At 43.3% G+C, this 57,089-nt stretch overlaps 1 long non-coding RNA gene across 3 annotated transcripts; it reads left to right on the top strand.

Moving 5' to 3' along the window:
* Window positions 1–14,963: 14,963 nt before the first annotated feature.
* Window positions 14,964–55,892, top strand: LOC131401443 (uncharacterized). Of its 3 annotated transcripts, none has more exons than XR_009217678.1 (4): window positions 14,964–15,178; window positions 52,235–52,354; window positions 52,918–53,064; window positions 55,767–55,892. It is a non-coding gene; the product is annotated as an uncharacterized LOC131401443 (long non-coding RNA). The 3 variants fall into 3 exon arrangements; XR_009217677.1 differs by lacking the exon at window positions 55,767–55,892 and adding an exon at window positions 53,758–54,110; XR_009217679.1 differs by lacking the exons at window positions 14,964–15,178; window positions 55,767–55,892 and adding exons at window positions 49,642–49,774; window positions 53,758–54,110.
* Window positions 55,893–57,089: the final 1,197 nt, after the last annotated feature.

Below are 57,089 nucleotides of genomic sequence, written 5' to 3'. Positions count from 1 at the left end.
TGCCGGGCTCTAGCTGGGTTTAACGGAAGGGGAGGAGAGGGAAATCTCTTGTGAGCTCCTAGTGGGCAGGGCCCAACATTGGTTCTTAGTACTCTGGGTTCTATAGGTTGCCTCACACACTCAGTAAAGTACTGACTGGTTTGAAATTCCAGGAGTAAGGGCCGGGAGCTGGGATGAAATGTGGTCTGGGGATGGTAGTGAGATAAGTGTGGGTAGTGAGGGGGCAGTAAGGACATGTGTCTGAAAAACAGAGGCAATGAGTTTGCTAGTAGAGGACTAGGGAAGGGCGGGATCTGAGTATGAAGCCCTCAAAAGCCAGGCAAGCCAGGCAATTTAAAATTCAAGTGGGCATGATCTAATGCAAATTCTTGAATAGGACTTGGCGTGATGCCTAGGGTGTATAAAGAAGATGAACTAAGAAGTATGTGGCATGGGTTGTATGGGGTTGTCCTTGGACTGGACCGTTTGCTCAGCACTGTGCTGTGCAACCCAAAGGGTTTCAGCTCCCTTCACACCCCATATGCTGTAGCCTCCCCCAGACTATCTTGATTTGGAGCTTTCTGGTGAAGACAACTCAGTTTCACACAAGGGGTACCTTTTGGCCGTAAGGCTCAGAATGCAGTAAGACACGTTAAAAGTGGCCCTTCCAGCCTCCCCCACCCCATCAGACCCTTGAGTTCTGGCCAGCCATATGCACATGTCTTCTCCGTTTTGTCAAGCATTGCTTCCAGCTCAACGGCACAGCCCTGCCCCCACAGGCATTCCAGGCTCTCAGGCATCTTATGCCACTCCATTCTGCTCTGGCCTCCTGGCTCTGTAGAAAAGCTCAGACAAGGATCCCTGGAGTCTGGTTCCCTAGACACCATCCTACAGGGAGCTGGGACTGCAGGGGAGTTGGAAAACCTCTTCAAGCATTAGGCAGCTAGCTAGTGGGACGAGTGGGCCCAATATATATCAGGTTAAGGAGGAGCCACTCTGATGAGGGGGGTGGGAGGGGCAGAGCCCTACCTGCTTTCCACCTGTCATCCCAGGTGGCTTATGTCATGTTACCTCTTGGGTGACTTAGATCACAGTTTGAAAACGACAAAGCAGCTGCTTGACTTCTTTCTGGGCTTTTCTCTTAAATGAGGTGCCCTGCCCTGTCTACTACACAGGGTGATTGTGAGGAAATCCTGGGAAGATGCACACACCGGGACTTTGGGAGCTGGAAAACACAATTGTGTTCCAAGGTAGAGAGTGCCTTTCTAGGGGACTAGGGTGCCAGGAGCTGCTCCATCACAGGGCTTTGCCCAGAGCAGTGGCTGGCTATTTTACAATGCCTTGCTCACCAGGTTCCATGGCCACTTAGGCTCCTGGATGAGGGATGACTGCATTTCTGAGGCCTGGCCGCTGAGCCCCACCTCTGGCAGTGGGCACAGGTTGGAGCCTGGGCAGGAAGGAGCTCCAGCTGCAGGGACTCTGAGATGGACCCTGGCCCCATCTTCACTCTGGCGCCCTCTCTGTGGGCTATGCACTGTACCCATTTAGAATGGAGCTGGTCTGCAAAGGGGATGTCACTGTATACCCGCCATTGCCAAGTGATAGCAGGAAGGCTGCATTTAGATCAAAGCCTTATGGCTGAGGTTTTATAGAAAATGAACAGATGGGGGTTAAAGCCTGGTTCTTCATGGCAAGAAAAGATTCTAAGTCTCTAGTAATGACATATTCTGATTTAAAGGTTCAAAACAGGAGAAGCTCCAAATGGTCCCTTTACCCTGACCTTTCACTATCCTCCATCCCTAAAACACACCTCTTTCTACTCCTCTGCCATTGCCGCTAGGGGAGAAGATTTCCACACACTAAACTCTTTCCTAGGAGGCAGGCAGGCCACTCAGGTGAGCACCTCTCCATCCTCTTGATTGCCCATCCCCCCACCCCACCTACCACACCTCTCTCCCCAGTTTCCCACCAGACTCTGAATTCCTGGGGAGTTGCCATCTCCTCTGTAAATTAAAGCTCTTCTCTCCCGGTCACATAGTGAAGCTGAACCAGCTCCTCTGGTTCCAGAGTTGACAGGGAGAAGGCAGAAAGCTATGCAGAACTGTTTCCCAGTGTCAAATTCCCATTGGTATTTCCCCAAAGAATTCAAAGTGGTCTTGGAAGGGCAGGGAGTGAGTAGGGGTGGTCTGGTGCCAAAAAACGGCCCTCTTGGGCCTTTTAGGCGCTTTGCCTCTTTCCTCTTAGACTGGCCCTGGGGTTTTTAGTGTTCTGCAGAGTGAAAGCTTTGGAGAAAACAATAAAGGAAAGTGTACTTCAAGACACATCCTGTAATGGGAAGTAGCCAATACCCAAGGCTCTTTAGCATGACAGATTGCTGAGTGGAAGTCACACTCTGGGGTAATTTGAAGTTGTCTTCATTGTTGACTTCAAGTTGAGAAAACATGAAAGTCAATTTATCAATTGTACCCAGCTTAGAGAGAAAACATTGTACAATTTGAATATCTTAACTAGATAATTACTTTAGGAATTTGCTGAATTAGGAGGGAGCAAAATATGCCATTTGATGTGGCCCATGAGGGCCCTTCTTCACCCCTTCCACAAACAGATGGAGCACATACTATGTGCCAGGCATTGTTCTAGGCACTGGTGATACAATAAAATAGACTCAGTGTCCCTTCTAATGGAGCTCCCCACTAATGAGGGAGATAGACAAATAGTCACAGCAATGAAAGTATAATTACAGAGTGAGATGGGGCCCTCACAGTATAAAATAAAGTTAGAGCCCTGGGAAACCCCAACAACCCCAGTTACCACTCATGGCAGTAGCCAAGTCTAAGGCAGCGGTTCTCCAACTTGAGTGTGTCAGAATCTCCTGGAGGGATTGATTAAGCCACAGATGGCCGGGCTCCACCCTCAGAGTTTCTGATTCAGCAGATTTGAGGTGGGCCCGAGAATTTGCATTTCTACCAAGTCCCCAGGTGATCCTGATGCTGCTGGTCTGGAGACCACACTTTGAGAACCATTGGCCTTAAGCAAAGGGATTTTGAGCCTGGCCTTGGATGCAGGACACACAGCCCTGCTGGGCAGTCAGTCAGAGGCACCTCTACAGAAATACTGCAAAGAAAGGAATGAAGTAAATTGCCTTAGACTACAATCATCTTGCCACACTGACAGGTTAGGCTGTAGTATGGAGCCCAAGCTCTGTCCAGAAAAGGCCAGGCAAGTGTGGAGAGTCAGTGAGGTGGACCCAGTAGAGGTCTCATTTTATAAGGCATCAAGGAGTTACCTGAGCATGATCACACCACAAGGGAAGCTCGAGGAAGGATGCTGATATGGGGCTGCTTATAGACCAGTGTTGGAGGGAAAGGGTGATTCTGAGTACTCCTCTGGTCTGTCTGTCCTGTAATCTTCTGGCCCAGACCACATGGAATAAAAGAGTGGTTTCATCACATCTCTGTAACATGTTGAGAGAACAAGATCCCATCAAAGACTGTGGTATTAGTTAAGACACTCTTGGCTATAAGTAAGGGTAAATCCAACTCAAAATGATTTAAACAGTAAGGGACTTATCTCATCTAACAAGAAGCCACAATGTAGGGAAGCTCCAGGGATGGTTATTTCTCAATGTGGTTATCAAGAGTCCAGATTCTTTCCATCTTTCAACTCTGCCAACTTCAGCATGTTGGATAGCTTCCCTCATGGTTGAAAGATGGCTGCAAAACCTCAATAAAGCTGGAAAAAAAAGATGGCTGTAATAGTTGAAGTAATAATACATCTTCACACACCACTTTCTGTTAGTAACAATAGGTGACTATATTTTTTCCCTCAAGTCTCTTGAAGAGCTAAGAAATCTTTCCTAGAAGGTACCCTCTTCCAGCAAACATCTCCTCACCTCTCATTGCCTAGAATCAGCTCACATGCCCTAAGCTGTTGAGTATAAAGGCTAACCAAGATTCATGCCCTGGGCTGAGGCTAGTCCTACCTGAAAGATGCAGCTTCAGAGAGGAGGATGGACACTGAAAAAATTAGGGGATGGTTAACAAGGAAGAAGGGAGGAATGGCTATTGGGTAGGCAAACAAGTGGGTTGGCTACACCTGTGTACTACGGAAATGTAGAGCTACACAGAAATCAATTCATTACCTTTTAGACATATACCAGCTCAACTCAATTCCCATGGTCCCTTAAATGTTGTCCAGGTCAATCTTGAATCCTTGATGATTGACTGTCCTCTACAACAGTCCTGGCAGGTGATTGCACAACCACTGCTTGAACACCTCCAGTGACAGGGATCTCACTACTTATGATGGTGTTCTATCTCCAGAAAGCTCCAAATATTAGAAACGGCTTTCTGCTGACTCCAAAGTGTACACACACGTACTGTTTGCTCAGTGATTAGGTGGCAGAGCCTTTGAAGTTGCTGTCAGTGTTTCCACTGGAAATGGAAGTTTTCAGATGTTTCTAACTAAAATTTCCTTGCAGATTCATATGTGTTGCCAAGAGATACTTAAAAAACTAAACAACCAAATAATTTTGGGGAAATTTTGGCTTGTCTGCATTGAGATCTTTAGATATTTTTCACAATTCAAACCCATTTTTGCTTTGAATGGTTTAAATTTTAACAAGAGATTAGACCATAGCATATCTAATAACTAACATTTTGGGGGAAAATGTTTTAAGGAAATGCCTTGTGGTATTAGCTTTGAAAGTAGTCACCATATGTGGGCCCCACATTGCTTCTTCCCCAGGCCGATTGGAGAAGCCTAGCTGAATTCCTGGTTGTCCCTGTGGGAGGAGGTGTCACCTCACACAACGAGAGTAGGATGGTGTATTTGGTGTGTTCACATGAATCCAGAAGGATGGGGAATAACAATGGCTCCTGCCCTGGCCAAGACAGTTCAGGGGCTTCGTAGCATTGACTGCTGTGCTGAAGTGGGTGGAGGTCGGGAGCAGTGTCCCAGGAAGGGCCTAGGGTAGAGATCAAGGGACCATTTGTGCCCCAGTGACTCTCTTCTTCTCTGGCTACATGGATCACTACTCCCTGACCAGACCAAAGGGAGTTGCCCAGGTTCACCAGAGTCGTGGATTCGAGTCAATTGCTTTCAAATCTCAGTATGATGCTATGGAAAGATTTTTTCTGTTTCTAGCTGGGAAGAGTACCCTTAAGTATGCCTGCATTGTCAGAGCATTTTCTGCATTGTCAGAGACATGATATTCTTCTTTATTTCAAAGTTGATTCCATCTATAATGTCATCCCCTCTTTTCACCGCCCTCCTGATTTGTGTTCCCTTCCTCCACCACCAACTCTGAAGCCACTGTCCTTACAGCAGTCCTACACGCCCCCCCTCCCCCCTTCTTTGGGCCTGGCCACCCCATGTTCAGACATAGGCTTTGGATTTGGTTTTGGCTTCATCAAAATATGGTTAATGCAGATTCATACTTCTCTCACAGTGGCCAAGAGCATCACCCTTCAGAAAATTGCTCCCACTTCCTAATAGTCATGCTTGTCCTTTCTCCTCCTTTGACAGATGTGCCCTCATTTTTCCAGTGGTGTCTGTTTAGGTTGTTCCCTCAAGAGGTTACCCACTGCTCCCGCAACTCTGCAGGGAATGCCTTCCCAGCCTGTGGGACACTTGGAGTCACCTCCACTTTGGGGGCATCTTCCTGCTTTTGATGAGGGATATCATTTTTTCAAATAGCCAGAAGTTAGTAAAGGCCAAGTCTTGAAGCACTGGCTGAAGGGTTCCGTCACCAACCAGATCCTTTTGTGTGTAACCTAGGTGCCGAGGAAGCCAAGTTCTCATGGGGTCCCTCAGCCTCAAGGTAAGTCATTTTACTCCGAAATGAGAAGTGACTATGAAAGGAGAAAGATTTTCTCACTTGGCTGAGAAATGGGTTCTGAAGGCAGGTCTCAAAGCAGTGCTTCAAGTCACATGAGTGTGACACCATGGCTCGGGCTAGTCGATGGCCTCCCAGGAACCTCTGTACTTGGAAGGAGCCAGCACTCCTTGGAAGTGCGAGTTCTGCTTTTTTAAAAAAAGTCATTGGTTTCGTGACTGTATAGGACACATAGTGGCTGATGCGGGGCTGCATCAAGAGGTCCCATCAGCTTGGTGGCAAGCCTTATTATTAGCTCTTTTCCAGATTCCTTGTCGGTCTCTATCATCTTGTCACCTATGACATACTTTTCTGGCAGTCACCGCTGGCATACTCAGACCAATCAGAGCCGTCATCTGTGTAATCTCTCACTGACAGATTCTGCAACTCTGGGAAAAAAAATGTGAGGAAAGCCAGGTTTGTCCCAGGCCCCCTCAGCCTCCCAGATATCAGCCTCTTCCTACCACCCACCCCCAAACCCCAGAGGCTCTGATGGTCTGCTTTCCCTCCTGGAGCATCTGCATTTTGACAGGGAGCAAAGTTTTCAGCCTAAGCAATGACAGTGTCATTTAGGGATCTGAGGCAAGGGCGGGGAGGAAGGACAGGGCATGGGAGGCTGCTTCCAAGTTTCTCAAATCACTCATTAGCTCCAAAAAACATCAGCTGCTGGAATGTCTCACATCGTCAAGAGAACATGCCACCAAGATGGTCTCCAGAACCTTGTCATAACCGGCCAAAAGGAAGATGGTGTCCGTTTAGTCTATACTTTTGGCTGTTCCCCTGGGAGAAGGCATGGCTCGTCCCATTCACTGCTTTAATAACAGGCAGGAGCCTGTCTGGTGACGTGGCCAGACTTGTCGGGTGGCTATGTGGATAGCAGATAAGCTGAGTGAGCACTCAGGGTTGAGGGCACCGTGAGTGGATGCCAGCCAGACCACCACAGCCCAGGCGAGCTGATTATACAGGTGGATCCCTGTTCTGGAGAGGGCTGGGCTGGTGGGGAATTGGAGGCTGGTTCAGCGTTCGACCTAATTTGAGGCCTAAGTAAAAATGTATGGAGACGCTCATATTAAAAACAGGTGGTGTTTGGGCTTTTGCCTACTCTCTAAAATGGATCGTCTGAGGCCCCCAAGTGCTTTTCTGGCCCCAAAGTCTCAGCCTGCTGTGAGTTTGGATCTCCACTAAGGACAAGGACTACTTGAACTTCCATTCTGAAGGGGGCTCCTTGAAGGTCATAAGAATATGGGGTTGTTGTTGAGTTGCAGAACTTGCCTAATGGTGAAGGGCAGGAAAAGAAATGGGGGCTGCCTGTATGAGCAGCAGGAGGCTCAAGTTCTGTCCTGTTGGTCAACACGTGTGCCCAGAGCTTGCTGGGGGCAAGTTACTAAGCAGCTGCAAAAATTACTTTGAGCCCCAACTATATGCCAGGCACTGTGTAGGCATGTGGGAGAGATAAAGCTGGGGCTTACATGTTAATGCAAGAACTAAGATGTACAGAAATTGATAACACAACTACCAACGAAATGGTACCAAGTAGGATTTTCCACACTGTTCTCGAGAAGCTTGCTGTAGTGCAATGGGGGTGTTTTATAAGTAGAATTGATTCATTTGTACATTCCTTAATGCATTTATTCATTCATTCCATAAACTCTTCTTCCATGGAAGGAGAGGTCAACCAGGTAAGAATGTGGGGTTTTGTAAAAAAGGGAATGCTGGTTATTATTTAAATAATGCATTTCCTTCCTTTTTTCTCTGCAAACCATACTTTCTTGTGAGGAAGATCGGCCCTGAGCTAACATCTGCCAATCCTCCTCTTTTTTTTTTTTTTTTTTTTGCTGAGGAAGACTGGCCCTGGGCTAACATCCATGCCCATCTTCCTCCACTTTACATGGGACGCCACCACAGCATGGCTTGACAAGCGGTGCATCAGTGCGCGCCCGGGATCCGAACCAGCGAACCCTGGGCCGCAGTGGAGCGTGCACACCCAACCGCTTGCGCCACCGGGCCCGCCCATGCAAACCATACTCTCATCTTCACCCTGTAGAGTGTTTCTTTCCAAGTGCAATCAGGAATAAGTCAGAAAGTGATCTGTCCAAGTGTTGCTACCTACCTATAAACAGAAAGTTTATTCCATTTGTATGCCCAATAAGCCACAATACCCTCTGCTAGCCTAAGTGACCTAATTTTTAAATATGTTATGCTTTTTTTAAAGAAACAACACTCACCATTGTATATTGGTTACAACTGGTCAGTGGAGGGCTTAATTGGACTTGTTGTGGGCTGGTGCAGTTGATGTGCTGGTTCCATGGATGTGGAGGTAGGGCTCAGACAGGTTGAAAAGAGGTAGCGGTGGGACTCCCACCCCCACTAGCCCACTCTGGAAGCTTCATTTGGATCAAAAGGACCATCATGTTTAGGTAATGCTTGGGTGTTTGAATATGATTTCTAAACTTTTTACCTGTTCTGAATTTCAGTGATTTGAAGACAACTCAATGGACCACATTAGTTCTACACAGTTGAAGGAGGGTAGCCAGGGGCTTAAGAGAAGCCCTTATTGTTAGCATCACTTCTGATTGTGGCTTATATTAAAAGGCTTTGAATAAAATGAAGAAAATAAATTTACTGTGGGATTTTCCAGTGTGTGGACCACATTTGGCTATCTGTTGGGATGAATGGAATTACAAGGAAAATTACCTGCAAGATTTCACATATTGGTCTCAAATGCTTACTGGAATGCAATGAATACAGAATCATTGACATGTACAAATCCTGACTAATTTGCAGCTGAGTGTTTTCTGGGTGTCCAGCAGTGAGCGAAGCAATTCTCTGTATTCAGTTCCAAAACTGGGTAGTTCAACCCCAGCACTTTGTTTCATGTAAAAATAGGGGCAAACTTGGTGTGGCTTTCTGGTTCCCATCAAAATGCCCTGCGGTCTTTCCGCCTCTCTACAGTATGTGAGACTGAGCCTGAAGTTGGACAGCATAGCTGTGTGGCCAAAGGGGATCTGAGATTGGAGGCCATTTAGTTTATGACCATTTTGGGGTCTTAAACCCTCATGAAACTGAGTGAGTCTTTTTAATTTTGTTGCTGAATTAGTGGGGTAATTGCTTCTGGCTGGGGACTCATGCTCTTGTTTATGTTTCTTGAGGACTGTACTTGATTTTCTCACTTGAATCCTATAAAGGTGCTATCCACGGTGTCCCCTAGGGGACCATTCTTTGGCCATGTTCTCTGATATCTGGTAAACAACTAAGTCCTGCTCCTCATCAGTGACTGGGTGGAGGAGGGTATTTTGATCACTGTCATGAATCTTTCAGTGGATTCTCCTATGAAGCCCACTCAAACTGGTTCCTGGAGGACACCTCTTTGTTAAGGGAGGACTGAAAGTCTGAAGATAGATAGTCTACGTTGTATGTGACCAGAGGGAGGAAAAATGGAGTGGGAGGTGCTTCATATACCTTTTGGGAAGATTTCTTTCTGCAAATATGTGTGTGTAAAATATACATTGTGCATTTGCCTTCCCTAGCATCAACTCACCACAGTAACCTAAATAATGAACAAAATAGAGACCATTTGAGACCTTTTCTGGTTTCTTTATGCTTTGTTGAAATCTCCCTATAATTAGGCCTTTATTTTTAAATCCAGGAGACATTAGTCATATTTGTAGGTGAAAATTTTGAGAAATAAAGAATAAAGGGAAAAGGTAGAAAAAGATAAGGTACAGGCACAGTACATGTGTTTCAAATTTTTTTCCCTGAGACTTTGAAAAGAGAAATGAAGTTTAGCATTTACCAAGTTTATTAGGTTTTCTGATTTCAGAACAGGATAAGCTGCGTTTCTTCTTCCCAACTGTAAGCTAGAATTTAAATTGAGCCCAACTTCATCTTCCTGAACTTAGACAGTATTTTCCAGGCAGAGTATTTTAAGACACAACTTTCCTGGTAACTGATACAAAATTGTTTGAACAAATGCCTTCTTCATTCCATGGCAAATAAGGTGCTGATAAGATACAGGAATAAAAATATAAACACCTATTCAATAAGGAGTTTCAGAGGGAAGAGAGAAGGGAAGAGAATGTGTTTGTTCCTGTGTTCTCAACTCAAGGACATTCCTAGTTCAAATGACCTATGTTACTAAGAGAAAAGTGGGTGAGTCCCATTCGATGTATTCATCAAGTTTGCTGCTTTCTTAGCAAGAGGTCACAACCAAGCATTGGCAGTGCTCCTTGGTTTGGATGGGCATTGTTCATGGACTAGTTTGCAAAAGCAAAGTGAATGAATTGCTTGAATGTTCTTTGAAAAGTGTTGAGTAGGCCAAAGCTTCAGGGAGACTTATTAGTCATTGAAGTAGCTTCTACAACAAAGGAGGGATGTAATATCTAAATTGTATAAACCTAGTGCATTTGGGCTGGAAGGCAGCTGAAGGTGAGGCTGTAGTGAGAAGCCAGCATTTTACAGTCACCGTTCCTTTGTCCTCCTTTGCCTACCTTCTCGGTAATGGATTTGTCAATGACAGGATTGACCTAAAGAATTTCCTGAGAGCTATGCCTTGTTATTGAACAAATAATTATAGTAAGAATGTTAAGATTTGTGCTCAAATTGTATTTTGTTGCACCGACTTCCTTCAGACCTAAAGTGAGTATGGTATGTATAGCTTTAACATGAAATGATCTCTAAGAAGAATTTCATTTTCCCAGGATCTCTGAATGAAATGGATACTTATCCGCTATTGTTTCCTCCCAGGGCTTACCTGGAAGGAGAACAGAGGGGCTATAGAAGTGTGTGCTCCTCTCTTTCTTTGGAGGAGAGATCAAGCAGATAAGAGTGAGGGATCTTCAACCAGTAGGGACTCCCCTTCAGAGCAGGATGTGAGCAGGTCAGTTCTTCCAGCTCTTAAGGGTTTGGGTTAGGAATTTGTGCGTATTTACATGTATAGAATTGGACAAGCTAGCTCTCTCAGCTTGGGGTCGTGCACAAATTTGATCAAGAGACTCTTTGCTTGCATCTTTCCTTGACAAAGAGTGTTCATCAGCACAGGGCTGGAGTTGTGGATGCCCCGCCCTTCCCTCCAGCCTCACGCCACCATTAATCAATTCCCTGGGTAGAGTTAGTCTGCTAGGTGCAAACCTCCTTAAAACGTTATCACCTAGCCCACATTTCTCATTTTATTGATGAGACTATCATCGAAGGCAACGCAGTTTAGAACACACAGAAGATCAGCAAAACTTAGAACCTGCGGGGAAAGAAAGGTACTTATTGGACCAGAAAATCTGGAAAAGGGGCTTCACTGTTTGGTAAGGGAGGAAGGAATTAGAGGTCATTATCAGAAACTCACTATAAGCTATTCTAGGTTGTCATTTGTATTTCTGTTTAAGTATACTGTTGCAAAATATAATCTATGCTGTAGGTTCAGTCATTCTCAGTGCTTTTCATTATCTTCATGATGTCCTGTATTGAAAACCTCCTCCAGGTGTTGTTATAGAAACAAGAACATTATGGCCCTTTCTGCTTCCCATCATCAAACGTCTCTCCTTGACTGGAATAGTTCAGAGGTTTCCTCTTTAACCATTTCAAGCCCAATAGTGTGTGGGCTTCACATTCTTTTCTAAATATGCAAAAGCCACCTGTTTGATAATGTGGTCCAGAATATTGCTGGGGCTCGGTGTCAGGTTTACTGCTTTGCAGTTTCCGGAATCCACCCATATGTGTGTCTATATTTAGTTGCCACCATCAACATTTTCCATCTCTTACATGTTTAGCCAACTTTTGTGTGGGCTGTTCCTTTGACCTTGCAGGGAAGTTCTAAGCATGCATGGGACCCAAAATAAATAATTAAAAGATCACCTGTTCACTCAGTCAGCAACCTTTTCATTCTATTTCATTTCAGCTATGGTGGGGACCCAAGCCAGGCATACTAGTGTGGGGGAAGAGGGAGAATCCCCCTCCACCCTTTCCCTTAAGGTTCTTATGGCTGACTAAATAATTAACAAGACAGGTTAGCAGGAGAAAATACCAAGTTTAATAACACGTATACATGGGAGAAAGCAGGGACACTGCGTTTCTCAACACAATAGCAGAAATTCTCGTCTTAAATACCATGTTCAGCTAAAGACAAAGGAGGATGTTGGGGGTGGGGGGAGTCAGGTACAGGAGATTACCACTAAAGCACAGTAAACAAGGGTAAGGTTATTATGCAGATTTAAGGCCTCACTTTCCACATTGATAAGCCTCTAGAAATGAGGCCATCCCCCCCTCTTCCCAATACAGAGACGGAGATACCTTCACAAATGGAGATTTCCCTTATAAATGTAAATGCTTGTCTGGCAGCTCCTCGCAGGGCCATCCAGAGAATGTGGCCAGAGAGACAGAACTTCCGATAAGATGGGCTTGTTGGTGCCTTTCCTATTGTAACATCTATTTTACATTATATTACAGCCATCAGATAGAAGATCTGTTCCAGGAAGGAGTTACTATGTCAAATTCTTTAGGCAGTTAGTGGGGGAGGTCAAATGTCCATCAGAGAAAACAATCAAGGTAAAGAGATATATTTCAGGGTGGCCAAATCTTGATCTCTCACACTAGAGAGACGAACAGCTCCTCTCCTGAAGATCTGATGGGCAGCAAGTTAGCCAATGGCTTTTGGGTATGCTGCAGCTTGGGTTTTTACCTGTCGGGGGAAGAGGGAGAATCTCCCTCCGCCCTTTCCCTTAAGGTTCTTCTGGCTGGCCAAATAATCAACAAGACAGGTTAGCAGGAGAAAATAATACCAAGTTTAATAACATGTATACATGGGAGAAACTCAGAAATGAGCAACTCATCCCTCTGTCTAAGCTGCTTGCTTAAGTATTGCAGCTAAAGGCGAAGGAACGTGTTGGGGGTGGGTAGTGGCCTGGGACTTCAGAGGGCAGAAGGACAATTCTTTTCAGGGTCATCTATTGATAATTTGGTCAGGGAGAGATAGAGTTTTTTTGATAAAAGGGGCTTGGTGCCCCTCCCATTATAACATCTATTTTACGTTATCTTTATAGCCATCATGATAGAAGATCTGTTCCAGGAATGAGCCACCATGTCAGATTCTTTAGGCAGTTAGTGGGGGAGGTCAAATGTCCTTATTGTCTTCAACTCGAAATAATCCGCAAACCAGAGTGGTGCTTCCTGGGGCAGCTTGCCCTGAGCACCATCATACCCCTCAACAGAACTCCTCCCCTCCAGGTGCACAGGAGGGCCCCATCCACTCGGGGAGGGGTGCAGGCTGGGGGATGGGGACTGGTTACAGATGCCTGGGCCACAGCATTCTAGAAAAGCCCAACCCTCTAGCAGCTTGAGTGGGACAGAGATTTGTGACAGGGGCTATTCCTGGGAGATCCAGAAGGGGGAGGAAATTACACTGTAGATTCCTCTTATTCAATAATTTCCTCCATAAAATCTGCTGAAAATGAATATCCAGGGCAGATTAGTAGGGAGAGGGGATGTCACAAAAGGTGAGCCTTCAAGGGCAGGGGAGTGTGGTGAGAAGGGCCTGAGGACAGCCCCATGACAATAGAATTCTCAGCCTGTTTACTGAGCTCTGTATGGAGAGTCATGTTAGATCTGGTGCAGCATCCCCTCTTTAAGCGGCAGCGTAGGCGAGTGTGGAGGGAGCACTGGATTGTAAACTCCATGAGGGAGTGGCCTATGTCTGTCTTGTTCGTGATTGTAGTCCCTGTGCCTAGAACAGTGCCTGACACAGAGTAGGAGATCAGGAATTGTTTGTTTGTTTAAATGTATGACAATAAATATCATAATGTTGCTTAAAGATCAAAAAAATTAATAAACTCATTGGGCTCCTTTGAAGATGTTAGGTAACTAACTCATTTGAAAAGTGGTGAATAAAAAGAATCAAGCATTTATCCTCCTTTCCTACATAACCCATATGCCAGGGGAACCAAATATATTCTGAGGGGAAGATTTGTTTTCTAGAAAGCATTCCAGCTAATAAATGAAGAGAAACTGACAGGATTGGGGCGTCATCATTTTGCATCCACTAAGAAATCAATGGGTCTAGATGCTGATCATCAATCGCATTAGCATCATAAGAAGAGTGACAAGCAGGCAATTCGTGCTTCCTGATGACCTACACGGCCCCACCTGTGAAGGAGTCCGGCCAGAATAATCGATCCTGAACCTGATCAAGCCTCTAATTCTAACTTCTAATTGACAGGAAATCTAGGGAACAAAGGAGTATATTGCAATTAGTAAAATCCAGACTGTGGGAAACTGGACGAGACAAATGCCAAGAGGAAAAAAAGAAAGAGAGAGAGGAAAGAGGGACCTTATAGATTTTAAAAGACTTAAGAAATTGGTTGACTGATTACAATTAATGAATTTGAGTTTGAGCCTAGTTTGAACAAATTATTTTAAAATGTTAAAAAAGAACTATTTGTTGATGAATGAGTGGCGGGAAGTGGAAGGGGAAGGCTGCAGCTTGACAAGCATGTCTGTGCTCAGGGACTGGTCCAAACCAAGGAGCAGCGGGGACTAATTTTAGTTCCCACCTGCTGGTGGAACTAGGGCTCCGAATATTCTGCCAGGCTTGATGGAATTAGTATATGCTCCATTTCAAAGCTGTAAAAGATAGATGGGAAGCTTCCAGAGAGCAGAGACCACGTCTACCTCATTTGCTGTTGTCTCCCCAATGCCTAGGAACAGCATGAGGCACAGAGTAAGTGCTCTAAAATATGCGCTGAGCTGGGAGAGCTGGATTCTCACCCTGCCTGTGCCACGAACTTGCTGTGACATAGGCAAATTATTGCTCCTTCTCTGGGTTTCCGTTTCTTCACACGTGCAAAGAAGGGACTGGGCCTGTTGCTAGCAAAAACCCCTTCCAGTTCACATATTCTGTGATTAAAGAAGCACTCCATTTCCTAGAAATGTGACCAAGCTTAACCCTAGTTGGATCCATGGGAATTATTTAAGTGACATGAACACCATGACACTTCCTGTGTTACTCCGTTAAACATCCTCCTTGACTGCAGGAGAAAGACAACTGCCTTTGTCCAATCATTGTGCACTCATGGAATTTGAGTTTTCTTGTGAATTTCAAGTTTGCTTTCTGTTAACAGGAAAGGGACCACATTGACCCGGGGGCATTTCAGTTTGTTTCCCCGCAGGGAGCCAGCTGAGTGAGTATTGAACTCCCACCTGCCCCGGCAGTGTGAGCTGGCTGGAGCTCATTAAACCAAAGGGCGGCAGCCCTTCAGATTTGCCAGAACTGCTGAACAGCTGAGCGAGTTCCTTCTGATCCACGGAGCATGCTCACAGGGGTTTCCTTATCTGAGCCTCAAGGTAAGTCCAACTCTGTACCCAGAAGCAGCTCCCTCAGTCTCTAATCAGAGGAACCCCCAAGGAAGTATGAGGCCTGTGATGTAAGCGGGGCAAGCAGTCCTGGTTTTCTCATTTGTGGAAACAACTTCAAGCCCCCGGCCCCCTGCCACAACAGGCACCAGCTCCCAGCTCCTGTTTTTTCATGGGCTGGGAGCTGGAGAAGGGTACAGTGATCTAAGCAGACTCCTTGAGGGAGCAAGGACACCCTTTGGTGATGGTAGTTTAACTGCGCCCCATGTGGAGGCTTATTCAAGGCCAGTCATCAAGTCACTCAGAAGAAAATATTTGTAACTTCCAAGGGTTCTGTTCGAGAATGTGTTGTGTGATCTTTTTGCACCAAGGTTTGGGGAGGCTGCAGCCTGACGAGTGGCCCAGAGCTGAACACCGTTGGCATCTGTGAGAGTGAAGGGCAGTTAGAATTGTTAGTCTGAGAGGGAATATTAAAGTGGGAAAGGTGTCAATATGAGGTGGCCAGGTTCACTGGAGAGCTCATACAGGGTTAGGAAAGAGAAAATGTGAAATCTGCTCAGCAAGTGATCAATCCTGACTTACCCCACTAATTGGGGTGTAACTTCGATAAGGGATACCTTCTAGTTTGGTGATGGAGCATCACATGACTTTCTGAATTGTGCTGGTTCCAGATTGATTTCTTACCTCATTTACCTGTTTATCGTTTGGTTTCTACCCTGTCCGCTTCCCCCAAAGGATTGGAGGCAGCTTTCTTCCTTAGTTAATTTTCAATGCAGGACCATTTTGAAAGGACTTTTCACACTACTAGCAGCAGCAGGAGCCAGCCAGGCTGCGGAAGGAGGGCCGGGCCCCCAGTTTGGTTACTGAACTATTCAATACGACAAGTATTTATGGGGCACCTGTGTGCTTAGCTCTGTGGGTCTACAAAAGAGAGAGAAAGGCTGTCTCTGTCCTTTCTACTTGGCCCAATCCACTCCCAGGGCCTCGGGAAGTTTAAGGGGTGGGGAGCAAAGGTGAGAACCTCAGAACAAAAGCAGACATGTGGCAATTAGGAACTCAGGAGCCTCCTTTAGAAACTGGAAGATGGAGGGGTCCTTTTAGAGATCACCACCTGTGCTTCCCAAACTGAGGTCCGCAGACCCCCAGGACTCAAGGATAGTGTGCTGGGGGTGGGGTGCGGCTTGAAACCACTGGAGAAACATTATGTCTTCTTACTTAAAGATATTGATTTGAGAGCAGAGGCAGGGAGAGAACTCTTTTTTTTTTTTCTTTTATACCTGTTATTTTTATATTAAAACAAGCACATGTGCATTTTAAACCTGAAAACATGAGATTTCAAAGAAATCCCCTGCTTATGGCAGGTTGCTTCAGATTATGCTGTGAACCAGCCTCCCCCACTCCCTGTCAGTGGTACTTGTGTAAGCTTTGAGTGATGTTTCAATGGGAAAATTTAAGAAGCACAAAGACAGCTCTGTGACCCAGTGCTGCCCAATAGAAATACAATGTGTGCCACATGTATAATTGACATTTTCTGGTGGCCACATTAAAAAGAAAAAAGGAAGAGGTGAACTTAGTTTTAGTAATATATTTGCTTTAACCTGATATACCCAAAATATTATCGTTTCAACATGTAATCAATATTTTAAAAAATTATTAATGAGATCATTTACGTTTTTTATTTTCATACTAAGCCTCGAAATCTGGTGTGTATTTTACACTGACCACGCATCTCAATCCAGACTAGCCACATTTCCAGTGCTCAGTAGCCACATGTGGCCAGTGAAAACACTGTTGAACAGAGCTGGCCTCACCTGCTCATTTTACAAATGAGGAAATACAGCCATGCCCCAGGGTTATAGTTTGTGGTCTGCCTTCCTAAACTTTCCCCACAAAACTGGATTCTTCTCTCAGCTTGTTCCTCTTCCTTTATGGTATGACTGTTCTTACTTTCAGAGGCAGGCAGGCAGACAGATGCACATGCGCACGTGCACACACACACGCACACACACGCATGCACGCAGTATTTGCTCTTATGCTTTGCCTTTTACTTTCCACTCTCCTTTCAACACCACTTTCCTAGCCCCACACAACCCGAGATTCTCTATCCTGTGGCCTGTTGTCCAGGGTCCAGCCTTCTAGACTTACAGACCAGACAACCCAACCCCTGGTCAGAAGTTAATGGGTGCTAATGTGTTCAGATGTGAAACCCCCTCTATCCCCACCCCAGCCCACTTCACACACACTCATGGATTTTAAAAGAGGCATTCTGGAAATCGGAGCCTTATCCCAACTCTGGACTGTGGGAAATTTTACACACTAGAGCTGCAGCAGTGGAAAGGGGCGTTAAGGGTGGGGTTGTTAAACGCTGTTACACAAGTATGCATAGTCATTGTTAAAACAAATGAGAAAATACAGTGACTATAAAGGAAGAAAAAGAAACTCACCCACAATCCCTCTACCCACACATAAGCACTGCTCCTAGTATTTCCTTCCTGCAGGAGGCCTTTTGATGGGCCTCATAAGCTTACAAGGAGGTCTAGCCCTGACTGGGACCGCGGTAGCAGTAACGCTCACTTGGTGCATTTCCCACAGCCGGGGCTGCTTGCAAGACCTTCCTAAGGAAGTATAACTCTCCCAGCCCCTTCCCACAGGAATCCCCTCCTTAAAAACATGAAATAAAATGGAGACTATCCCACTCTGCTTCCTCCTTGCCATCTCTAGTGCAGCCTGAAGCTGTTCCCTCCTCCGCAGGCCGGGAGCCCCTTTCCCTGGGCCCCTGTGCAGACACGGGCCCAAGCTGCTGCAGCAGGAAGCACTGCGGTGGGGGCTTGCATTGTCCGCCTCCTCTGAGGCAGGGGCAGCCTGTGGAGGTTCCTTGACCTCAGTGGCCCCAGGCTGACCCCCTGCCAGAGGAGAGGAGCCGGACTGCCAAGAATGCAGTGGAATCCCGCTGAGGCTGGAGCCGAGGCTCGAGAAAATGTGCGGAATGCCATTTGTTAAGACACACTGGCTTTTGCACAGAAAAGCTCTTTGGGCTTCAACAAAGGTAGGACGCATTGTTTCAGGACGAAGGGTCTGATCCAAGTTCACTTCAGTCTGTCTCAAAAGGAGGACGCCAGCTCATTAAAAACAGCAAAGCAGCCGTGCTGCAGAGATGACTTGAACTTGACAAAGTTCCCACCGTCTCCATTTTGAGCCTGATGTCAAATCTCACGTTAAAAAAAAACAAAATTACAAAAAACCCTTGGGCTGTTCACAAAATGGGCATTCTTATAAGGATAAGTCCACTGTGATATACAGTGGAAGGAAAAGACTTAGAAATTACTATTATTTAGAAAATTATTTGGAAATTATCATAATTATTAATTTGCCTTAACTTGAGATTCCCTTCTGGTGATGGGGGAGGCTGTGTGCTGGGAAGAGGCATGTGGTAAAGCAACGTCAGAACTAGACTCGGGCTGCCTCACATTTGCCTAATACTTTCAAGTTGACAAACATTTTTAAATCAAGTCATTCTTTCACATATTTAAATAAAGTGTAACCCTGGAAATAACCTAAGAGGTATGGGCTGTTATTATGGTGAGATGAGGAAACTGAGGCCACTAGGAGGTGAAGGGACTAGCCCACGCTGACAAGGCTTATAGAGTAAAAATAATGTTAATAACAATCATCATCATCATCATCATCATCATCCTACCACCAATAACAGCTGACATGTATAGTGCTTCCTTTGTGCCAGATACTGTTCTAAGGGCTTTGAGCATATTTTCTCATTACACTACCCACAGTCCTATAAGGGAAGGTATTCTTCTTCTTCCCATTTTATAAATGAGGAAACTGCAGCACAAGGATGTTCAGTACGTTGCCTCGAGTCACACAGCTAGTGTGTGTCAGAACACATATTTGAACCCAGACCTCTCCAACTCCTAGTCCTGGCTCCTGCCACCCTTTTTTTTTTTTTTTAATAATTCTATTTTTTAATAATTCTTTTGTTCCCCCAAAGCCCCAGTAGATAGTTGTTATGTCATAGCTGCACTTCCTTCTAGTTGCTGTATGTGAGATGCGGCCTCAGCATGGCTGGAGAAGCGGTGCGTCGGTGCATGCCCAGGATCCGAACCTGGGCTGCCAGCAGCAGAGCGCATGCACTTAACCACTAAGCCACGGGGCCGGCCCTCACCTTTTCTTCTTAGCAGAGTGGAAAGAGTATTTGAGAAATGTGGATACTGGTCCATTGCAACTCTGTCGTGTTTGACCCCAAAACACATTTCTTCTTTTACCATTGAGTGAGTGACTACTATATGTACGGCCATGCGGGACTGCTATGTGTGTGGCTCTGTGTGTGTGTGTGTGTGTGTAGGGGAGATGGTGGTGGTGAGAGGTGAAAGAGATCTTCAAGAAATTTATGTATGTATTATAAATTTATTTATTGTTCCTGTCCCCACAGTTTATGCTCTAGGATGATAGACAAATGTGTAAATATCTAACGAGGTGGAGTGTGCAAAAGGGCTCAAGGGAGGTATTGGTAATCTACTGGGGGATCCAGTGCCTCAGCTTAATGTGAGAAGGGGAGAGAGGGAGTAAGCTTCCCCCTGGAAACAGCAACAAGGGTGGACATGGGACCACGCAGAGCAAGACCAGGCAAGAGCAAGAAGCTCCATGTGATTGGAGCACAGGGTGTGGGGAGGCTTGAAATAGTGAAAGGCAAGTCCAGAAAGGCTATTGAGGGCCCGATGTTTGAATGGAATGCTGAAGTTTAACTTTTATCCTGTAGGTGATGGGGAACCATTGAGTGATTTTGAGGAGAGGAATAAGAAAATGATGCGATGTATGCTTTCTAAGGAAGAGTATAGGAGAGGCTGGGGGAAGCAACTTCATTTGGAATGCTGAAAGATGGTCCTGAGTTCCAAGCTGAATAAGAGACATCAGATATTTCCTATCAACTACAACTTGTGCCTCCAGCCACCACCTCTGAGATTCCAATTTGGAGGAGTAAAATCATGGAAATGATCTATTAACTTATTTCTTGGAAAGAAATAAACAAGACCTGTTAGAGGGCATTCCAGCCCACTCCTAACACCTACTTTATTAGTTTCCTCATGTTGCTGTAACAAATTATTACAAAGTTACTGGCTTAAAATCGCGCAGATTTATGATCTTAAAGTTCTGGAGGTCAGAAGAATTAAAATCAAGTTATCGGCAGGGCTGTGTTCCTTCTGGAGGCTTCACCACAGAATCTGTTTCCTTCCCTTTTTGAGTTGTAGAGGCTGCCTGCATGTCTTAGTGGATGGTCCTCCTTCTGCTTTCAAAGCCAGAAATGCAGCATTTTCAAATCTCCCTCTGACCTCTGCTTCCACTGTTGTGTCTCCTTCTCTGACTCTGATCTTCCTGTCTCCTTCTTATAAGGACCAGGTGATGACATTGGATCCACCTGGATAGTCTAGGCTAATCACCTCAACTCAGGATCCTTAACTTAATCACATCTGCGAAGTCCCTTTTGCCATTCAAAGTATCAGGTTCTGAGGATTAGGCTGTGGGCATCTTTGGAGGGGGTATTATTTACCCTGCCATGCCTACGCTCCTTTAAGTCATCTATTTCTCAAGCACCTTACAGAAAAATGGGTGTCCATCAGCGGTAACTGTTTAGGTTTTCTTCCTGGTACTTGGTGAAACTCTGGGGGAGACATCATATGGGCCAGTAGTGGTACTCTCCGTGACTCACCCCCACCACTCACAGAAGAACCTGATGATGAGACAGGGTCATTGACCTCCGAAAGGAGCCACTTGGGGCCCCTGACTGGGCTACTGCTGAGTTCAGAATTGAGAATTTGATTTAAGAATTAAGAGAACCTCAAAAGAGCTTAATTCAAAGACTTTCACTGAGCTGCTATTTTTTTTTTTTTTTTTGGCCAGGGACTATGCTAGGTGCTAGGAATATAACTGTGAATAAGAGTTGGCCCTGCCCTCAAGATGCTCACAATCTAGTGGGGAAGGCAGACAAATTAACAATACCATGCAATACCATGTGACAAGTGTCCCTGTGGCTGCATAGCCTCCAGAAGGTTGAAGACTCCATGAAGCCCTTGGGGAGGCCTGGAGGTGCTAAGCTGATCCAATGGAAGGAGGAACCAATAAAGAGCTAACATACATTGAGAGCTTTAAAATTAACCTAAGCACTTTATATACATGAACTCATTTAATATGCATAACTATCATTATGCCCACTTTACAGATGAGAAAACTGAGGCACAGAGAAGTGAAGTGACTTGTCCAAGGTCACACAACTGGCAAGCGGCAGAGCTGGGATCCAGGCAGACTGGCTTCAAAGACCATGCTTTTAACCACAATGTTATAATGCTCCCTAAATAAAGATGCCATGCTTGGGTTGGCTCCCAGGGGGCTGGGATTACTGAGGTAGATCTCCAGACTAAAGTAGAGCTGCGCCTGACTTGAATCCCTGAAAAATTTGTTCTTGAAAATAACCTTGAGCTGTAGCCTAAGAGCTGGCGTTCCCTTGCCTAACCGGGAGATGTCAGAGGCAGCAAGGAGCTCACAGGGTAGCCCGTTGGGAATGTTAGGCTTTGGAATTCGGCTATTTTCTTCTGTTACTCTAGCCCCTGAGGAACTGGGGGACTGCAAACTGGTTTTCTTGTTTCACCTAAAGAAAACAAAACAGGAAAGGCAAATGGGATGATGAAAAGAAAAATTCACTGATTGTATTCCTGAAAGAGAGCAAAGTGCTTTTAGCACTCTGAGCGAACACTTCCCTTCTCCTTAGGGGAGTTAACTAAGAATTGACTAGATAAATATCTTGACTGTATGCTGGTCCCTCTAATTTAAACCTTTTCCATTTGAATTTTGGACAAGGGTTGAGTTAAAGCTTCTTTTGTTCTAGCAATGAATAAATGGTTTGCTGAGCAAATTAATGGTGTAAACCCAAATGGCTGGATGAATTAAAGAGAACAAATGTGTCACCCCCCTCAAGCACTGCAGACGTATACACTGACGTAAAAAATAAGATGCTGATTAAAAATCATTCTTACTCATTCAGCGGATCCTCCAAGGAGTTCTATGTAGTCGTTTTGTTAGGCTAAACCTAATGACTGTATGAAAATAACCTTGGAACCAGCTTGTGGGGTCTGGCATACCCCACCTCTGCTTTAGATCACTTTGTGTATGCATATAATAAGCTTTAGGGCTTGAGCATTCCTTGACGTTTAGTTTAGTTATTTTATCAACCGTTTTCAAAGCGATCTTTAAAAGACTTCTTCCCCCCCTCATATTTCATGGCATTATTTGAGCTAAGTGTATTTTGAATATGTATTGCAGCTGATCCTCTGGAAGTAATGTGGAAGGTTTTGAATGGTGTGGTTCTGGGGCCTAGACTGGCCTTCCCCCAGACGAATACCTACCTGTCTTTGGTCAGCTGCCCACTGGCCACTCCCCCGATGATTGCCCAGGAGGAGCGGCTGCCCTCCCCATGCCTGCTGCACCTGGTGCAGACTTCTCCCACTGTGCCCACCACGCCGCCCAGCACATGCTTTGTCTACATGTCTGTCTCCTTCACTACCCTCTGTAATGCCTCCAGGGCAGGGGCCCTTTCTAATTTTTTTCTAAAGCTTTTAACAACTATTTCAATTACACAAGTAATACCTGAAAACTGTTTCATTGTATTAAAAAAAAAAAGAGATAGGACAGCATTTCCCCTTCATTCTTGTGGTCTCATTCCCTCCATATCTATCCAAATCCTTCTGTTTTAAGTTTTATTTTTAATTGTGATTACAAGCACATGACATTAAATTTACCATCTTAATCATTTTTAAGTATACAGTTCAGTAGTAAGTATATTCACATTGTTGTGCAACAGATCTCTAAAACGTTTTTTTCTTGCAAAACTGAAACTCTATGCCCATTAAACACTATTTCCCCCTGCCCGCTCTCCCCTCCCCCCACCCCTTAGCAACTGTTACCTTTCTACTTTCTGTCTCTGTGAATTTCACTACTCTAGGTACCTCATATAAATAGAATCATACAATATTTGTCCTTTTGTGACTGGCTTATTTCACTTAGCATAATGACTTCAAGGTTCATCCACGTTGCAGCATGTGTTAGAATTTCCTTCCTCTTTAAAGTTGAATAATATTCCATTATATGGCTATACGTTTTGTTTATCCATTCATCCATCACTGGACATTTGTGAGGCCATTTTTTGGCTACTGTGAGTAATGCAGCAAGGAACATGGGTATACAGATATCTCTTTGAGATCCTATGTTGAATTCTTTTGTATATCTACCCAGAAGTGGGATTACTGGATCATATGGTAATTGTATTTTTAATTTTTTGTGAAACTACCATACTGTTTTCCATAGCAGCTACACCATTTTACATTCCCACCAACAATGCACAAGGGTTCCCATTTCTCTGCATCCCTGCCAACACTTGTTGTTTTCTGTTCTTTTGATAGTGGCCATTCTAATGGGTGTGAGGTGATATCTCCCTGCGGCTCTCATTTGCATTTCTCTAATGATTACTGATGTTGAGCCTCTTTTCATATGCTTATTGGCCATTTGTATATCTTCTTTAGAGAATTGTTGAAATCCTTTGCATATTTTTCATCAGCTTATTTTTGGTTGTTGAGTTGTATCAGATATATGATTTGCAAATATTTTCTCCCATTACATAGGTTGCCTTTTCATTTTGTTGATTGTTTCCTTTGATGCACAAAAGTTTTTAAGTTTAATATAGTTCCATATATCTATTTTTGTTTTTATTGCCTGTGCTTTTGGTGTCATATCCAAGAAATCATTGTCAAATCCATTGTGTTGAAGCTTTTTATCTATGTTTTCTTCTAGGAGTTTTATAGTTTTGGGTCTTAAGTTTAGGTCTTTAATACATTCTGAGTTAATTTTTGTATATGGTGTAAGGTAAAGTAAGATTTTTGCATATGGTATAAGATAAGGACTCAACTTCATTCTTTTGCATGTGGATGTCGAGTTTTCCATACACCATTTGTTGAAGGTACTATCCTTTCCCTCTTGTATGGTCTTGGCATCCTTGCCTAAGGTCATTTGACCATATATGCAAGGGTTTATTTCTGGGCTCTATATCTTGTTCCATTGGTCTATATGTCTGTCTTTATGACAATACCACACAGTCTTGATTGCTGTTACTCTGTAGTGGGTTTTGAAGTAGGAAATGTGAGGCCTCCAACTTTGTTCTTTTTTTTCCCAAGATTGTTTTAGTTAATTGAGGTCCCTTGAGATTCCATATGAATTTTAGGATTTTTTTTTTCTATTTCAGCAAAAAGTGCCATTGGCATTTTGTTGAGGGTTGCATTGAATCTGTAGATCTCTTGGGTAGTATAGACATTTTAACAACCTTATTTCTTCCAATCCACATACACAGGATATCTTCCATTTAGTTGTATCTTCTTTGATTTATTTTAGCAAATTTTTTTTTTTTTTTTTTTTTTTAGTTTTCAGTATACAGGTCTTTTGTCTCCTTGGTTAAGTTTATTTAAGTATTTTATTCTTCTTGATGCCAGTGTAAATGGGATTGTTTTCTTAATTTCCTTTTCAGGTTGGTCATTTTTAGTTTATAGAAATGTAATTGATTTTTCTGTGTTAATTTTGCATTCTGCAACTTTACTGAAATTGTTTATTAGTTTTAACAGTTTTTTTAATGTGGAATATTTAGAGTTTTCTACATATAAGATCATGTCATCTGCAAACATAGATAACTTGACTTCTTCCTTTCTAATTTAGATGTCTTTTATTTCTTTTTCTTATCTAATTGCTCTATCTAGGCCTTCCAGTACTATGTTGAATACAAGTGGCAAGAGTGGGCATCCTTGTTTTTTTCCTGATCTTAGGGGAAAAGTGTTCAGTCTCTTTCACTATTGAATATGATGTTAGCTATAGCCTTTATTATATTGAGGTAGTTTCCTTCCTTTCCTAGGTTGTTGATTGTTTTTATCATGAAAAGGTGTTGAATTTTGTCAAATGCCTTTTCTGCATCAATTGAGGTGATTATGTGGTTTTTGTCCGTCGTTCTGTTAATATGGTATATTGTGTTAATTGATTTTTATATGTTGAATTATCCTTGCATTCTAGGTGTCAATCCAATTTGGCCATGGCGTATAATCCTTTTAATGTGCTATTGAATTTGGTTTGCTAGTATTTTGTTGAGGATTTTTGCATTAAAATTCATCAAGGATATTGGTCTGTAGTTTTTTTTGCGGTGTCTTTGTCTGGCTTTGGTATCAGGGTAGTGCTGACCTCACAGAATGAGTTTACAAGTGTTCCCTCCTTTTTATCCAGATCCTTTTCATGCATTTACATAGGAGTGTATATGTCCAGAAATCTGTAGTTTTGTTTAGAATGTTTTCTTAAAACTTAAATGATATCAGACCAGGCAGATTTTTTTTTTTTTTGTCATGCAACAGTCTGGCTTGGAGAGCTTTCCGTAGAGGTACATATAGAGCTCTCCCCATTCTTTTAAGCTGCTGCACAGTCTTCAATCGATATTTAATTGTCTCCTATATCTCAGGCACTGTGCTAAACTCTAGATGTCAGAGGGAAGAACATAGGTGCTGGGATACAGCTGTGAACAAGACAGGCAAGACCTCTGCCCTCAGGGAGCTTACATTCTAGTTGAAAGAGAGAGATAGTAACACGATCTGTAAGATAATTTCTGATTATGGTAAATGCTATAAAGGAAATAAACGGATCATGTGATGACATGGCCTGGAGGTTGGAAGGCTCTTGAGTTGGTCAGGCAAGGCTTCAGGGAGCCATCCATGTGACATGTAAATGTTTGTTGAATGAATGAGTGAATAAGTAAATAAAATATTGACAGAATGAATAAATAGAAGTAAGTTATTTTCTGGCATAAACATAGGTTTATCATTCTGTAATGTATACAGCTCTGTATAGCTATGGCTATCTATAGAGAGTTACTGTCCTCCAAGGATAGGTCATGGGGTGGGTAGGACCAGATGTCCCAAGGTTAGATGCTGCTCTAACTCAAGAAGGAGCCTACATGAGTCACCTTTGAAGACCAGGATTTTTGCTATTGGGTAATTTTAGGCTTTGCAATTCACAGGCAGATGCCCTTCTCCTAAGGGGAGGGTTTGAGAGATAAGGTGCCATGAGCTTGGTGTGGATAAAGTCACCTGCATACCACCATCTGGCATAGGCAATGACAAGATATGTGCCTGCAGGGAAGGTTGAACTGAGAAAGAGGGGTGAGTTGAAAGGTACAGGAAAAAGTGAGGAGGAGCTGGGGTGGCATCAGACCTTCCCAAAACAGGGCCACCACTGGAGATGGATCACGTATCAGCTCCATCTCTTTATCTAAGGCTGACAAAGAGTGAGAAAGCCCCTATTAAGCCTCCATTTCCTCCCTCACTGGGAGGGAGAGAGATCGGAGCAGCTCTGTCAGGAAGGTGGGAGAGCTGGGGGAGCCAGTGGAGACAAAGCTGATGTCAGAGCCAAAGACACCATCCTCAGTGACACTGTTACCTTTTTGGTGCTGTGCAGATAGGAGTGGCTATGGGCTTCGAGTGGCCAGCCCATAGAATATTCTGTGGCTTTACTCCTAGAAGGATGACAGTAGCAACTTTTGGCCAGAGATGAGACTTCTCACTTGTTGAGGTCTTGTATAATGGCACCCGTGGGGATTTGGCTGGGATTTCATGAATCACTAACCTGGTAGGGAGTTCTGATGTTTCTCTTTGGATCCTAAATGAAAGTTACATATCCATGGATATATATATATATATTCTCTCTGAAAGTTCATTGCATGACTGTGGCCCATTAAACATATTTCCCCAATCAGGCATAGATTCAAACCACTTGAAGTATGTGCCATTAAAAAACTGAATTGGGAGTTGGGAGTCCTGGATCTCAGCCTGTGGCATTTCACATGCCCTCCAACCTCTTTGAACAGTAGTTTCCTCATCTATAAAATGATGAGGCTGGACTAGATGATTTCAACTGCTCCTTTCAGCATGAGATTCAACGATTATATGACTTTTGCAAATGTAGATATTCCTCTGGGGCCCGTGGTGATTTTGTGCAAACCACAAAGGTCAAATGTGCCCAAGCCTCTTGGGTTTGGAGGAGGAAATATAGTACATTATTTACAAGATTCCCTAGATTCTGAAGTAGTTGGGTTTGTCAAATATGCAATGAAGAAGGAAATTAGAAACACAAGATTAAACATGAAGGGACGAGAAGAAAAGATCAAAGCTTTGGAGCTTTATAACCCAGTTGCAAAGTATAGCTGTCAGGGACTGCCCTCCACACCCTCCCCTCCAACCCACTCCCACTCCCTCTGCTACTCTCCCACCCCACGCCCCTCCCGCTAGCTGGAGATAGGGCCTGAGTGGGACTGCTGAATAAGGGCCATAGAGCTGGGCCCTATTCAGTGGCCCTTCCCTACCCTTTAGGGACTGTGTGAGCACAGTCAGCTGGATCTTTAGACCCAAGAGAGCCTCTCATCTAATTGCCCTCTTCTCTTTTTTCCTAACTCTGGAGGACCAGGCTTCATTCCAGGCAGAATCTCACAGAATAGGTCAGTGACTCTGGTGGTCAAAGTTTGGGATATCTCAAGTTTTTCCATTTTGGACTCATTTGCTCCCAATGGTGTGAAAATCTCCTTTCAACGAATTTTTCCCTTGAATGTTCCGTCATAATAAGAGATGGCTATAGAGTTGGATCTAGTTCTCTTCACTCCAGATGAATCTAAGGTAACATTAAATGAAACTATTTTGTCAATGTAATGGAGCAAAGAAACTAAAGGGATGTATATCCCCCACCCCTGCCTCAGAAGTTAAGTGCAGGGAATAGAAGTTAGGCAAATAGTTTTTTAGAGGTTTTTAATTTTTGTAGTAATTTTTTTAAACAAAGAATATCAGTTTGGAATGTTCTGCTTTTTATTTTGATGTCACTTAGTCTAGAGGAGGCAGCCAATGGTGGGAGTCCTCAGCAGGACTTGCATTGCACGGCCATACCACCCTAAATGTGCAGATCTCATCTGATCCCGGAAGCTAAGCAAGGTCAGGCCTGGTTAGTACTCGGATGGGAGAAAGTGGTTGAGAAGCTAGCAGATGAGGAAAGTAGGAAGAAATGAAGAGATGCATGGGGTGGCACGTATGCTAATGAGATGAGAGTGCAAGAGGAACGGCAAGAAAGAGACTCACGAGGAGGGAAAGTGAGACAGAAGGTGGTGGTGATGCAACTCAAAGAAATTAAAATATTTAAAGTAAGAGCCGACTCATTTATCTTTTTCCTTAGATCCAGCTGGAGAGACTTGATTAGGGGTATGGCTTGAAGGCCTGGGAGGCCTGGCCAACACTGGCCTCCTTCCCCGTCTTGCCTGGCCCCTCCCTGACCCTGAGGCTTTGGTCCGAGGGTTCTCTCAATTCTGACCTCTTGCTCTGGTGCGCTGCGTGCCCTTCCTCTACCTCCCTCCACTTCTGGCTCCTTCTGCCCTTGCTCCTGTTCTCTCTTTCCTTGGCTTTTCCCCCCACTTTGCCAGCACCACTTCCCTTCAAGCTGGCCTGAGGTCCCCCATTTTTAAGGCCTCTAACAAAACTGAGGATTAGGCAGGACCTGAGTTCTCCATGTTAGGGTGACAAAGTTCCAATTAAGGACGTCGAATATGTTGTGTGGTCAGCAGGAATGTTGGCCGTACTCTGCAGGACTGACAAGAAGTCCAGAGCCTGTGAAGTTTGTCAGATGTAGCTCTCACCTCCTGGTGATATCCTCTGGGGCCATGCACAGAGACGCTTCTGATCATTGGCTCCCTGTCTCACTGCAGATAGGTTTTAATCAAGTCACGCTAATGGTATTTCGTCTGTTGCAGTAAGATTTGTAGACTGCCCAGATCGGCAAACGCAGGGGGAAAAACCCCCCAAAACAAATTAAGATCCACTTCATGTTTACTAGCCCAGTGAATGTGCTTTATAGACTCCAAATGTGTAAATCAAGGTTGCCAGCTCTTATGCCTGCAGCTGACTTCCCAAGCCCTGACCCTGTCAGCAACCTGTGGCCCTTCAGTCCCCTGTGAGAAGTGACAACTGTGAGTAAGTTTGCCAAAAGGTGGCAGAAACAGGACTGTACTTTATGAGCCCTAAAGAGATAGTGAGCATATTTCCAAGCACTCCCCTCAAAAAAAATCAGGACCCGTGATGTGACCAGGCTGAGTGTGCTTACATGAATGGCAAAAGGAAATATTTGAAATCGGGACTGTTGTATAAAATACAGGACATGTGTTTGCCAGAATTATGACAACCACTACTTTCTGTGAACCCAGAGAAGGGCCTCTGCAGGATTGCCAGGGCCCCTTTGAAAACATGGTCTTAGTTCCTACAGCTCTGTTCCCCACCCCCATACCCCGCCAGTTCTCATTCAGCTTTTGGTGGCGTTTAGAAGGCCTTGGTAATCACTGAAGGCAAATGATAGAACACAGATTTTGAAAAGGACAGCTTTGCTGTTGCCAACATCATGGGCATTGTTTGTTAGAGTTTGTTGTTTTTGGACGGAGATAGGAAGAAGGAGGAAGAATTCAATCAAGCCTTCCAGCTAGAACTCCGTGAGCCGCAAGACCTGTATTATGCTGCTGGGCCAGCATCTGCCAGAGCTAAAGCAGGCCCTTTCTTTCTCGGGCTTTCTCTGCCCACTGCTTTCTGGTGTATGCTGCCGCCACACAGAGGCAAACACAGAGATGCTGAAATGTTTTTCAGGACCCCCCTGGCTTTCTTGCAGTGCAGTTTAGATACTTTAAAACAAAAAAAAAACAAAGAGCAAAGTTGAAGTTCCAGAGAAGTTCTTGTGAAACACTGCATTGTAGACAAGGGTTTCCTGGTACAACAGTGGGTTGGTCATAGACTAAGGGTCCAGATAGTCGTTTCCGCCATGACCGTTCTAGGATTCTTTGATGTCAGTGTATCCTATAGAAGAAAAAAGCTGCTGTTTTCTTCAAGGAGAATTTAGTTACCTGTATTAGTGTTTAATTGTGAAATTATGAAGATTATTGCCAACTTTTCATACAAGCAGATGTCACACATAGCATGTCTATGTATGTATGTGTAACTGAGTTACAACATGAACTTGAAGTTCTGCACAGGATTGGGGGTACTTCCTAAGAATATGGTATTTCTTCAGATAAACACTAGGTGGCATGGAGAACTTAATAAATAGAAAACACTAATATCACAAATTGGAAAATAGAGGAAGACCCTCTCCTTCAATTTGCAGCAATGGTAAAATCTCCCTGTCAAAGTTCAACAGAAAAACATCAGCAATATGGCTAATGTTGCTTATTGAGGCATTCCCGAAGAGAGCTGGGCGGGAGGAATTTGTTCACAAAACCTTTTATAATCTTTTCTTGAGTATCATTTTATAAACATGATGATAAATTCAAAAATATAATTGTTACCATGACCAGATTCCTTAATAGAAAACAGTCTATTTCTGTCAGTGTGGACGTGTTTTTCATCTGAGAAATCCTGACAGACTTTTCTCCTCCCTCTTTTCCTTTATGAAATCAGCCAAGGGGGCAGGAGGTGGGGGAAGCAAAGCAGACTCTGATCACTCTTCTCCAAACATCCCTTTGGATAAAAAGGCAAGGTTTTCCCTGCCATTTTGACGTTCCCAACATATTTGTTTCCCTGTGTTCAGGGCTAGAAAGATTATCTTTCCCGTAATGCTGAGTATGAAAACGTAGGGAGCGGGTGTTCTAGTTACAGTTCCATAACTAGATCACTTCTGACAATACCATAACCTCTCCTTTGCTTAGCAAGTCTTGTAGGGAAAAGCAAAGCTCCATCACATGAAGACATTCTTGGCCCAGCAGGTACTGATTATTAGAGAGTGGCCTCTTTAAGGGCCTCTTTTGGCCTTCTAGTAGATGCAAGTCCTAAAACATACACAGTTCCCAGCCATGTAGCAGTACCATGGCCTTGCCCCTGCCAGACAGGCAACAGGCTAGTCAAGTCAGAGGTAGAGGTGATTCTACTCAGAGCAACAGAGAGCAGTGCCTTCCAGGTATAATTTCTAAGAATAAGAGCAGAAAAGTGAGTATTCTGAAAGGCTTCGGCTATGTTAAGGAGAGCTGTCTTGTCACAGCTGAAACCTATGCTGAAATAGCTTGAAATCTCATGCCTAGTCAGAGGACGTGCAGTAAGTAACCAAGACACTGAGGTCTGGTCTTCGTAGAGACAGCAGTCAGGTGCCAGGCAATGTGAGTGTGTGGCTCAGCTCTACCCTTGCCTGGCTGTGTGACCTCTCTGACTCTCGCTGAGCCTCTGCATCCAAAATACCCCTCCTGTGTGAGATGGGAATTATAACAGGGTTGTATGGAGGAGCAGATCAGACTGGAAGGCACTTTGCAGGCCATGCCATACCACGGTATCATTAGTCCAAGCAGGGGAGGGAGAGCCCAGACTGCACTTCTCTTGTCTTCTGACTTTGAGCAGAAGCAGCAAGAACAGGACAGTCCAGTTGTGCAGACTGATCGCAGCAGTGTGAACCTCAGTGACTGCCCTCCCACCCTACATTTAGAAGGTGTCTCCTCACCTACATTTTTGCATTTTTTGTCTCTTGCTCTTGTTCCCTCATAAAGGAAATTCTGCACACAAGATCTTTTCAACCCACTTTAATGTGCAGATTTGCATCAGTCCACTTTCTGTTAAATAAATCATGTTAACTTTCACAGAAGAGAATGTAAACCACACACACACACACACACACACACACACACACACACACACACACTTAACCAGAATTTAGCAGGCATTTTAAACTGAAGGAATATTTTCTTTCCTGTGAGTTTTTGGGACATTATATTAAAAACCGTCACAACCTGGTCTCATTTTCTCTGAAATTTTGGACATCTCTGTTTTTCATGTTTCCTCTCTCCCTGGGAATGAAGAGTCTGCTAATACAATTTCAGTAAGGATTACATCCACTTCGTTAATGTACTGCACTCCTCAGGAGTGATGGACTTGTTTAAAAATAAATCAGGTAAATCCTTTTCTATAAAAATGACCATGCCCTAAATTATCAGTTTTGCAAATGTGGATATTTTTTCTGAGGGAGATTCTCCTTTTTACCCCCGACATTCTATTATGAAAAATTTTAAACATACAGCAAACTTGAAATAATTTTATAGTGAACATCCATATACTTATCACCTAGATTTTGCCACCAATGTCTGACTATATTTGTTTTATTACTAATCTATGGATCCATCCATCCCTCTGCCATCCACTAATGCATCTTATTTTCTTGATGCACTAATGTGGATTTTGGCCTATTGAATTTGCTCAAAATGATATCTGCTGAGACTCTTGCAAAGCGTTCACTCTTTTACCACTTACTTAAAAAGAAAAATCGATGTTCACCTGAAGACTTCATTTTCTCTGATGAGCCTGCTCTGCATAGATACAAACAAACTGCCCTTGTGCTGCCTCGGTCAAAGGATGAAGCACTGCTCTGCGGATGGACTGTTAGCCATGGCCCAGTGAGCTCGAGGTCAACCTGCCCCAGTTCTGTGCTGTGCCTATGGCTCAGACTAAATGAAGGGTTTTCCAGCCTGAGTGACTGGGTACCAGCATGTGCATAGTCTTCCCTCCTCTCCTTCCACTCCATTCTCCCTGAAGTCAAATTAATCTTCAATCTCATTATGATTTCTCTGGACTAGGCGTGGGCCAGCCACAGCTTGCATACCCAAAGTGTCATGCTTTTATTATTTTCACCGGCTTGCAAAGATAGCTGACAACCTAGCCTGGATTTTTGAGCACCCTTCATCCTCCACTTTTATACTTTGGTCTTCCTTTCTAGTGGCCCTTCTTTATCTTACCTACAGAAAATGTATGATACCCCCTCTGACTACCTACTCAGAGCTACCCTTCCTCAAAATACTCTAAAAGTATTCTAAAAAGCTCTAAAAGTACTTCTCGATAAAATTTTTCATTGTCACATTGTAATAGATCTCCCATAGGGGAACATGACTGAGGATTAACTAAAGATATTTATACTAAGGTGTGAGTGGCTGATAGACTCTTATCCACCCAGAGATTAATTACATTTAAAAGAAAGAGGTGCTTATTAGCTCAAATGGATCTTGAAATGGTAGTGTATGTGAGATATCATCATGAGGCCCATCCTAGTGACCCTTGTCTACTTCCAGATCTATGTTCTCTCAGTTCTCTTCACCTCTCTGTGCACAGAACAAGAGTTTGCTATGTCTGACTCTCTCTTCAGAGAAGTTGCTAGCCCTTGCTGTAGAACTCCAGCACAAAAGGCATACCTCTCCCTTTGATTTGAGCTTGTTTCCTGTGCCACTGCCTTGAGTAAATAATATCTTAAAGTGTCTTAGGTAGTTTCTGGTAAGTTTAGGAGTTTTCTAAACATGGAACAGATGCACAGAACATCTGGGTGGTAGGCTCTTGGCAATGCTTCAAGGGTCCCATTGTCCCTGACATCTGGGGCCCATTTGCCAGGGTGGGCATTTGGAGCTTCTAAAGTAAAAAAAAAAAATCTCTCTCTTATTGGCTTATGTCAAATGAAGTTTTAGGGACAAAGACCCCCATATAGTGCTCAAACTTTCTGCCCAAATTTCCAAATCTTCACGGTGCACCAAATGCTTGTTTTTTTTAAATATTATTTATGTATTAGAAAGTTTTATTCAATTATTACAACATAACCATAACATACCCTACAAAACCAAAAAAATTATAATAATCTCTTGTACTTGTTATAGTATATGGTTTTCGAAGCACGTTTATGTATGTTATCTTATTTGATACTTACAGTAGTGCTGATGGATAGGCAGGGCAGATACATAGATATCCACTTTATAGATAAGAAAATGGAGGCCCTGAGAATTGAAATGACTTTCTCAGGGTCACACAGCTAATGAGGGTCAGAACTCAATTTCAGATCTTCTAACTCCTAGACTGTAGGACCACACTAATTGGGTTGATAAGGAAAACCAATTTCTGAGGATATTGCTTGTATGAAATGGAAAGATTTGGGTTGGAGACAGTTGGTATGTGGTCTCTAAGACTGAGCTTTGGATGGTGGCACTTCCATTCTTCCTTGAGAACTGGGCTTATTTAAACTTGGTAGAATGGTCTGTAGGTAAGAATTATTACAGAAAGAGCATGATGTTAAGCTCCAGGGCCAGCGTGTTATATGAGATTTGGGTGGAATCTTTGTGCTGTCCACTCCTACAAAACAGGATTAATCATTCCAGCAGATGACTCACTACTGCACATCTGAAGACAGCAAGGATTAATAGCAGTCCAAGCCTCTTGGCCAAAGTCATCTTCAACTTCGGTTACCTTGTGAATCTCTCAGACCGATCCCTTCATCCTTCTCAGCAGGCCTGAGGGTTCACATTCTTTCTATCTTCTCTACAAATAAGTGCCAACTCTGATCAGTGACAGAAGTTGGATGCTAAGAGTAAACTGGGGAAGTGCCAGTTTCCAAAGTCTTCTCTGAAGACTCTGTTGCATCCTGTCTTCCCAAGAGCCTCTTACCTGCATCCAAGCCAGACATTACAGACAGGGCTTGGTGCAACACTCTGTTTGCAGTGGTTTCAAAGAGAACTTTAAAAACCAAACCCGACCTCTTATTGATGCCCTTTGAACCATTCTCTACTGTTGGGTAGTTGAAGTGGAACAAATACAAGTCTTATTGCTTATTTTCAGGCTAGATCTACTTGTCATCAAAACAATTGGTTGCAAAGTAAAAAATGCAGCTAAAGCAGTTTCTTGGTGTCATCTAGTCAAAAATGCACCAAAACAGTCTGTACCTGCACACAGAATGAGGAAACTGGTTTGTATCCAAAGATGGAGCCTAATTTTAGAATGTGTATAGTTCATCAAATAAGATGTTTAAAAGAAAGTTACTTCTTTAGGGGTGGCTCAGACACAAGTGATAGATCAAACTGGAGAGGAAGACTTCTTTTTAAAGAGATGGAGTTATCAAAGCTAATCAAAAGAAAAGATTTAAGCATTATGCTTAACTCTGAAATGCAACTCCTGCTGCTCAGCATCAGGATCTGTCTTTGATGCTGAAAATCTATGTGATCAGAGTTGATTTGTGTCTCAGCATTTAGTGGCTACCATCAAGTCAACTGGCAATCCAAATCAGATACCATGCAAGAAACCAGTCATGGAAAGCTTAATTTTTTTTTTCATCAAAAAATGTCTCAACCTCATTTGGAAAGAAATGGAAAATGACATTTCAAACTTTAATCCCTTAATATGTAGTCTGGTTCTTTCCAAAGGTTGCAAGGTTTCCAAGTTATGGAATTCATAACTAATTAACCATATGGAAACAGGATGTTCTTCATATCTTGGCTTCTCGAATATTGTCAGAGTATGAGTGACTCGCGTTGACACTGTGCAGGACCATATGTGCAGGCATCATCCCTCCTCAGCTGCACGCTTTGCCAGGGCAAACCCTCTCCTCTCTTAAGATAAGTGTCCTTACTAGGCCAAGCCCATGGAATGTTAAATTTCTACCACCGAGCCTTTGCCCTTGCTGTTCCCCCTGCCCCATACAGAGTGCCTTCCTTGCTTATCTTTCAAGAGCCATCTTTGATTCCACCTTCCCATGAAGTGTTCTTTGACTATTCCAGCCAATAGGGATCTCTCCAATTTCTCCCAGCTCGTGGGATTTGTTATCTGTATCACACAAGTTGAGACTCTTTGCTGGTCTTGCCGTTTCCAGCCACTCTGCTCCAGTCCATTCTCTAATCATATCACAACTGCCACAGCTCAACTCCCAAACTAGTCTCTCAGAGAATAAGAGTGGACCTGAAAGGCAGACCGACGAGTCTTCAACTTGGGGCCCCTCCACTTTCTAGCTGTGAGAACAGTTTAAATACCTCTCCGAGCCTCCCTTAGTTTCTTCATCTCGCAGGAACGATGGTGTCTATTTCAAAGGGTTGTGAGAGAACGTCTGTAGTGTGCCAATAGCACAATGCCTGGCACATCAGAAGCAGGTAATAAATGGTAGATAAGTATGTACTTCTCCATTATATCTACTCAGTGCAGAGCACACAATGGATTATAATCACGACTTGATTAATTAATACATTTTTAATGCAGTATCCCTGAGACCTGGATAATAAAATAACAATTCTGGAGTTATAAGGCTGGGAAAGGTCATTAAGAAGTTATCTTACTATGATGTATTTATTGACATGGACATATGTTCACTATGTACTGTTAAGCCAAAAAGGCAGTTTTTTAAATAGGATGTTTGGGGTCTGTATGCATTTGTGTGTGTGTGTATGTGTGCACACATATACATATTTGTGTGTGTATGTAGTTTTTTTAATTGGGAAGTATGCACCAAAATGCCAACAGTGGTTATCTCTGATGGGTAGGATTATAGACAGGTTTTTGTTACTTTATTTTATTGAGGTCATAATAGTTTATAACATTGTGAAATTTCAGTTGTACATTATTATTTGTCAGTCACCATATATATGTGCCCCTTTACCCCTTATGCCCACCCCCCAACCCCCTTCCCCACTGCTAACCACTAATCTGTTCTCTTTGTCCATGTGTTTGTTTCTCTTCCACGTATGAGTGAAATCATACCGTGTTTGTCTTTCTCTTTCTGGTTTATTTCGCTTAACATAATACCCTCAAGGTCCATCCATGTTGTTGCAAATGGAATGATTTTGTGTTTTTTTATGGGTGAGTAGTATTCCATTGTATATATAGCACATCTTCTTTATGCATTCATCAGTCGCTGGGCACTTGGGTTGCTTCCACGTCTTGGCTATTGTGAATAATGCTGCAATGAACATAGGGGTGCATAAATCTTTTTGAATAGTTGATTTCAAGTTCTTTGGATGAATACCCAGTAAAGGGGTAGCTGGGTCGTATGGTATTTCTATTTTTAATTTTGTGAGAAATCTCCATACTGTTCTCTTTTCTTTTCTTTTTCTTTTTTTTTTTTGTGAGGAAGATCAGCCCTGAGCTAACATCCATGCCAATCCTACTCTTTTTGCTGAGGAAGACCGGCCCTAAGCTAATATCCATTGCCAATTCTCCTCCTTTTTTCCCCTTTTTCTCCCCAAAGCCCCAGTACATAGTTGCATGTCATAGTTGCACATCCTTCTAGTTGCTTCCATACTGTTTTCTATAGCGGCTGCACCAGTTTTTCATTTTTTATCTTGGTAATTATAGGCATTCTAACAGGTGTAAGTTGATATCTCATTGTAGTTTTGATTTGCATTTCCCTAATAATTAGTGATGTTGAACATCTTTTCATGTGCCTGTTGGCCATCTGTATATCTTCTTTGGAAAAATGTCTGTTCATATTCTCTGCCCATTCTTTGATTGGGTTGTTTTTTGTTGTTGAGTTGTGTGAGTTCTTTATATATTTTGAAGATTAACCCCTCATCAGATATATGATTTGCAAATATTTTCTCCCAGTTGGTGGGTTGTCTTTTTGTTTTGTTCCTAGTTTCCTTTGCCTTGCAGAAGCTCTTTAGTCTGATGAAGTCCCATTGGTTTATTTTTTCTTTTGTTTCCCTCGCCCGAGTAGATATGGTATTTGGAAAGATGTTTCTAAGGTAATGTCAAAGAGTGTACTGCCTATATTTTCTTCTAGGAGTTTTATGGTTTCACATCTTACCTTCAAGTCTTTGGATTATAGACAGTTTTAATTTTCTTTTTGCTTATCTATATTAATTTTTATATTATGAATATGTACTACTTGCATAAATAAGACATAATAAATGATTTTTAAAATGTCATATATGTATATAATAAATGCATGAATATAGATCGGGGCTGTGAGGCAGGGAAAAATGAAAAATTGAGAAAAAAAGGGGGTTGTAGGATATGAGTGCTTTCTACTCCCCAAAATTTGCTGTTTTGTTATTGTTTCACTATCTTTGCAAGAAAGTTTTTAGTTTATAGAAATTATTTTCTAAATCATTCCTATGCTTTCATGCTGATCAAATTCATTTTTGGTCCATAAATGATTAGGCTGTTTTCAACAGGCAGTATTCTGAGAGGGGACTCTTCTTCAGCTTCTAGAATTACCTAAATATATAAGATGGACTACTTATGCCTTGACCAATCTGTTAACTAGTTTCTTTCTGGTAGACCCCAATTATTTTCACTCTGGTGCTCAGTGTCATGTGGATCCAGCCATAACTTGCTGAATTGTTCTGTGGCTCTGGAAATTAAGAAGCTCTTGTCCTGTTGGCCAGGATGGAGGCTCTGCTTGTGTGCATCAGCCCATTTGGGTTGCCCTTCTGTAAGGCTAGAAGCATAGTGCCTACCAGGGCTGCGAGTACCCCTGGGATGCAGACTGTTTTTTTTTTTTTTGTGAGGAAGATCAGCCCTGTGCTAACATCTGCCAATCCTCCTCTTTTTTTTTTTTTTTTTTTTTGCTGAGGAAGACTGGCCCTGGGCTAACATCTGTGCCCATCTTTCTCCACTTTATATGGGATGCTGCCACACCATGGCTTGCCAAGCAGTGCGTCAGTGCGTGCCCGGGATCTGAACCAGCGAATCCCAGACCGGGCCGCCGCAGTGGAGTACGCGCACTTAACTGCTTGTGCCACGGGGCCGGCCCCTGCAGACTGTTCTTTTTCTCCATCAACCGCTGGACATCATCCTGTCCTAGACAGTGCCTCCCCTTCCATACCACATCATCTTGGTGACCAGCTCAGGACTAGGACATGAAGCTCTGATTCATATCCCATATGGTTACACATCCTGGATTTGTAGCAGAGGTAGAGATGTGAGTGGGGCCAAGACCAGGGGACACAGCGTAGGGTTGGAGGAGTCTTGTTCCTTTCTCCGTTGGTTTTAGGAACAGCTGAGCATATGCTTCCAGCCATCACCTGGATTTTAAATTCATATTGCTTTCCAGTTAACAACAAGAACAGAAAGTATTTATTGAGTGCTTACTGTGTGTCTGACATTTATTTATGCCACGGAGCTAACCAGTGAGCAAAACAGATACAACTTCCTTCCCTCATAGACTTTATATACTCGTTGTGGAGACTCTGTCAAACCTGATATTGCATTTCCAGTTCTGATCAAAAAAGAAAATAAAGCAGATTAACTTTGGACTACAGTCCACATTTCTCAGAGGAATGGCAGATCTCTGGGACCTTATCTCCTTGTTTCATTCAGGTTGTGTTTCTGCCAGGAAATAAGCATTTTCATTATGAACACATGCTTTAACCTACTCTGCATGATCATTTCAGAAAATAGCTCCAGAGGCCAAGATTTCAGCTTTTGGGATAAGGGTGAGCATTGGGGATAGACAAACTTCCTAACTTTCATGATGAGGTGGGATGAAAGTGTAGTCTGTCTTACTGTATATAGGTATACTGCAGGGAGTACAGTTCTGTAATAACAGTAGGAGAGAACGCCATAGAAGAATTATTTTATATAAAATGTAAGTGACCATGTTGCAATGTGATTCTTACACAATGTTCTGATTATATTGATATCTTGGTTTAAGACTGCTAACGAGGGGCCAGCCCCGTGGCTTAGTGGTTAAGTGCACGCACTCCGCTACTGGCGGCCCGGGTTTGGATCTTGGGCGCACACCGACGCGCCGCTTCTCCGGCCATGCTGAGGCCGCGTCCCACATACAGCAACTAGAAGGATGTGCAACTATGACATACAACTATCTACCGGGGCTTTGGGGATAAAAAGGGAAAAAAAAAAAAGGAGGAGGATTGGCAATAGATGTTAGCTCAGGGCCGGTCTTCCTCAGCAAAAAGAGGAGGATTGGCATGGATGTTAGCTCAGGGCTGATCTTCCTCACACACACACACACAAAAAGACTGCTAACAAGTGTGGGAGTTTTTAGTAAAAAATTAACTAAGATGTCCCATATTTAATCCAGATAGTTCACAGTTTTGCTTGGAAAATGATGGATCAAAGTGCATAGCTCCGTCCATTGGTCAGTTTTCTTTGGTGAGGGGTGTGTGTGTGACAGAGAGAGAGAGAGAGAGAGAAGATATATCAGAGGATATAGAGAGTCGTTTTATTCAGAGAACTTGGCCTGAAGCTTATAACAATGCCTTAGCGAATCTCCTGGCATTGGAATCCAAGCATTGATTTTTATTAAACTTTGGAGCTCTCGCAATTCTCACTGAGCTGAGGTCAGAGCTGGCGGAGCGCTGCCCGGCTGCATGCCCTAATAACCACAGCCTCTTAGTATATGGTCTTAATGGCGAATGGAGCGTCCTCCTCTTCCTCCTCACCGTGACTGTCATTGCTTTAGAAATGCCCCAAAATGGCAATAAATGATGTGCAAACACACCAGATGGATTGCTAATCTCTTTTCGAGGCTTCCTTAACGGTGCATTCATAGTCCCTTGGAGCAAACTCAATTTCTCTCTGTGCACACTATTTCCACTTTTACAATACTAGAAGAAATCATTTTGGCAAACATATTTTGTAACTTGGATGAGAGGTAATTTATACAATTGCTCACCTACTATGACAACAGGCAGCAACTCCAGTCACAGAAGGATGGATAGCTATTCATCAGTCACAGCTAAGACACATAAATGGACCTGGAGCCTTTTATGAGGCTTGAAGCCACAAACTTGGGGGCTATTTCAGGCAAATCTTATTTCTTTAGAGAGGGGCAGGGAATAGAAAAACAAAAGTCAGGTCTTTAGATCTTCACCTTTACACTGATCACCAGATCTTAAGAGAGCCTGAAATGTGCCCAACACAAAGGAGAAAGCTTAAGTGGTACAAATGCCACAGTGTTAAGGGCGGGCACTGCCAGGTCATCCGTGCCAGGGATGTAGCTGTGACCCTGATCTTTGAGGGTGGTTAGGCAACTGAGTGATGAGACATGATCATTTCCCCCATTGGACCAGTCAGCCCATACATTATCTCTCCTGAGGGAGCCTGTAGTCACCCCCGATGGAATCCCAAATCTGCTCAGAAGATGTTGCCTTACACTTCAGGCCTAGTAGAGACTTAAAAAAATTTAAATATATATATATATAAATACGCACATACACAACCTTGGATGGAGGAGGACCTCTTTTCTAGGGGGCTGGCTGGGTTTGTTGTAATCCATTTGTTCACAACTACGACTGCATATGAAAATCAACTGGGAAGCTTTTAAAATTCTTGAATGTCCATCCACCTCCCCCCAAAACCAATTAAATCACAATTGCTTGGGGTTGGACCCAGGAGCCCGTATTTTTCTGAGCTCCCCAAGTGATTCTGGGGTGTAGCTAAGGTTGAGAACCACTGCTTTAACCAGTTAAGGCTGATAAAGGCAATGGGTCTCTAACTTTAGTCCATACTGGAATCATCTGGGGAACTTGTTAAAATGCAGATTCAGTAGGTCTGGTTTTGAGGCCTGAGATTCTGTATTTGTAAAAAGCTCCCTAGGTAATTCTGAGACTGGTGGTCTATGGACCACATGTTGAGAACCCTAGCTAGAGAATTCTACCCTGGAGCTTTGCATGTTTCCCATGCTTCTTTTATTGTTTCATAATGGTCCTCTCTTCTCATACAGCTCCCTCTTCTGCCAGTGAATATGTTGGAGGTTATGATCCCTGGGGGTAATCAGGCTGAAAAGTTCAGACACTTCTTGTCACTTCCAGAAGAACCAAGACAACAGATCAAAGGGATACTGAGACACAGGGTGGAGAATGGAGGTAGACAGAGCGCAAAGAGAGAAAAAGGGCTGGCTTTAGTCTAGCAGATGCTGGAGAGGGAACCCACATTTGGAGTTAAGAAGTCCATCTCTTAGATAGCCAGAGTTGGAAGGATCAGCTTTGCAGCACACTTCCTAAAAGGTAGGATATACTCAACCTGGGCCTAGGCAAAGACATCCAGACCAAGGGTTCCTGAGTATGCCTCCTGAGCTGTAGCCAGCTCTGCCCCAAGCACCTCCTCCCTGTACAGCCCCTACCGGTACAGCATTGTTTTCTTGCCCAGCCTTATGCTTTGCTGACCTCCAGGAGAAAAGTCTAACCGAGTATTGCTGCTGCTGAGTTACTATAAGATAAGGGGAAAGGGACAGAGTGGCAGGAAGCATAGCCACAAGAAAGAGATACCAAGTGAGTCTCCTAGTTGCCTGTGCTCAGATAGTTGTCCATTCTGTGTACCTTACTACTCATTCCATGGACTCAGCTGATGTGGAATTGGGGTGCACAGGCTTTGATGTCAGGTAATAAGCAAATTTTTATGTGGAAAAGAGCATGGATTTTGCAGTTATACTAGGGTTCCAATCCCACCTCTGCCACTTAAGAATGGTGTGGTTTCCCTTTATCCCCTTCCTATAGTAACACTTTTGTTGGTCACCACTGTTGGGAGTGGGGGCGCATGAAATTAGGGAGGGCTTCAGAGAGGAGGTCACATTTGCCTGGGCCTTGAAGGGTGGGGCTGGATTTCCATAGGCAGATTTCCAAAGTTCTAGAAGGAACTTTCTAGAAGGAGGCAATGATATGAAAAAAACTGGAAAGAGTGGTTGCTGTATTGTTTGAATTTGCTGTTGGGACCATTCCAGGCGGCTGCTGTGCATTACTTTCTTTACCAAGTTTGTTTTTTACCAAGTTTGCTTTCAACTTGCAGTTTGCAGTTAGCCTACTCTGACCAATCAGGAGACAGGTATGGGTTACTTTGTTGTTTATCCTGAACTTTCCAGAATTTCTGCAACCTCAACACAAGTGTAAACTTCCAAGTACAAGCCTTGGGGCCTTCTTACCACATCCAGCCCAGCTAACTGATCCCAGAGCCCCCAACACTCCCCTGCACCCTGGCTCTGATGTCTTCCCATATTCCCCACCCCATAGAAGCAGGAGAGAGCCTACTACCTGTTGAAGTGGGAAGAGAGGATCAGGGAGGCTTCGTGCAGGGGGCTGCATGTGAGCTGGGCCCTGAGGGGTGAGCATGGCAGGGAAAGGACATTCCAGTAAGAGGCAACCACACAAAAGGCGTGATTACTCTGGTATAGAGGCCTAAAGCATAGACATTGGGTTCAAACTCTAGTCTGGCCATTTCCTACTTCTTTTCATGATCCCATCCCTCAGTCCTCTCTCACCCCACACACATCCCCCCTGTGTAATAAACACTCTCCTAACTGCCCATGCTCAGTTAGATGGTTTCCCATTCCGTGTATCTAGTCTTCAATGGCTGCACAAACCCCCTTCCCCCATCCTACTTATGGCACATGGTGAAAACAGTCAGACCATGACTTACTAGCTGTAAGGTCTTGGGTAAATCGCTTAACTTCTATGATCCTCAGTTTGCTTATTTGTAAAATGAGGATATTAAAAATACTCCCTTATAGGGTTGTTGTAGGGATTAAATAAAATACCATGTATAAAATTCTTAGCACCATGCCTTGAATATAGTAAAGTCTTGTATTATCTCACTATATTACATCTTTCGCTATTATTTTTTTACAATATGAGATGAATACATGAATAAAAGTTGGCATTACTCTGAAAAAGAATTAGAAAAAGAATTTCAAATCCTTTAAATGCTGTTAGGGAGCATTTAAAGTTTTGAGGTCTCTAAGAGTCAACCCTTTTTATAACTAAGTCCTCACCCCATTCATTCATTCTACAAATATTTATTGAGCACCTATAACATGCCAGGGATCATGCTAATTGCTGGGAACATGATGAACAAGACAAAGTACCACCCTCCACCCACATGGAGCTTACATTCTAAGAAAGAGAGAGAGTCAAGAAACGGACCAGGAAATATATATTAAGTCAAGTTGCAACAGGTTCTAAGGAAAAACGCAAGCAGGGTGGGTGGATGGGGAGTTGTGGTGGTGAGGCGTCGAGTCGTCAGGAAAGGCCTCACACAGGAAGTTTCATCTGAGCAGAGACCTGAAAGCATGAGAGAGTGAGAATGAGTCATGGGGATATTTGATGAAAGAGCTTTCCAGGCAGAGGGAAGAGTAAGTGCAAAGTCCCTGAGGCTGGAGAGCACTTAATGTGTTTGAGGAACAGCAAGGAGGCCTTATTAGTTTTGTAAATCCGAGTGTTTGCTTTAAGGGACACATGACCGTCAAGATCTGTATATTTATTTAAAAGTCCTGAATACTGAAAATCATGGAGAAGAAAGCGAATTGTGAAGTCTGGTGATTCTTTGTGGATTCTCCAATCCCTGGCAGACTGCTCCTTTCCTGTGTCGTGGACCTTTGGGTCACGCCTGCCTATGCTGTGGACGTTTAGCCTAGAGAACTCAGGAAGGAGGGAAGTCTTCCTTTGGCTCTCACTATAAGGCTAAGGACCCAAATTAATGTAATGGATTTATACGGCTCAATGACTCATTCCTTTATTCATTCCTCCACTCGACAAGCATTTATGACTGACTTTCTTTAGATATAACTGTGCTAAATTCTGTGAAAGATACAAATAATTCTAAGATAATAGGCCCATCCATCTTGAAGCCTTTTTGGAAATGTTTGGGATAAATTGTAATTTTTTAGAACTATACAATGCCAGTCTTTAAGGACTAAATGGCGTGAGAAGACATACACATATGAATAGTTGACGAATTAGTGATTAGTGTTAATATCAGCCCTAGACAATTGTAGTAGAAACAGCACAGTGCAGTGTATGATAACATGCTAGCTGAGTTGTTCAGATAACATAGACTATAGCAGTTGGTCAGGGGAAGCTTCCTGGAAGTAGAGAGGCTCAGGTTGGGCCTTCAAACATACGCAGAGAGGAAGAAGGAAGGAATGAGAGAGCAAAATGCCAACCCTTTTGAGATGATCACTCCTGAGAAAAATGTATGCTAAATCAGTCATGCTAGCCAGCCCCATCCTCTCTGCCATTATGATCCATGGTCTAGAGTTGTCATAACATTTGTAACACTTCCATTCTCTAAAATCTTAAGTGTTTATGCATGCCATGTAATAAGTGAACTCTGATCCACAAAATTGGTGGTCTAGTGGTTAAGATTCAGCGCTCTTACCACCATGGCCTGGGTTCGTTTCCCAGTCAGGGAACCATACCACTCATCTGTCAGTTGTCATACTGTGGCGGCTGCATGTTGCTGTGATGCTGAAAGCTATGCCACTGGCATTTTTTTTTTTTTTTTGTGAGGAAGATCAGCCCTGAGCTAACATCCGTGCCAATCCTCCTCTTTTTCTGCTGAGGAAGACCAGTTCTGAGCTAACATCTATTGCCAATCCTCCTCCTTTTTTTCCCCAAAGCCCCATTAGATAGTTGTGTGTCATAGTTGCACATCCTTCTAGTTGCTGTACATGGGACGCGGCCTCAGCGTGGCCGGAGAAGCCGTGCTTTGGTGCGCGCCAGGGATCCGAACCCAGGCCGCCAGTAGCGGAGCGTGCGCACTTAACTGCTAAGACACGGGGCCGGCCTGCCACTGGCATTTCAAACACCAGCAGGGTCACCGATGGTGGATGGGCTTCAGTGGAGCTTCCAGACTAAGACAGACTAGGAAGAAGGACCTGGCCACCCACTTCCAAAAACTGGCCATAAAACCCTATGAATAGCAGTGGAGCGTTGTCTGGTAGAGTGCCATAAGGTGAGAGGATGGACAAAAAGACCAGGTAGGGTTCCTCTCTGCTGTACAGGGTTGCTAGAAGTTCAGTCAACTCCGTGGCACTAACAAAAAGAAAAAAAAAAAAAATCAGGGCCGGCCCCGTGGCTTAGCAGTTAAGTGTGCGCGCTCCGATGCTGGCGGCCCGGGTTCGTTCCCCGGCGCGCACCAAAGCACCGCTTCTCCAGCCATGCTGAGGCCGCGTACCACATACAGCAACTAGAAGGATGTGCAGCTATGACATACAACTATCTACTGGGGCTTTGGGGTAAAAAAAATATAAATAAAAAAATTATTAAAAAAAAAAAAATCAGCGAGATAACAGTATCCCCAATTTCCGAAGAACCTCGGCCTAAGGTAACAATTGGCCTCAATCCTAATTTGCTTCTAGTTTATGTAAATGATGTAAATTGCCATAGGAAGATGGATGGCCTTTTCTAGCTTGGATAGGCTTTGAAGGCAGAGGTGACTAGGACATTTTTGTCAAGTTTGAGCAGAAAAATATCTACAAAGGCCCAGACACCTAGGCCAAATGGCTTTGGTTGGCTTGATGAAGTTGTTTCTTCTGTGGGCTTCCAAGCTGGGTGGGCGTGGTAGCTGTGTCTGGTGAGCTCAGCTCTGGCTACTTTTCCACAAAGAACACTGCAGTCTAGTCTCTTGGATTAGGCTGGATCTTTGCTTTTAATTACAACAGCATACTGAGAATGGACAGGATTCTTACATTCATTCCTATGTTAATTCATACCATTCCTTTGGTTTCCTTCCTAGTTCTTTTCCCTAGAAGATCCTTTTGGAAATCCAAGTTTTCAGGATGGTACCTAGGATAATGAAGTCCAGAGAGTGGAAGTGGCTCATCTGTATTAGTACTATTGGTATTTGTGCCCATTGGTTTTTAACCACCCAACCTGGGCAAGGAAGCTAGGATCTATTGATGACTCCTGAAGGTGGATGCCGTAAGGCCTAATGGTGGAGAGTTCAGTCATGTTAATAACACTAATGTTAGCTACCATTTATTGAATGCTTACATGACGCCAGGCTGTCTGCTAATTTGATCTTTCCAACAACTCTGTGAAGTAGTGCCATTATTATCCACCTTGTTATCAATGGGGTAACTGACAGTGAAGGAGTGTAGGTGACTTACCCAAGTTCTTACAGCTAGTAAGCAACAGTCGTAGTGGTTGGTCAGACTTGGGGTCTGAGTCCTAGGTTGGTCTTTCTAACTTATGTAACAGCTTCATCCCCTTTTCTGCAAAATTGTATGATAAAGCCCCTAGCTCACAAAATGGCGATGAAGGTGGAATTAGAGAACATCTGCAAAGTGTCTCACGGGGCCTGGCATGTAGTAAGTGCTTAGTAAATGGTAGCTGCTCTTACTGGGAACCTGATCCCCAGGTTTGGCGACCTAGTGCTGAAATTGTCTCTATGGTGGACCATGTGCACGTTTCACTGAGCTGCCAGAATGCACATTTGTTTGTATCTCCCTCATTTGATCGAGCAGTGTGCATGCTCCTGTGCCAACACTGGAATGTGTGCCAATTCTATTAGCTTGGGTAAATTGGGCAGGGAGCTCTTGACAATTTAAGGCATTCATGTAATATTCCTATTGGAATTTGTTGCGTGTTTGCAAATTGGTCCTATGGGAACATCGTTTTTTCAGAAATCCAATGGTTGATACAAGACACTGGGCTCTAAAGTGCATTTGGTGATTCAGATTGCAGGCAAGAAAATGTCCCTTGCAATGAGACATAAACGCCTTTCCATATAACGAGTTTGGTTACTCTGATGGACAGCTCCTGGCCCCCAGAGTATTAAGGCCTATGTCTCACTCCATCATGAAAAACCTGTTATGTGGCATATGGCACTTGTCGCCGGATCCACCACTACAATGGGGAGATAATGCAACATCTAGAACATGGAAAACTGAATGAAGACTCACAATCATACTTTTTCCTCCAGCATTGAGATTTCACTTGATGGAAAACATGGGAATGAAACACGTGATTTCTCTGCAGAGCAGAGTGAATCACTAAAACATTCTGTTGCTGACCTCCTCTTCCTCCTCATTTCCTCCTCCTGACTAGTCTCTCCTTCATGTCAGATGCGGCTTCCTAAAACACTTCATTTACCAAGTCACTCTTCTGTTCTATACCTCTTAGTGGCTCCCTGTTGCCTCTAGCACCAAGTCCAAACACCTCAGCCTGTCTCTTTTTCACAACTGCACTACCCACCTAACCAACTAATTCATTAATTCATTCAGACATATTTCTGGTATACCTACTATGCACCAGGCACTGGGCTAGGTGCTGGGGACATGCCTGTGAACCAGTGAGATGTCCTCACAGACCTGCTGCTCTAATCAAGCTTTTCTGCCTCTGGTCCTTCACCCAGTATGTGCCATTCTGCTGCTGCATCTGTACACACTCCTGGTCCTCTGTGGAAATGTCTGCCCTTCTCCTCTCTGCCAATATATGCTTCTCACCACCTCTAAAACCTCTATTAAAATGCAAGCTTACCACATATGCCCCACTCCTAGAAGTAGTAAGCAGGAGCCCAGGAGGGCCTGCCTTGCACAGAAGGCTAGAAGATCTGTAGTCAGAAACCATCTGTCTAAAGCCTTTGTGTGCAAGTAAAAGGAAAAAGCTTCCAAAGACTTGACATGTGCTGATTGATTTCATAAAGGGTCATGAAGTAGGCATGAGAAACACAGTTTCAGGCTAGCACATTCCCTGAAGGTGATAGACAGAAAATACAGCAAAACTTTTGTTATCATGGATTTTGTGTGTGTCCTGGGGGTGGTGGGGGGATATTTGGGTTAGATTGATTAACCGAAATTTTGGCCGTCTTTGGTATGCTATGTTAGTGACATGAATTGTTTAGAATAAGTGGCTAGGACTTATTAATGTAATCACATTTAGACTCAGTGATTGAAATGTAAATCTGAAATGAAAACAGCAGCCTATGACATTCATTCAGCTAATTATGTATTGAGTAGCTAGTATATGTCGGCTAAGCCTGCCCCTAACATATGTGGGGCCCAGGGCAAATGTACAAAGGGAGTCCCACATACCATATGGCTAAAGATTTACAAGTTGTAAATTAAGCTAACACTGTTTAATAAAACGTGTCTGTCCTCCTACCTTGACAAATAAAGCGTATCTTCATTATGATCTGGAAGCTCAAATACAAGTTTAAAATTCTTGCGTCCTTCAGCATTTCTTGCCAATCATGACAGCACAGAAGGCTCAGTTGTAGGCCTCCAGCCCCCAGCCTGAACTCCTGTCCCCCTTCTCTTCCACCCCATCTCTGTCTCATACCACAAGGGGCCTCACACATGCGGTGGACTCCCTAGCCCTCCTGTCCAAGGGTTTTGCACAATGGTGGTGTGTTCTACCCCTAAGAGGATGGACAGGGGACAGAGGCCTGCGCAGGCTCTGGAAGCAGGCACCAGACTATTTAGGCAGGAAATTCCTGGGCACTGGGAATCCATAGTATGGACTAGAAGAGAAGAACATGGACTCTGGTTGGGCTTGTTCCTTTGGTCCAGTGGATTCCTGCTCCTGGGAGGTTCAGCCAGAGGAGGGCCAGAGTGAGGTTTCTAAAGTATGGGGCCAGGTATCTGCCATGTACTGGGGATAAGATGATTAAAATATGCTCCCTCCCCTCCAGGAACTTACAACCTGGTGAAACAGACGTACAAGTACATAGCCCACTCTAATGTAGGGGGATAAATAAATGCTCTCTTTGCTGAAACCCAGAACACAGAAAAGGATACAGTAGGAGATGATGGATCTGAGGGATGGCAAATAGAGGAAGAAGAGCCAGAGGAGGAGGTATCAAATGCCATGCCTTTTGTTCCATCTATTTTTTTAATGTTTAATTTTTTGTTCATTGAGGTGCAATTAACATTCATTCAGGTGCACAAATTCCACCTTACAGCTCCATGAGTTGTTCCAGTTCCAGCAAATCACAGGCTCTCTTGCCCTGCCCTTCATCAGTCAACATCCCCTGCCCAAAGGTAACCACTATTCTGACCTCCGTCTCTGTAAATTAGTTCTGCCTCTCTTTGAACCTCATATGAATGCAATCATACAATATCTATCTTTGTCTAGTTTCTTTCACTCAACAGTATGTCTGTGAAATCCATCCATGTTGTTTTGTGCAGCTGTAATTTGTTTTTCACTGCTGTGTAGCATTTCATGTTATTACAATATGACATTTTATTTATCCATTTTACTGTTGATGGACATTTGGGTTGTTTTCAGTTTGGGGCTGTTATGAACAGTGCTGCTATAAACTTTCTAGTTCATGTATTTTGGTGAACACTTATATCATTCTTTATTTTTTTTTATTTTGAAATAATTTCAGACTTAAATGCAAAAATATTTCAAAGAATTCCTGTATATTCCTCACTCAGACTTCATTCATTCAAAAATAGCTATATAATATTCCATTATGAATACATAAAAAATTACCACTAATTTCCCCCAGACACTTAAAGCTTTTTAATTTCTTTTCTGTTTTTTGTTACAGAAATTTAAGCGAAATATATACTTAGCCTGTGATCTATATTTATTCTTCAAATTAAAAAATGCAGTCATACTTCAGATTTACATTTTATCAGTGCCTTTTTAAGTCTGTGGTCCGTAATTTCAATTGCTTGATTGTTTTTCAGAAAGAGCTGTAGCTCCTTACATTTCTAATCAAATTTTCTTATTTAAATTCCTTTCATTCCTCTTGGATTTGTAAAGACAGTCTGCCTTCTGCCCCTTTGAAACGTAAGAGAAAGTATCTGATTTCTCCCAAGCCTGCTTCTGCTCAGCTAGAGCTGTGAGAGGCAGCAGGGGTTTGGGCCTTCATGAGCCCAAAGTAAGCTGACAGCAGGACTGACAGTCTGGCTGTAAGACTTACAGCCTGTGCTCAGTAAAAGGCTGTGTTTATAAATATCCATTGGTGAGTGATCAACCAACACACACGAACACATATACACACACATATACACGTGTGCACACATGTACTCAGAGAGACTGAACCTGAACTTATGAGGCCTCCAATGGAGGCGTATCTTTGCTTCAGGTAGCTTTAATGCCAAAATGGATTATCCACAGAAGCTTAATCAGAAAATTCAACTAATGGCAGGTCATTTAACTGAGGGGTTCCTGTCTATAAGTTTTGTGTACTTCCCATGCTCGCCCTTCCTACCCCAACCCTATATTGTCATACTCAGTGTGCACAGTGGAAGTTTGCTCTATTTCCCAGAAGACAACGAGATACGCAGTTAATGCTTTGGGCCTTTGATGCTCCTCACAGTTGCATGTCACCAGAACAGGGTTATCCCATAGGATATCTTCTTCGGAATCATATGATTATCTCACTGAAAACCTACTCATTTCTGGCCTGTTTTTTGTTAACTGCCCCCTAACACAATTGGTGCTGAAAACACAGTAGACTTCACTTCACACTTCTTGCTTGATGGAAGCAAAATGTCTAGGCAAAGGAGAAGACAGAATAGACAGTCAATCCTTTGGAAATCCCTTCTACTCTGTTATTCTAAGATTTCCTCATTGTTTGTGAATCCAACAGCACCCTCAGCTTTTTGTACATTTAATCCGTATGTTTCTGGTGCGTGTATGTTTAAATCACTAAAAGGCAGATTTAGAAAAGCAACTCATTGTGAAAGATCCCTTAGGATCCATCTTATTTAACTACGAACCAGATGTCTCATTTTCCCAGTAGGAAATAGACTTTGAACTTGGAAAGTTCACATTCTGTTTTCTACTCATCTCAACACAGTGAGAGGATTTTCAAATTGGTCGTGTGAGCCTCTTCTATCCCAGAGCAATGGAGCATGGTTTGCATTGTGTGGGCTGTCACTGGAGTTGGGCTGTGAGTCAGGAAATCTGTGTTCTGCTTCAAATTCCGCTCCACATTCAGGATGACCTCTGGGAAGTCACACCTTTTGGGGGCCTTTGTTTCACCATCAGTAGAGAAGCATGTCTTGACTACAATGTCAGATGGTAGAAAAGAGATGCACAAAATGTTTTGAGCTTGCTCAGGGAAAGATAATCACATAACCCCAAAGTGGCATGCCATCACAGTAATTAAATTTTTTAATTCTGTAAAGTGAATCAGGCCCTGTGAGACTGAACCTACTTAAATTTGATTGTGTCCCATGCATTCATATAGACTCCTATGGTGTTAGAAGGATCTTTAGAGAGACCATCGATCCCAACTGCCCATCTGGCCAGTAAGCTTTTCAGTAGCATCCTAACAGATAGACACGTGGCGTCTGCTTGAATACTACCTGCCCAGAGAGTTTACCACTGCCTGAACAGCACTTTTCTTTGTCTAACCACTTTCATCATTAGCAATGTCTTTCTTACATTAATCTGGGATTCACGTCTGTGTAACTTCTGCCTGCTGCTCCTAATTCTTTCCCCTGGAGTCACGAAGATCAAGTTTGTGCTTTCTTCCACAGGATGGCTGTTCAGATAGTTGAAGATAGCTTTCACCATGTCTCTCCTTCTCCAGAGAAAAGTTATTTTCCTTAGCATCAAATTCTACCCTTGTCCCGGAAACTCTTGCTGAGATGATAATGGTAAGACTCCAGGGACCATGGGCATACTCCCTGATATCCCCCAAGAGGAGCTCAGGAATCTCATCCAAACAATACCACATATACAGGCCTGAGCCAAGGGGACCAGAAGGTGGGACGCCCACAGACCCTCCTTCAGCTCTCCCTCGTGTACCCTGAAGGGCCAGGAGGGTTTTGTTTTGACAACTTGCCTTCTTTGGGAACTCTGTGGATTCTTGGGAGGTCTTGAAATTCTTCTGAGGAAAAATTAATAAAGACAGATATTAAACAAAAGCTAAATTGATAACCAAATGATGGCCAATCTCTTTTATGCAAATGAAGGGATAGATAGTTTTTGAGCACCTGCAAGCCTCAACATTTTGTAAGTGAAGACACCGAGGCAGAGAGGTCAAGTGACTTTCCCCAAGTCTTGGGGAAGAACTTGGAATCCGTCTGTTTGCCAGGCCCCCATCTGTTCCACTAGGCCAAGCTGCCTCCCCTTTTACATAGCTAAAATGTGTGTGAGCCCTCTTCTGTGAGAGGTCAGGAAATGCCTCTTCTTAATTCTGTCCTCCTCCTTTCTCTAGGTGATCCGAGGTTGCTTTGCTCTGTAGAAGCACTGGATGCATCTTCACTTTCTGGAACCTTGTGGCAGACTCCTGGATCCCTCCAGTAACCTGCACTTGCCTCCTCCCCAATGGTTCTGCTGAGATAGGAGATGTAAGCAAAGGCGGGTAAGCTTTGCTTACATCCTTGACCAAAGCAAACAAACTCATAGGGACCAGAATCTCTTGGGAGGGCATGAGTATCAACCAAAACTTTAAAAATCATTGATGAGGTCCATAGCTCACATAGGTCCTTGCACCCAGAAGGGCCCAGCACTAGCTTTAATACTCCACTATCACCACTTTAAAATTCTTTAAAATTTTTTGAATAAAGGACTCCACATTCTTACTTTGCATAATACCCACAAATTATGTAGCCAGTCCTGATAAGGCCAGTGCTACACTTACACTTGGACAAGAAGGGCCTCTGCCCTAGGCCTTATACTTTAAAAGGCCCCACCTGTCCATTGGTGTGCTGGTAAATGTTGAGAAAATGGCTGTCTAGGGGGGTGGGTGGCGTAAGGGAAAGCCTTGGTTTGTAGCATTTGTTGATTTCCATGTTGTAAACAGTCCCACCACAGCTGATTTCAGGCTACCAATGTGATGTCACCAAACCCACAGTTGGGAAGAGATGCCCCCAATTGGTTCTCACAAGCCTGTATGAGCCGGTTCTAGTATACTGCTGTGACATATCTCAAATGCCAAATGAATGAATGAATGAGTGAATGAATGAGCGAATATAAGAACACATGGGTGCTTCTGTAACTCAGGACCCCTAATTCTGAACATCTATTCTCACAAATAACTCTATGCGTATTCCAGAGAAAACACCTCATATCTCTTGGCCTATTTCCTGCTCCACCAACAATAACAACAGCAAAACATGTCTGAATATCATGAAGATTTCTGGGTTGTGTGGCTGCTGATGTCAGAGATGGGCACTACTTTGGAGTACAGAAAGGATTTGAGTGCTAAGGTTAAAAAAAAGACAAATTAATTTATCAAATCCTTATTGTCTGATAGCATAAATGCAATAGATTCTTGCATAACAAATTGTTTCCCAGTAGTCCCTTTCCTTGCTTTCAATTTGTGGTTCTGAAGGTATTCACAAATTAGCATTGAATTTACAACGGTTGTACTTGGTGGCTGAGGAACATTTCACAATGTTAAACAATTCATATCACTCAAATTGTGGATACGTAGGTCTAAGTGCAACATGTGTAGCATGATTACGATGGACATTAGATGCTAGAATTTCAAATAGTTTTATTTTTATAAACGTGTAATAAGATTGAATCAATGATAATTGAGCTCTAGCAAAATAATTTTAATTTAAAAATTTGATATTTATCATTTATAGTTTGTCTTTTATTTTTTACTTTGAATATTTGAGAAGAAAAATAACTTTTTTGAAAACATGAAATATTTTAAGGAATTTTTACATTTACTTTATGGTTTTTTGTGTTTTTTTTTGTGAGGAAGATCAGCCCTGTGCTAACATCTGCCAATCCTCTTCTTCTTCTTCTTTTTTTTTTTTTGCTGAGGAAGACTGGACCTGGGCTAACATACGTGCCCATCTTCCTCCAGTTTATATGGGATGCTGCCACAGCATGGCTTGCCAAGTGGTGTGTCACTGAGTGCCCGGGATCTGAACTGGCGAACCCTAGGCCGCCACAGCAGAGGACGCGCACCCAACCACTTGTGCCACCAGGCCGGCCCCTACTTTATGTTTTTTATGAAATATGTTTAAATTTTATACATTTAATACAATTACATTTTATTTTTAATCCTTTGTAAGGGGTTGGAGAACTACGACCCACACGTGAGCTGCCTGCTTTTATAAATAAAGTTTTATTAGAACACAGCCACACCCATTTTTTAACATATTGTCTAGCAGAGCTTTGGGCTACAATGTCAGTTGAATAGTTAAGACAGAGACCTCATGGTCTGCAAAGCCTCAAATTTTTACTCTCTGGCCCTTAAGAGAAAAATTTTGCTGGCCCCTGCTTTAGATCATAACTGACAATTCCACAAGTTATGTGAAAAATCTTGATTATAATAACATATAATACAAACAGTGATTTTGCTGTAATGAAGGCAAAAAAAATAAATTTTATGGAATAAATACAAGATAATTCCCAAATTATGTATGTCCTTAAGTTATTACTCACCCAAATATTGTTGGCCCATCAAAAGAACATCCAGACATGCACAATCATAATTAAATTCAGTCCTCTTTGATATTGTGCTGACTTTCAAAAGTATAAAAACCATCACTTTATACATATTCATTGATTTTGTTGTTATAAGGTATAGTTGTCAAAGTAGCGGATAGAACATATTTTAATCGTTTGTTGCTTTGACTTATAATTTTTAATTATTAGGCATGTGGTATACGGGCCTCTGTTTGTATTGTTGCTCTGGGCCCATCAAATGTTAGGGGCGCATGGAGAGGCTTGGTAAATATGTCAACAATTAGGTGTCAGGAGCCATTTTTCAGTCTACTGGGGCCTGTGCTCTGTGCAAAGCTTCTGAGAGATTCTGCCAATGCCTAAGGAGTACGGTGAAGCCCACCTGTCTGCAGCCACCACTGAGAGGGCGCCGAGAGAGAATGCAGTAGAGCACCTGCTATGGACTGAATTGTGCCCCCTCAAAATTCATATATTGAAGCCCTGACCACCAATGTGACTGTATTTGGAGATAGGACTTTTAGGAGGTAATGAAGTTAAGTGAGGTCATAAGGGTGGGGCCCTAATCCTATAGGACTATGGCCTTATAAGAAGAGCTCTCTTTCTCTCTCTCTCTCCTTCCCTCCCTCCCTCCCATATGAGGACACAGTGAGAAGGCAGCCATCTGCAAGATGGGAAGAGCACTCTCACCAGAAACCAACCGTGCTGGAACCTTCATCTTGAACTTTCCAGCCTCCAGAACTGTGAGAAAATAAATGTCTGTTATTTAAGCCACCCAGTCTATGATTTTTTGTTACGGCAGCTGGAGCAGACCAAGACAGCACTTCTGTGAGTTCCAGGCTGAGGCGTATGCACGTGTGCACATACACACACATTCCCAAAGCTGAGCCACCAGAGGAAGGTGGTGCGGAGTGGAGGAGCAGGCCTGAGGAGGAAGAACCTGTGCAGCACAGTCATTAGTGTGTTTGGTGATGGGCACGGTTGTGACGAGAGGTGGGAGGGAGAGAGGCTGACACTGGGCCTCTGCTACTGCTAGCCTTTGTCTTGTTTCCTCTCTAGTTCTCCTTCTTACTGGCAATGTGTGTGGCCTCCAAAGTGAGGTATAGATGGTGGCCTTAGTCTATTGATTGTCCCACAGCCCAAGAAATAAATGATACTGTATGTTGCTAACTCCCTTTTCCCATCTCCACTCCATCCATCCCGGAAGCCTTAGTGCAGATATTTGGGTGGAGAGAGGAAACCTGAATTCCTCTACAGCAAACTTCTTGACCAGAAGATGAAGAAAGAATCCTTGCAGGAGCCCAGATCCAGCTTTTCCTTATGGGACAATGGCTGGGAAGAAATGATAGATGGGTCTACAGGAGCAAACACAGCTGCTTCTCATTAGTCCCCTTCAGACTGTTGGAGGCTCCTAGCTTGCAATCAGGGCTTGTCTACCCAGCAACCATTTGCTGCCTGGAAGCAAGCAAGATGAATATGTTTGATTCTTTTCAAAGTAGTAGAGAAGAATAGTGATGGAGCTTATGCAGATACCATGGTGTGGTGAGAAGAAACTGGGTGAGAATCTAGGTGGGGAGATCTTGGTTCATCAACAGGAAAAGGTTGCACCAAAGGTGTGGCTGGGGGCAGCACAGGGAGCTGTTGCTTTCTTTGAGTACAGTCTCTCAAAGGGGCATCTTTCCAACCATATGTTGACCTGTCTGCAGTTAAAACTATGAGAAAAAGACTAGAGTAATCAGTGTGAAAGCAAGACCATGATACCCATAAGAGAGAGCAGTCAGTAATCACAATGAAGAGTGAGATACCACTTAACAAGCATTAGGATGGATACTATTTCAAAAATAAAATAAAATGAAAATAACAAGTGTTGGCGAGGATGTGGAAAAATTGTACTGCTGGCAGGAATGTAAACTGGTGCAGCTGCTCTGGAAAACAGAATGGTAGTTCCTCAAAAAATTAAAGTTA

The sequence above is a fragment of the Diceros bicornis genome, chromosome X, assembly GCF_020826845.1.
Source record: "Diceros bicornis minor isolate mBicDic1 chromosome X, mDicBic1.mat.cur, whole genome shotgun sequence".
NCBI classification, from domain to species: domain Eukaryota; kingdom Metazoa; phylum Chordata; class Mammalia; order Perissodactyla; family Rhinocerotidae; genus Diceros; species Diceros bicornis.
This window is presented reverse-complemented; position numbering and strand designations above follow the sequence as displayed.